This window comes from Gorilla gorilla, chromosome 17, assembly GCF_029281585.2.
Source record: "Gorilla gorilla gorilla isolate KB3781 chromosome 17, NHGRI_mGorGor1-v2.1_pri, whole genome shotgun sequence".
NCBI classification, from domain to species: domain Eukaryota; kingdom Metazoa; phylum Chordata; class Mammalia; order Primates; family Hominidae; genus Gorilla; species Gorilla gorilla.
This window is the reverse complement of record NC_073241.2, coordinates 67,585,559-67,657,647: the sequence shown is the minus strand read 5'-3', so window position 1 is coordinate 67,657,647 and position 72,089 is coordinate 67,585,559.

The following is a 72,089-nucleotide window of genomic DNA, read 5'->3' as shown; positions in this document are numbered from 1 at the left end:
TGGCTCACGCCTGTAATCCCAGCACTTTGGAGGCCGAGGCAGGCAGATCACAAGGTCAAAGAGATTGAGACCATCCTGGCTAACATGGTGAAACCCTATCTCTACTAAAAATACAAAAAATTAGCTGGGCGTGGTGGTGGGCATCTATAGTCCCAGCTACTCGGGGAGCTGAGGCAAGAGAATGGTATGAACCCGGGAAGTGGAGCTTGCAGCCTGGGTGACAGAGCAAGACTCCGTCTCAAAAATAAAAAAAAAAATTTTAAATAAATGTAAAAAATTGAATGATTAGTATAAAGCTTGCATATCAAAATTCTAAGGCATATCAAAATTTTAAAAAATCAACAAATAGCTATTGATTGCAGGGTCCTTTGAAAGAAACTCAACATGTGAAGGACCCAGTTGCTCTCTTCGGAGAAGAATGTGTTTGGGGGATGACAGGATTCAAGAAAAAGATGGAGGAGGGTGGAATCTGGAAGCATAAGTGAGCATTCACACCAAGTGAGAGCTGTGTTTGTTTTGTTTTGTTTCGTTTTGTTTTTTAGGAGAGAGTTGAATGGTAAAAATATATCAGTGACAGGGACAGAAGGAAATAGATAAGAAGTCATGAAAAAAAAAATAGAAGACAAGACCTACAGCAAGTAAAGATGTAGAAAGGGCCTCTCTGTGTACAAGCAATTGGGTAAAATTTGTAAGGTGAGCAAAGATGGACCAGGCTACACCTAAGTGTCTACAAATTACCAGAGGTTTGCTGCCAACTGAAGAGAGAGAGAAGAGTCCATGACAGGCTTTCGTAGCCCCAGTTGTGGCCCTTAGAGTTAGAGAAGAGTTTTTTGTTCATTTGTGGGTTTGTTTTTCTTATTGTATTTTATTGTTGTTTCTTAAAATAAGTACACTCTGTGCTCCATAATGGGGGGACGGAGACCCCCAGAGGGGTTGATATGCTGCATTGCATATTCCTCTCTTCAAGACTTCTAGATTAGGTGTGGTGGCTCATGCCTATATTTCTAGCACTTTGGGAAGCCAAGATGGAAGGATGGCTTAAGGCTATGAGTTTAAGACCAACCTGGGGAACATAGTGAGACCTTGTCCAAAAAATTAGCTGGACATGGTGGTACATGCCTATAATCCCACCTACTCAGTAGGCTTAGCTGGGAGGATTGCTTGAGCCCAGGAGATCAAGGCTGCAGTGATTCATGATCACACCACTGCAATTCAGCAGCCTGGGTGACAGAGCAAGAACGTCTCTCTTTTAAACAAACAAACAAACACAAACTTTTAGAAAGCAGTTTCTTCCTGGAAAGAAAGTATAGTTCCAAGGAAGAGATGAAACCCTGTCCTTGTTACATGCTATATTTTACAGCAGGCTCATTTTGTGGAAGACCAAACCTAAATACAACAGAGGGATAGGGAAGGCTGTTCAGCTCAGAAAAGCACCTAGGCTGGCCTCTGAGATTTTACATGCAGAATAGAAATGTCAACAGTGTCAGCCGAGGGAGGACAGATAAATAGTTCTCTATTAAGAGCCGTGTGTGGTCAATTGCTCTGATTGTTTTTTAATTATTATTTTAGCAGCATTGTTACTCTGTATAAATTTCATTGGGAGTATTTTGAGGCTTTCTCACAAAGAGAGGTAGCTACATAAGTGAATGGAAAGACACAGAAAAAACCTTATTCTATGAAATGGGTTTCCTCATCTCCTTTTGCTTCTCCCTCCATACTCTTCTCCTTGTATTCTCTCAAGCAGGTGAAGTCCTACTGTTAAGCTGGGTTCCCCACAAACCCCCAACATTTGCCCCTTCAAACAATCTTCTCTAAGAGAAACTTATTTTTTCATTCCTACCCATAGGTGCCTCAACACTGAACTATACAACTAACTTGATCAACTACTCTGTACTAGGGCATTAACAGCCATGTATATCTCATCTTCCTCATAGCGATTTTATTTTAACAATCACATTCAATGTGTTTCCTTACAGGGGAATACAGTGTGGGATCTTAGAAGCCCACAGAAGGCCAGTTTGGCAGATATTTGAGGTAGAGACAACCACTAATCATGGTTTCTGAGCGGCCACTATTAATACAGAAAAACAATAGTGGTGAGTATACACTCCAATAACTTTTCTGGTCAACTTCCTTAATTTATAGATGGTAGACATCCCCAGATTAAATGACACTTAGAGGCAACACAGCTGATTTATAGCAGAGCCAGAACTCAAGCCTAGCTTCTGAATTTCAGACTGGAGGAGTAGCTACAGCACCAAAATGTTCTGTAGATCCAGTTCTGCACCAGCTTTGCTGTGTGGCCTTGCACAGAAAACTCTCAATCTCTGGGTTTCTGTTTCATGCCCTGTAAAACAGTAGTGAGATTAATGAGACTCTGAAAGGAGGGACTCTTTCTGCTGTTCAAATATTCTGATTCTGTGTATGTGGAATCACACATGCATTTTACATTCATCTACATATAGAGAGCCTCGGGAATTTGACTTTATCATTTCTTCAAGTTTCCCTACGCCATGATGCTTCACTCCTAGGATAATGGTCTTTAGCATGTCAATGATTCAAATACAAGGCCATTTTCTTGGGCCTTCATTGTTTCAGAGTGAAATTGAAAGAGGGAATCCAGCTGTTTATACGCAATATGCAGCAATTATGAAGTTCATTTCCAGAAGCCACTGTAACCATGGCAACTTGTAATTCTGGAAGAATAGAGACAGGCTGTAGACTGACTTCCAATGGGGCCAACTTCTAACCAGGATAGCTCAGGAAATGCTGATGAGAAGCCTTACTGTTTACTTTAAGTTAGAAGCAGTTTTTGAAACTCAGACTTCCTTAATCCATAACTTCGTTTCTTCTTTAAAGTTCAGTAATCGGTGATGCTCAGATTTTCAGATTTGCTAGAGTCTGCCCTAGAGGGCTAAATAGTTCAAATGAAACAAGAGCCAGAATTGTATTGATGTTTATTGTATAGTTCCTTAAATGACAAACTCAAAGTATTAACATCCAACTGGGTGAACCTTAAGTTAGGGTTGCAGGGACCTCGGGAAGTTCAAATGAGGACCACATAATCTACTTTCCTGATATGCCAACTTCTTTAATATATCAAGAAAAAATAAATAAGACTCAAGTTAGAATCATTGATTTTGTGATATTTTGACCCCATCAGGCCAGAATGGAAGCAGGAATTGCTAAAGGGATTGGGGAAGATGGGGAAGAGCAAAAGGGCAAAGATAAGGAAATTTTGAGTCAGAAATTATTCAAAACAATTTGGCCAGGTTAGAGAGTTGATTGTCTTCCTTCCTTTTGCCCCATATGTCCCCTTTGGCTAATAGTGTGAATTTCTGAATACTCCAAAAGGGAATGAGACGATGGGCAGCTAAGGGTCAAAATTTAAATGCACACAACTCCTGAATGCACTCTGGGAAATTCATGGAGATGAAATGCTAAATGTCTGCAAGCTGCAAAGGCATCGGAACAGGGTTTTTGCTATTTCTGCCTCTTTTGACTCTGTCTTTGATCCCTGCTGGCAACACGCTGGGCATGTGTGAATACCACAGCTCAGAGAGACTGTACCTACCGGGAAAGTGAAACAAAACTTGGGCCAATCAGCTGCAGGTTTTTCTCTCCGAAATTCCCAGGAAAGTCAACATCAGGCATGCACTCCAAATAGGTTAAAATGTACCCCTTTTGAATGGGGACCTTATTTTATGCGTATTTGTCTGAAAAATGAGCAGGCAGTATGCATATGCTGGAAGCACCAGCGACATGAACTGATAAATAGTCTCCAGGATGCGTTTGCTCTAACTCTGAGCAGCAACTAGACTTGGGGAGCGACCAGATAAGGAACATCCAGAAAGGCACTGGAGATTTGATTGTGTCAAGACTCGGGCATAAAGAAGGTTAGAGACAGGAGGTAAATACATACAAGGTAAATACACACAAGGATTTTCAAAAGAGCCTTGAGCTGATTGCAGGAGACACTACCTGTAGGTCAAAAGGAAGACCTCTTATAATAATTCTCTGGCTCCTGGTTCTCATCCTTGCCCTTGCATGGACTCTGGCCAACCTTGACTATGTTTGCCAAGAGTCCTGTGCTCCTTCTGCTTGGATTTGGCTCTTCCTCACATGGTAGCCTGCTGTGGTACCTTATTCTAGACCCTAACTTTAAGGCTGAAGCTAGCTTTGCCCTGCAGAGGGTCATAAAAAGAAATGGAGGTTTTGGAAGCTGAGAGTCCTGGCTTTGCCACTGTCTTAGTTGGTTTGGGCTTCTTTTATAAACAACAGAAATGTATTTCTCACAGTGCTGGAGGCTGGAAGTTCATGAGCAGGAACAGTCTGCAACTAGCATGACTGAGTTCTGGCGAGAGTCCTCTTCTGGATTGCAGACTACCAATTTCTTGCATCCTTACGTGATGCATAAAGAAAGCTAGCTAGCTTTATGGCCTATTCTTAGAAGGGCAGTAAACTATTCATGGGGGCTCCACCCTCACAACCCTCATAATTACCTCCCACCAGTCGCACTTCTAAATACCATCACACTGGGATGAGGTTTCAACATATGAATTTTGGGGAATACAAGTGTCACTCCATTGCAGCCACCAACCTCCTCCTGACCCAGAGAAATTTGCCTAACTTGTCAACACTATCTGTAAAGAGATAATCATAAAACACTGCTTGCATGGTTGTTGTGTATAATATGCTGAGCATGGTGCCTAGCAGGCAGCAGGCTGTCACTTATGACAATGACATACTGTCATACACTGCAAATTGGCCCCATAAGGTTATAATACCATTTTTACCAAACCTTTTCAATGTTTAAAATGTTTAGATACACAACTATTTACCACGGTATACAGTATTCAATACGGTGACATACAGTGTAGATTTCTAGCCTCGGAGCAATATCATATAGCCTAGGTGCGTAATAAGCTATACCATCTAGGTTTGTGTCAGTACACTCTATGATGTTCACACAACTATGAAGTCACCTATTGATGCATTTCTCAAAGTATATCCTGGTTGTTAAGTGACACATTAATGCATATCTAACCCCTTCTATATCATAATTCAAAGGACCTATAGTAACACCCCCAATTACACAGATGAGGAAAAGAAAGGCTAGGAGTCCAGGAAACCAGATTGGAAGTGAGGTCTTGAGAAAAGGTAATACTAGTCTCAGACAGGCAGCATAGGGCATTCTTTCAGGTATTTCACATACAAAAGAATAAGATACAGCAAGCATTGTTTAATGAAAATAACACAGAATTAGGGCTCAGAAAACTGGATTTAAATCTGAGTAGGAAAAACAGAGCAAACTATTTCACCCACCACACTCTGATGTATCTGGGGCCAGTCCATTAGTCTCAATGGTCAAAGGAATACTCTGCACAGGTGAGCTGGTGGAATGATCAGGCAGACATTGAATGAATGGTCACTGTGAAAACTGATCTACCACTATTACAGAGAAAATATAAAAAGGAAGGCCAGAGCGAATAGGAAACATCATAAGGCAAACGAAATGTGAGGGATTCCTTAAAGGAATAACTAAAAAGAGGGGGATCAATTATCTGGGTGAGTATGAGGGTTAGGTACAGGGGGTAAGCAGGAGGGAATCCAAGACAGAGATTGGTAGAAAGATCATTTTTATTGGGATGGAAAGTTGTAATAGGAAATAGTGTTACACAAGCCCAGGAAAATAGACCAAGGCCAGCGAGTGGGAGTTAAATATGTATTATTATTTTATAGGCAAAAGATGACTGTTAAAAGTCACAGCAGAAGATATAAAACTAGTGTTTTGCCACTGCTCTTGCCCATATTAATTCATACGCGATCTCTCATCACTTCCCCCCAAGGAGATTCATGTTAACCACTTTGTAAGATGCATCCTTCTGTATTTTTCATTTTCATGAAAGTGTGTGTGTGTGTGTGTGTGTGTGTGTGTGTGTCACATAGATATTTATACATTGTATGGCAACAAACCTCCTCATTTCTAATAAATGAGTTGGGTCACTATTATAAAATGGAATCATGTATACAAATATTTCTGCATCTTTTCTCACTCATAGAAATCCCTCTTACCTTAATCAACTCCTATACTGCTAAAGCACTAACGTATTCTTCCAACAACTCTGTAATATTCTACGGTGATTATTCAATCATTTTCTTATTTCTTAGAACTCATTATTTCCTCAAGGATTTTTCTTTTTTTTTGGTTTTCTATTTAAAAGCCCTCTGCAGCAAATGACCCTGTGTGTATGTGTTTAAGTGTCAGTGGATTTCTTTTTATGACATAGATGCCTAGGAGTGGTATTGTTCCTATGTGTCAAAAATAATTTTGATAGGTTATGCTACATTGTTTTCAAAGACTATCAATTCACATTTATGTGTGATATAGAAATGTGACAGTACTCTTTTTCCTCCATCCTTCTCAGCATTAGCTATTATTGTTCATTTCTTTTTCAGTGTGCTGATCATAAAGTGATATTTCATTATTAATTTGCATTTCCTTGAGCCATTAGTGAATTTGAGCAGTTTTCATGTGTTTTTCAGTCATTTGTAATTTCTCTACTGCCAATTACTTGTTCATAAATGTTTTCGTTTTCTGTTGGGCTATCTGTCTTTATCTTGTTAGAAAATGTTGTATTTTATAGACATCAACCTGGGCATGTGCTTGACGGAATTGCCTGGAGGAGGGAGAGTTGGAACCAACAGGAAACAATAACGTCGGTGTGAAAATGAGGTGATGTGAGCCTCCTCAAGACTTGGATCCTAGGCAATTTAAAGGAAGGGCTTGGAAATGTTCTGAAAAACAAACCACCACCACCAAGCAATTGATTGGATGTGGCTGTAGTGACAGGGGGTGGGGAAAGATTGCAGTCATTTTGTGGTTTGGCAAGTCTGATATTTGGGAAATAGGTTATTGCATTTTAAAAATAGGGAATTCAGAGCAGGAAGGTACAAGAGTTGTAGGAAAGATGAATTTGGCTTACAAATGAGATGAGTTTGAGGTGACAGTGAGTCATTCTGATGACAATTAAACTTGTAGGACTAGAAATTGAGAGAAGGATCAAAGAATTTTAAGAAAATTGAAGAGTTGTATAAGGAAGAGTGAGACAAGAGAAGAGTGCAGCAAAGATTGTATTTTGCCCAGTCATGGGGAGTGAAGGACGCATGGAATACCAGAGAACTAGCTGTTCGTTTTACCTGAAAACATCTTAGACTTCATTGGGTCACTGAGGGAGGCTGAACAGACATGGTGTGTGGGAGGGCAAATGGGCTTTGCAGTAAAGTCTCTGGATTTGACAAGTAAAAATACAGGATGTGCAATTAAATTTGAGTTTAAAATAAACAATATTTTAGGATAAGTATGTCCCATTCAATATGTGGAACACACTTATATTACAAAGACTCATAGGCCGGGTGCAGTGGCTCACACCTGTAATTCCAGCACTTTGGAAGGCTGAGGTGGACAGATCACCTGAGGTCAGGAGTTCAAGACTAGCCTGGCCGACATGGCGAAAACCTGTCTCTATTAAAAATACAAAAATTATCCCAGCATGGTGGCAGGCGCCTGTAGTCTCAGCTACTTGGGAGGCTGAGGAAGGAGACCTTCTCGAACCCAGGAGGCAGAGGTTGCAGTGAGAGGAGATTGCACCAGTGCACTCCAGCCTGGGTGACAGAGTGAGACTCCATCTCAAGAAATTTTTTTTAAATAAAAAATAAAAATACTCATTATTTTGGACATACTTATTCTAAAAATATTTAATATTTGATACACGTCCTAAGAAATACTCACTTTCACCTGAAATCTGAGTTTAACTGGGCATCTGTACTTTATCTGATAGCCCTGCTTTGCAGCTTCACATGTTAGGTGCATATCCTTGCCCTGCTGTGCCTTAGCTGTGTGATGCCAAGCAAACCACTTCACCATCTCTAAAGAAAAGATGTTCTTTGAAATCAAAGAGCTTTTCATGATAATATTCCAGGCAGCGAAATATCTGACATTCTCTTTGCTAGCACTTTATCCATCTCCAATAATACAATGGTTATTGATGTCCATTCGCATCTATCCATTCTACCAACAAACACTTATTGAGCATATGTCATGTAAAAAGGTGTGTGGTAAGACTGTTCATAATAATGACCCTGAAGTAACTTGGGCATCATATAGTGACTGCAGAGCCATCAGAGATTTAAATCGTGTTCAGGAGATTTTAATTGTTTAAATTAATTTTATTATATTTCATTTAAAAAATTGTTCTCCCATGAACTTCCAGAGATTCTCTATTAAGCAGAATGTTAATTCCAATCTCAGTAAGTAGTAGATGAGCAGGAGCAGTTTGGGGGCCTTTCTCTCCAGCAAATAGTATACCATTTATTATCCTTTAACCAGCTCACGTTCCTCAAGGATCAGGCGTACATTCCTTCTACTGTAAGCACTGGGCAAGGTGGCCCTTCTTTCTTTTTGAACTAGTTTATTAATAACATTTATAAAAGACCTACATGTGCCTTATATTTTTATTTTGCCCTCATAACACACTTATGAGGGAGGTACTATGAGCACACCATTTTACAAACGAAGAAACTAAGGCACAGAGACCCTGAGTAACTCACCAAATCCCTCAGGAGAAAACAGCTAAGCAGGGTTCAGTCCCTGTGGATGTGGCTTCAAGGCCCTGACTCATACTACAGCACCTGACTCCAGAACCCACTTGAAGGAAGAAGTGCTGGATGGCACAGGGAGACATTCTGAAGAATCCAGCCTTCGGCTATGATTCAGAAGAGGACTCAAATATCACAGGAAGCCTGGGACATTAGGTAGAGAAACCACAGAGCTGAAATTCCACCAGAATCCAGTCCTGATGAACCCCACTGCTCCTAAGACCCACCAGCAGAGCCTGGTGGGCAGCACACGTGACTTGGGGTAGGAGTCACACGAGGTCCTGGAGCAGCCTGCCCGTGAAGGGCTCTTGGGGATAGAAATCATGTAGGAGCCCCACATACCGGGGTACACCCCAAGCTGCTGGGGCTGTGGAGATTGTCTGACTTTTCATATCCAAAAGTCGATCAGAAGTTTCTATCCTCTTTCCTATCCCTCTAAGATAGACATAGCCCATCAGCATTACCCAAGTAAACAAAACAGAGGGAGGCATACACTATAAGGGCTGGCATACAATCAGGTGCTGAAAAAAATGTATATGATGTAGATGCAGGTTATTATAAGCCATGTTCATAATTAGAAACTTGAAATTCAACTTAGGAGGAAAACACACAGTTAAAGTATCCCTAAATATCTTTAATAGAATTCATTATAGTTCTGAAAAACTATACCAAAAATTAAAATACCCAAACAAAAAACTGGATTGATTTTGTAAAGAATGAAGAACTTGGCCAGTATTCTAATTTCTCCTTTCAACAGTATCTGTGCAGTACGAAGAGGATGGAGCTCTCAAATTTTGATCATCAGATTGAGCTTGCAATACCTCACTCAGCTAAGTAGACACCTTGTGATGGAGGAAATCTCTGCTACATCCGCATTAAGAGAAAGGACATCATTCAGCAGAAGGGGAGGACAACACACAGCAGCCCATCAGGGAGGAAGTGGATGATCAGGAGACAAATGTCAGACCCTGGAGAACAGAGTTCCCATGATTGAAGATGGTAGAAACTGGCATGTTAGGGAAGCTTCAACCTGGTTACTCTTGAGCTAAACGGGGAGAGTGGGGTCGAGGTTTATTCATATGCCTACACTACTTACTTCCCTCTTCTCTAATCTGAATTAGATTCTTCATTCAGCAATATTCATGGAACTTCCTCTAGGTGCCAAGCACTGTTTTAGGGGATGAGGACAGAATAGGCAATAGAACGGATAATAATTCCTGCCTTTATGGAGTATTCATTATAGTGTATATAAAGGTAAATTCATAACGCCTCAAAATTCTCTGTAGAAACAATGGATGGTTTAAAAGTCGTTTGTATATAAATGCTTTCCCTTAGAAACCAAGATTGACTGGTAGTTGTTGCTATCCTATCAGTGTCCTTGCTCTAGATACTGAACCCAAAATATTCAGCCTCCGCTGCCAAAGGACTTACCACAGCTGCAAATATGGAAGTGCTGTTTTAGGCTTATATCCACAAATAGAAATCACAAAGATAATCAGGAGGATTTATACATGAGAATTGCATATTATATAACATATACATATATAAATATATAATATAACATATATATGTTATAAAATATATACATTTATATATAAACATATATAATGTACTGTATATACACATACACGCTAAACACACATTGTCTTAACTCACAGCATATATGCTTTTAACAGTATACCATTTATTTTTATAAACTATCTGTGAGTTAGGGAGTGAGAAGCATTCATAGCCTCTCCTTCTCTATTTCTTTGGATAGGTAAGTAGTAACCAAGCGGTGCAATGGGAGTCGTGGTGCATATGCAAAGGCTGCATCAATGGGAAGATGTAAACTAGAGCTCACAGATGACTTAAACCTTCATCCAGCCCCCTCACCTTACAGATAAGGAAACTGAGGCTAAGAGTAGTTGCCACAGCTGATTTAACAGCCACAAAGCTAATTTGCCGCAGGGTTGGGAGCAAATCGACATCCTCTGACCCTCAGTCCGGGGTCCTCTCAATTACATTGCATTCTCCCTCCTATTAAGGAGAGATCCCCTATAAATCATGCTCATGTTAGTAGGATTGTGCTTCAGAGCCAAGGCAAGAAGCCAAGGCAGGCACAGTGTAAACTGCCAACTGCAGAAGATGATGGAGTCAGCCTTTGGGCTATTTGCCCCAGGTGTCTATCTACAGTACCCTAAATCACCACTATAAATGTAACCAAAGGGGAAAATTATGTTTACCAAGAAGAAGACTGAATGGGATTTCAAAAGATATTTTGATAGGCATCCTAAGAGTGTACAGACAAAAGGGAAGCCCTTGTGGAGTATGTGCCCAAACTTAACAGGTGGCTAGACTGCCTTCCAAAGTGTGTGGCTGTGGCTGATTGCAGGAGCTCATTCAGCTGATGGAGGCTAGAGTTCAGGCCTGTGCTGGGAGTCCCCTGTTCTGCCCTGTCTTGTGCACCAGTCAACTTCTGCTACAAATAAAAGGTAAACACATATGTAAAGACTACCTCTCTAAAGAAGTTCAATTTATTTGCTTGCCTGGCTAACTACATGGTTGGTAATACATGATGGGTGATAGTCTTTCCCGAGAACCTATCTACCAGGGCTAAAAAAGTGGATTCATAAAAAATTTCTTGTACTGAATGTCACTACCCTGAGGCTGATCCAGTAATTCTCCTTTGTTATTCAAAACTCTCTGGCCCTCAACATACGCTTTCTGGTTGTCAAGGGCTGACCAGTAGGTTTCAGTTCCTAAAGTGGCCTAACAAGTTTTCTTTAGGTACACTTGAAACAAGGAACATACAAGCTCAGTTGGCGAGGAAGAAGAGAGGATGGTTGTACTTTCATAAATTCATATTTTAAATAAACAGGTGAATTAAGGACTCAGAAAGATTGTGTGTTTGGCTCCGGTTTGCACAGGCATGGAGTCTGAACATGCTGGTTCATCCCCTGCCCTTCTACTCTGCATTCTCTGAACTTGCCATCCTTTTTTTTAATGTAAAGAAACTATATTATCTTGGGACCATTTACACATACACATTCACTGTGATGTCTGTGTTTAAAAGATACGTCCTGAGAATACACTTTTTGATAAATTATAATATGGCTTTCCTATTCTTTTCTTTTACCTATGCCTTTCTCTGCTTGTTTCTTGAATTTTTATTTTGAAGGTAAAAAAGAAAAATAAGAATGAATAACAAGATGTTATAGGTAGAAGTGTCATGTACAACTTTGCATTTATATGAATTAAATACTTTTTATTAGTATATCTCCAGGGAAAATTCCAAACAAACATTTATCAAGTTCTCACCTGACCTATTTTTTTTCCATCACTCACTGCATCCCCAGCATCCACACCTTCCTTCTCCTTCCAAAGAGGTATTTGACTCTGGTTGGAGTAGTTCCCTGCTCCAAGCATTGGCCTTAACTGACCTAAGCCAATCCCAAGCTCCTTGCCATAGTAATCAGTTCAAGGATAGACACTTGATCTAAGATGATCCAATTGGAAAAAAGTCCAAGATAGGTAAGGAAAAGAAAAGTCCTTTTTTCCTTAACACAAACAAGAAAAAAATGTAGCTAGGTTTGCTGAAAAGAGCTCTGATGAAACCACAAGGAGAGCCAGCTCTGACCTGAAGTCAGGACCTTGAATATCACAGCAGAGAAACCAAAAGGAAAATTGTTTCTAGGATATATCATCAATTAGCTGCTAGATTAAGCTTTTCTTGAAATTCAAAGAACTCTGTATTGCTCAATGTGTCACTCAATGAATAGTTTTGTTTTCTTTTTGAAAAAAATTGGTTTGAGATTTTGATGTTCTCATCCCTTGCAAACAAAATATCTTTAAGAAATATGTGGCCCAACTGAAATATATTTAATAAATATGGGCTGGTTTACCAGTTGCAACACTTCCTACATTCAAAGCGCACACATTATTCTACATATTCTATAAAAAAAATTGCTATATTACAATAATAGCAAGCATATTCTTCCACATGATATACATACTGCATCTATTTCAGAATATTTTCTTAAGAGAGAATTATGATTGCACCTGCTATTTTTCTGGGATTTGAGTTCCTAAATCTGTGTTCTTGCTTTTCTCTTCTTTATCAATTTACTTAAGTTCAATTTTAAGAATTCATTGCTCCAGTGATAATAACATACATTGGCTTATAACTAAATATTCTTTCTTTAAAACTGAGTAGTTAGCTCTGGCTTGAACAACCGCATCTTATCTACATCAAATTGCCAAGCATTTGCTTCTTATTTTCCTTCTTTAGTTGCATTCTTAGTGGCCCCTGCTCCCATGACACAATGATGAGTTTGGGATCATTCACGGTCTTTAAACCTTTCAGGAACCTTTTCCACATGAAGAATCCTCTTAAAGCAAATATACATCATTGAGCATGATTATCCAGGCTTAGAGGAACAATGCACAGAACAATATGGCCTCTGCGGAATTTCCTGGCAATCCTGCCACAACTCCCCGTTCACATTTTCGATTCTATTTTAGATTTCTTGTTGATTGAATACTTTGTTCTTTTCTTCCATCTCTTAGAATCAAAATCTTAGGGTTGAAAGGAACTCGAATAGTGATCTAAACCAGTGATCCTCAAACCTTAGTGTGCGTCACAGTTGCTGGAAGGGGTGATTGAAACAAAGCTTCAGTGGACCACCACTCCTGAGATTCTGATTCAGTAGGTCTGAGGTGGGAATGAAGAATGCACATTTCTAGCAAGTTGTCAGGTAATGCTGATACTGCTGGTTTGTAATCACACTTTGGAATCCACCAATCAAAACAAATAGATACTAAAGGGAATCACCAGGGGGAGCTTATTAACTATGCATGCTCAGACCTTTACCTAGAAAACATGTAGCAGTTTAAAAATATTTCCAAGTGACTCTAAATTGCACTCTGATTTTAAAATCCTTGATGAATCAGTTTATAAATTATTTAGAGGTTCTAATTAGCTTCACAACGTCTATACCTAACTATGTATGGATAGCTTCAGTAACAGGCAAGTTACTACCTTTTGAGATAATCCTCTCTAGCTATGGACAGTTATTTTAGGAAAATTTGTCTTTAATTGAACCTACAAGCTATCTTGTGGTAACTTCTGATCATCAATTTTAAATCTACCCCTCAGGAATTACATAGAAATTAGTTTTGCCTTTCAGAGGCCATCCTTTAAAATATATAAAGAGGTCTGTTGTAACCACCCACCCCCCGCTTGATTTTTTTTTTCTCTCCAAGGTAAACAAACTCATTTTCTTCATCATTTACATTATGGTTTTAAGTATTCTCCCTGTCACTCTCCTCTGTGTCAAGAAAACTTCTGATGCCTTTTCCACATCAGTAACCCTATTAGATAGTAGAGAAAAATAATAAAAGAGGTTAGCACTTATACGTACATTTAAATCTTTCAGTCTTACAGTGAATTGAATGGTGCCTCTGTATTAGTTCATTTTCATGCTGCTGATATAAAGACATACCCAAGAATGGGTAATTTTTACAGGAAAAAAGGGTTTCATGGATTTACAGTTCCATGTGGCTAGGGAGGCCTCACAAATCATAGCAGAAGGTAAGCAGGAGCAAGTCACATCTTACATGGATGGCATCAGGCAAAGAGAGCTTGTGCAGGAAAACTCCTCCTCATTATAACCATCAGACCTCTTCAGACTTACTATCATGAAAACTGCCTGGGGAAGACCTGCACCCATGATTCAATTACCTCCCACTGGGTCCTTCCCACAACACATGGAAATTCAAGATGTGATTTGGGTGGGGACACAACCAAGCCATATCATTTTTCCCTGGCACCTCCCAAACCTCATGTCCTCACATTTCAAAACCAATCATGCCTTCCCAACTGTCCCCCAAAGTCTTAACTCATTTCAGCATTAACTCAAAAGCCCACAGTCTAAGGTCTCATCCAAGACAAGGCAAGTCTCTTCTGCCTATGAGCCTGTAAAATCAAAAGCAAGTTAGTTACTTCCTAGATATAATGGGGGTACAGGCATTTGATAAATACAGCCATTGCAAATGGGAGACATGGCCAAAACAAAGAGGCTACAGGCCTCATGCCAGTCCAAAATCCAGCGAGGCAGTCAAATCTTAAAGCTCCAAAATGATCTCCTGTGACTCCATGTCTCACATCCAGGTCGCATTGATGCAAGAGGTGAGTTCCCATGGTCTTGGGCACCTCCACCTCTGTGGCTTTGTAGGGCATAGTCCCCCTCCTGGCTGCTTTCACGGGCTGGCTTTGAGTGTCTGTGGCTTTTCCAGGTGTACAGTGCAAGCTGTCAGTGAATCTACCATTCTGGGGTCTGGAGGATGGTGGCCCTCTTCTCACAGTTCCACTAGGTGGTGCCCCAGTAGGGACTCTGTGTGGGGGCTCCAACTTCACCTTTCCCTTCTGCACTGCCCAAGCTGAGGTTCTCCATGAGGGCCATGCCCCTGAAGCAATCTTTTGCCTGGGCAGCCAGGTGTTTCCATTCATCTTCTGAAACCTAGGCAGAGGTTCCGAAACCTCAATTCTTGACTTCTGTTCACCCGCAGGTTCAACACCACTTGGAAGCTGCCAAGACTTGGGGCTTCCACCCTCTGAAGCAACAGCCCAAGCTGTATCTTGACCACTTTTAGTTACAGCTGGAGTGGCTGGGATATAGGACACCAAATCCCTAGACTGCACACAGCACAGGGACACTAGGTCCAGCCTATGAAACCATTTTTTCCTAGGCCTGTGGGCCTGTGATGGGAGGGGCTGCAGTGAAGACCTCTGATATGCCCTGGAGACATTTTCCCCATGTCTTGGGGCTTAACATTTGGCTCCTGGTTACTTATGCAAATTTCTGCAGCCAGCTTGAATTTCTCCTCAGCAAATGAATTTTTCCTTTCTGTCGCATTGTCAGTCTGCAAATTTTCCAAACTTTTGTTCTCTGCTTCCCTTATAAAACTGAATGACTTTAACAGCACCCAAGTCACCTCTTGAATGTTTTGCTGCTTAGAAATTTCTTCTGCCAGATACCCTAAATCATCTCTATCAAGTTCAAAGTTCCACAGATCTCTAGGGGAGGGGCAAAATGTCTCCAGTCTCTTTTCTAAAACATAAAGAGTCAACGTTGCTACAATTGCAAACAAGTTCCTCATCTCCATCTGAGGCCATCTCAGCCTGGACATTATCATCCATATCACTATCAGGCTTTTCGTCAAAGCCATTCAACAAGTCTCTAGGAGGCTCTAAACTTTCCCACACTTTCCTGTCTTCTTCTGATCCCTCCAAACTGTTCCAGCCTCTGCCTGTTATCCAGTTCCAAAGTCACTTCCACATTTTCAGGTATCTTTTCATCAGCAACCCACTTCTGGTACAAATTTACTGTGTTAGTCCATTTTCACGCTGCTGATAAAAACATACCCAAGACTGGGTAATTTATACAGGACAAAGAATTTAATGGACTTACAGTTCCACATGGCTGGGGAGGCCTCACAATCATGGCAGAAAGTAAAGAGGAGCAAGTCACATTTTACATGGATGGCAGCAAGCAAAAAGAGCTTGTACAGGAAAACTCCCCTTTATAATAACCATCAGATCTCATGAAACTTACTCACTATCATGAGAACAGAACAGGAAAGGTCTGCCCCCATGATTCAATTACCTCCCTTCAGGTCCCTCCCATAACAGGTGTGAATTATAGATTACATTTGGGTGGGGACACAGCCAAACCATATCAGCCCCCAACAAGATAAGCCCATACCTTAGTCCCTGGAAGCTGTCAATGTTACCTTATTTGGAAAAAGGATCTTTGTAGATGTAATTTAGTTAGGGATCTTGAGATGAGAAGATCATCCTGGATTATCTGGGTGGGTCCTAAATCCAATGACATGTGTCATGATAAGAGACGCAGAAGAGGAGAAGTTCCTGTAAAGATGAGGGCAGAGATTAGAGTGAGGTAGCAGCAAGCCAAGGGTGACCTGGAGCCATCAAAAGCTCAAAAAGTCAAGTAACAAATGCTTCACTAGAGACTGTGGACTTCCGGGCTTCAGAACTGTGAGAAAACAAATATCTGTCATTTTATACCATCAAATTTGTAATCATTTGTTACAGCAGCACTAGAAGCCTTATATGGGCTTTATTATCTAAAACTTAGGGGATATAAATAACTAGAAGACATTATTACATAATGACTTTTGATTTTCTCTGAGAAGTTGTAATGATCAAGCCATGTATAATTTTAAGCCAAGGGATGAAAAAGGGTCCTAATACTTGGAATATAGAACTATTACCTGGTAATGTCAAATTTTTAATCTTTATTCTGAATATAGTTCATTGATAAATTTCTTAAAAAGATGAAAGACTAGAGTCTCAACACAAAGAAAAGAAAGGATTCTTAAGAAGCAGCATAAGTGCAAATAACAAATTCATGTTTTACTTCTTTTCTTGAGAGGGTGACGAGGCATTCGGGTCAGGGATATGGTATTGACAGGATGTAACTTGATTTTAGCCAGATATTTGGCAAAGTCACAATATCATGTGGGCAAAAATGCAGGAATGAGAACTGGATGATAGCAGCATTATGTGACTCACACAGAAAATGAAAATGTTAATTGATGGATCAATTACTAGCAGAAAAACTTCAAAGATGCCACCATTCTATACTTTTCCTTTCAACTTTTCCTTTCAACCGTATTTTGGAAACTAAAGATTGTTTTTTCAGTTTATGAACTTTATGAAGAATGAAAACTATTACCATACATACTAGAAAACATTTTAGGAGCAAAATATATTAATAGGCTAGAAGAGTATATCTCTATTGTATTTTTCAGGACCCAACATCTCTGGAGCTGCTTCTTAGGCTGCTGTGGTTTGTATGGAGTGAGGTTTGCCCCTGCTACAGGTAGATACTTCTTCCTTGACAGACACAAAGCAGCGCTTTCCTTATTTCCTATATTGAGTCCTGCATGGTATTTCTTCTATCAAAAAGGCTAGCTCTTCTAAATAAATATGCCTAGAACCACTGACCCAAGGCAAAGTTATGGTATTTAATATTAATTACAAAGTCCTTGATCCAGCCATTTTATTTAATGAACACTTAGAAAACCCTCACTATGTGCCAGGCATTTTTCTAAGCACTTTACAAATAGAAACTTTTAAAATATTCATGGCAATCCTACAAGGTAGGTGTTATTATTCTTATTGTATTGATGAGAGAACAGACGCAAGAGGTCCTTTGTCTATGATCACACTACGATACAATGACTTCAGTAGTCTGGCTGTGGTGTCCTTGTGGTTACCGAGTATCCTTTACTGACTCTTCAACTATTTTAGGAGCACAGGAAAGAGAAGACGTGGCTTTATAGCACCTGATGAACAGATCTGTGCTGATGATAATGCCACTTCCACTCTGGAACATAGTGTCAAGTTTGTGAAAGGAAACATCAGGGGAGACATTTATATACTGAAGCTTTCTCAAATAAGAGCAGCCTGAACAGCAGCTGATAGGTAAATCGTGCTATATCCAGGGTGCTTGAGGGTAACAGGAATGTTGAGTCTGAGTCAGAGAAGATACGTGAGGGTAAAAATAATCAATATGTGCCAATATTTGAGGGACTAAGGGTGTAAAGTGATTAGACATACCCTGCACTGTGAGAAAGCATGGATTAAACTCATGGTCAAAATTTTAGAAACAATATGACCAGTAAAGCTTTCCCACAACTACTACAAGGCAGTGAATTCTGAGCCACATATTTTGTGTTAGTAAAAACTGGTGACCTTCTGATGGCATTGTGGTGGGAAATTTTTCTGCATTGTGTAGGAAGCTGGATTAGATAATTTGTAGGTTTTCTTCCAAATATTAGATTCTATATTTCTATGTTTATTTTTCTGCAGGCATGCTGAGAAATTGACATGGCAATCAATGAGAGTTTTTGCTTGAATAAATATTTCAAAGTCAAGCCCATGTTACTCAGGAATTCTATTGTATCTCCTTTCTCCACCACTTTCCAAATGCTTATTTCAAAATTGAAAGAAATCCACAAGAGCAATTTCTTTCTAATTGCATAATTACTGCGTTTTGGCTTAACACTATTGGGGAAAAATGGTTTGACATCCTGAGATTTCAGCAAAGAATTACATAATAAAGAATCTAGACTCAAATAATTGTTTACTTAATACTGGAATTTACTGAAAAACCTCAAACACTGTTTCCTCCTTACTACTGCAACATAATTAAATAATTTCACAATTAATTACTTTCAGGAGAGATAATTTGTTTTCATTAAAATATGTAAATATGCATCCCTTGCTGGCTTTTTAAAAAAATTTCTCAGTGTTGTTTTCTCACCCACTGTTGTGATGATGATTCATGATAAAGGGTTCCACCATAGGCTTCAAATCTCAGCCTAGATCCTCCTTTATTCCTTAGCCTGAGAGGGAACTTATTTCCCACAACACAGCCTCCCCTGCCTCAGCCACCCACAGTCATATTTCAGAGCACCCTCAAAGGTTAAGGATTTGCTGCTGCTTCCTGCCTCCGTCTCCTGCAGTCTTTAGTTTTGAGGCCCCAGTTTTGCTTGTGATGTTATTGATAAGGCATTAAATTCAAGGAAATCCAAAGAAGCAACCCAGTGGAGGGCTGGGGGTGGGAGAAGGGAGAGAAAACAAAACAGAGTTTGCATTTTAGGTTATTAAATAAGATTGGATTTAAAAAAAATAAAAAATGATCGAATGCAACCAAACTAATAGACATTAGATGTCTTCTATGTGCAAAGCACTGTGCATGCAGTTTTGAGGCATGAAACATAAAACTAGAAGAAGTCCCTTTAAAGGAATTTTTTTCTTGACTGAATGTGGTGGCTTATATTTATAATCCTGGCACTTTGGGAGGCTGAGGCAGAAGGATTGCTTGAGGTCAAGACCAGACTGGGCAACACAGCAAGCCCGTCTCTACCAAATATACATATTATTGGTCGCGGTTTTACTTCCTCTTAAGACAAATACGTATGTGTTTATTTAGGTCAGAACTACTTGGGAACACTATTTAATAACACAAATTTATCTATCTATCTATCTATCTATATATATATATAGATATATAAATTATCCAGGCATGGTGGTGCAGGCCCATACTCCCAGCTACCTGAGAGGCTGAGGTGGGAGGATCACTTTATTCCAGCTGCACAGGCTGCACCCCAGCCTTAGTGACAGTGTGAGACTCCATCTCTAAAAAAACAATTACAATAAAATAAAAAGGATTTTTTCTTATCAGACCAAATATAAAACCTGCTGTTTGTGCTCTAGAGAGAATGTTCATGCAAGAAAGGCAACAAGATAAAGCAGTGTTCACACTATGAGTATCATCCTACATTTTCACTGTGATTATCAATCCAAATTATGGAAGGGATAGTTAAAAAGCAAAATTTGTCTTGAATCATCCTTGCCTAATGAGGCATATAGCATACAAAAAAGACTATACCAACTACTAAAGAACACCATAAAGGATATAATCTTGGGAAGTTCAATGGCCTAAACCAAGAGATTTGAGGCAGAAATTCAGACCTTCTCATAGAGGGGTTACTCCCAACAGTTGCAGGCCTGACCAATTACACACACTGCCTAAGTGTTTGCTCTACCACTGGAGTCAAGATGACTTGCCAGGGAATCTTTTCAGGATTGAAAGCTGGTCTAGATTTCAAGTGATAAGAGGTGAAATAGGTCCAAGGCATTTGTGTTATTGTCTTTAAAGAAACATTCTGGTGTATGTAGTAGCTACAGGATATCTCTTTTGCTAGCCAAGAGATTAAAATAGGCAAAGTTTTTTTTTCACCTAGGAAACTACCCTTCCGCTTCTCTCTTATATTAAGTAAAGACATGGTTTATTGGTGGTGTTTTTACTTCATCTTAAGAAAAATACATATGTGTTTATTTAGGTCAGAACTATTTGGGAAACAAAATGATTTTTTTTAATAATGCATTTTTTGGGGGGCGGGGGGAAGACTTTCTTCTTCCTTGATTGATAACATTTCATTGGAGAAAGTTGCTTAGGTGTTGGCTTTTCCACAATAGAATCATGTCATTTCGGTCTTTAATTTTTTGTCCCCACTAAAATAATTCTCCAAAATTGCAAGGAAACTTAGACAATTGAACACACAAAAAGGAAATAACCCCATTTAAAAATGGGCAAAAGACATGAACAGACACTTCTCAAAAGAAGACATACAATGGCCAAAAAACATATGAGAAAATGCTCCTGCATCACTATTCATCAGAGAAATGCAAATCAAGACCACAACAAGATATCATCTCACACCAGTCAGAATGGCTATTAAGAAGTCAAAAAACAACAGATGTTAGTCAGGCTGCAGAGAAAAGGAAACACTTATACACTGCTGGTGGGAATGTAAATTAGTTCAGCCACTGTGGAAAGTACTGCACATTGTTTAGAGATTTGTCAAATAACTTAAACATGGCTACATTTGATCTAGCAATCCCATTACTGGGTATATATCCAAAAGAAAAAAAAAAAACATTCTACCAAAAGACATATGCACTTATATCTTAATCACAGCACTATTCACAATAGCAAAGGCAAGAATCAACCTATGTGCTCATCAACCATGGATTGGATAAAGAAAATGTGGCACAAATACACCAAGGAATATCATGTAGCCATAAAAAAAGAATGAAATTCTGTCCTTTGCAGCAACATAGAAGCAGCTAGAAGCCATTACTCTAAGTGAATTAATGCAATAACAGAAAACCAAATACTTCATGTTCTCACTTATAAGTGGGAGCTAAACATTGGGAACTCATGGACACAGAGATGGAAACAATAGACACTGAGGACTACTCGAGTGGGGAGGGAGAGAGGCCAGGGTTGAAAAACTAACTGTTGGGTACTAAGCTCAGTACCTGGATGACAGGATCATTCGTATCCTAAACTGCAGTATCATGCACTATACATGGGTAACAAACATGAGCATATACCCACTGAATCTAAAATAAAAGTTGAAAAATAAAATAAAATTGCAAGGCAAGGGAAAACTGTAGCACAGATATAATAAAATGTTATTTGATCAGAAAGATTATAAGACTCTAAAAGAAATTAAATATCATTCACATGAAGGAGTTATTTATCAGGTATTGAAATGGCTATATGCTACCGAAACCAATTTGTTTTCAACATTTTCTTTTTAAGAACCGATCATATTAGAGAAGGTGAAAGTATAATGTTAAAGAGAATGTTGTATTTCTAAGTGCAAACAAAGTAAATTAAGACCTTTAGCTTTTCTTGCATTTTTTGCTTTACATGGAACTATTTTTAAGGTGCCTACTCATTTGGTGATTTCTAATTTGTTTTTCAAGGCCCCTTTCCTGGGTTAAGCCCTCTATCCCCAGGCCTTTAAAGTGAAATGCTAACAGACCATTAACTGCTGTGGCACTCAGAGGCCTCTCCATTAGAGCCTCTGCTTTGTTAATTAAAGAGACGCCATCAAGGCAGCAAGGGTCTGAATCATGACCTACCTTTTGAGATCCGTTTGCAAATGTCTCTTGGCTGTTTTGTGTACAAGTTAACTTTCAAATAAAACCCAAGATAGAATGAAAATTCCTCTCCTTCCCCAACATCTACAAGAATATATAACATATCTGAAAATGGGATAAAGAGGAGCCTCATTTATCTCCTGTCATTAGGAAAGATAATGTGATAAGATAAACGGTTCTAGCAAAAGGAAGCCATTTTTTTCAGTTAATTATTTGAATGAGAATATCTCATATTATAACATACTATATGTTTCCTGTATCTTTATTCATTTTTATTGTGAAGTAACACATATAAAATGTATAAAATATGAATGCACAATTCAATAAAATATTATAAGCATATTCTCCTCTAACAAGCTCCCTTCCCTACAATGTCAAGACATAGAACAATGCCAGCAAAGCTCATGAAAATAATCACTACTCTGACTTTGAAGGTAATCACTTCTGTTTTTTACCCTTTGTGTGTGCATTTTTCAAACCACCTAGTTATGCATTTCAAAAGGAAAAAAAGAAAAATAACATGGTAAGTTTATCAATTTCCTTGATATTTTGTTAAAGTAATCAAAGATTACATATTTCTGTGCCTGTTTTTTCAGTAAATATGATTTTAGAATTCATTCTCATTTTTATATAACTGTACATTTTTTCATTGCTATGAAGCTTCATTATTTGGATATATACAATTTATTTGTAATATCATTGATAAGCATTTTTATTGTTTTCAAGTTCTATTACAAACACTACTCTTATGAACATTTTTGTTTGTGTTCCTTCATGTGCATGTATACATGTTATTCTAGTATATATTCCTGTTCGTGAAATTGGCTTACAGGCTAGCTCCTGACAAATGGTTTTCCAAAGAGGTTATAGCAGTTTATTAGTTTCCAAATGCAACATATTTTAGTCAACATTTGGTATTTTCACATTTCCTAATTTTAGCCAACCTGGAGGTAAATAGGAGTGTCATTGTGATTTAAATTATACTGTCCAGATTACTATTAAGTTGGAATAACCTTTAATATATGTATTCATCATTTGTATCTTTTGTTGAGTGTCTGTTTAAGTCTTTTGCCTATTTTTCTATTGGTTTAACTATCTCTTTTTTATCTATGTACATTATTATATTTTGGGTGAGCCCTTTGTAAGTTATATGTATTGCAAATATTTATTCACATTATGTAGCTTGACATTTCCATTTCTTAAGGTATCTTGGTAAGGTAAAGTTCTTAGCTTTAATGTAGGTGACTTTATTAATAATTTTCTGTATGTTTAGAGCTTTTTGTATCTTGTTCCGAAATTTGGCATCCTGAGGTCATGCAGAGCTCTTATTTTTTTTTTCTAAAATATCTTTGAACAGATTTTCTTATGTTAGGTCTTATGATATTTCTTATGATGTTTTCCAAAAGCATCATTGTTCCATCCTGCATATTTAGACCTACAGCCCACAAGGAAGTGATTTATGTTAATGGTATTTATTTTAATTTTTGAGGGTTTTTTATGTGTGGATATGTAATTTTTCTAGTGATGTTTATTGAAATTACTATTTTTCATCTTGCTCTATCATGTTACTTTGTCAAAAAACAAAACTTCACATGCTCATGGGTCTTTTCTTTCTGGGCATATTGTATTGCCTGTTCCTACACTAATACCACCTGTCTTTATTACCATACACCATGTCTTTTTATACTTTTTTCCTGGCATATCTAGGCATTTTTCATTTTTCACATAAATTTTAAAATCAATCTCTCCAGTTCTGAAAATAAAATGTCATATTGGAACTTTGGAGATTTCATTTGTTTTGAAAAAAACTAGCATCTAGACAGCATTAGGCTTCCAATTCATGATGACACCATATTTCTATATTTTTCAATTTCTCTCACTTGAATATTTTCCTTAGTAGTAATGAGCATATTTTTGACTTATTCCTAGATATTCAAAATGTTTAGATCTATAAAAATGACATATATATGTATAAATAGATGATGTTTATTTAATTTAATTTTTAATTTTTTTATATTTAGACATAAAGTTGATTTTTTGTATTTTGAGTTTGTATCAGCAACCATACCATGTTATTATATTAATTCCACTAGTTTAGATTCTTTTGGATTTTCTATACATGATACCATATGAGCTATGAATATCATTTGTGAATAATTTTCCATTCCCCCAAAATCAAAATTTTATAACATCTACCTATTATCTATCTATCTATCCATCTATCCACCCATCTGTCTATCAGTCTGTCTATCTTTTGCTGCCTGATGCACTGGCTAGGGTCTCCTTAGGCATGTGTTGAATAAAAGTCATAGAAATATGCTTACTTTTATTAACCTCGATCACAAGGAGAAAGCTACATTTCACCAGGAACTACAGGGCTGACTTTTCCTCTTTAGGTATTCCTTATTAGGATTAGTAGGTAGCTTCCATCTTTTCCTTCTGTTCCTGGATTTCTAAGCCTCTTTAGCTTGACCGGATGGTAATTTTTTTTTTTTTTTTTTTTGAGACAGAATCTCACTCTGTTGCACAGACTGGAGTGCAATGGCACGATCTTGGCTCACTGCAAGCTCCTCCTCCCAGGTTTACACCATTCTCCTGCCTCAGCCTCTGGAGTAGCTGGGACTACAGGTGCCCGCCACCACGCCAGGCTAATTTTTTGTATATTTAATAGAGACGGGGTTTCACTGTGTTAGCTAGGACGGTCTCGATCTCCTGACCTCGTGATCCGCCTGCCTCAGCCTCCCAAAGTGCTGGGATTACAGGCGTGAGCCACCACACCCAGCTGACTGGATGGTAAATTTTATCAAAAACTTCTCCATCTTTTGAGGTAGCTGTTTTATTTTTCTCCCATAATCTATCAATGTAGTGAATAACATTGGTTATTTATCTAATGTTAAACTATAGTCATTTTGGTAATTATATATTTTGTCTTGCCACACTTAGTTTGCTGAATGCACCTATAATAATAATTATTATTATTTTTATTTATTTATTTATTTATTTTTTGAGACAGAGTCTCGCTCTGTTGCCCAGGCTGGAGTGCAGTGGCACAATCTTGGCTCACTGCAGCATCCACCTCCTGGGTTCAAGGAATGTACCTAGAATTTTTACATACATGTTCACATCATTTTCCCCTAATTTTCCTCCTTTGTACTGCCCTTTTCCGGTTTTGTTATCAAGCTTATGTTACACTTACATAATTGGGTGAGAAATATCCCATCTTTTTCTATATTCTGAAGAATGTGTGTAAGATTGGAATTACTTCTCTCTTAAGTATTTATTAGAAGCCACTTGTGAAGCCATTTATAGTTTTCTTCGTGATCATGTTTTTAATTACAGAGTCAATTTTTTAATGATCATAGGACTATTCATACAACTATTATTTGTTCAGATATTCTACTTATTTTTCTAGAAATGTGTCCATTTAACTGGATTTTAAAAAATGTTTGCATAAATATTTACTCTTGATATCTCCTAATTATCTGTTTAATAGTCAGCATTAATCTGTGGTGACTCTTCAGTCCTATATTGATTTTTACTCCTTCTTTTTGTTCCCTTGAGGCTTATCAATTATGTCTTTTCAAAGAATCAACTTTTGTAAAATCAGTCTTATTATGATGGCTTTCTATTTTATAAATCTGCTCTCAGTTTTATTTTTTTTTAATTCACTTAGATTACTTTGCTGTTGTCTAACTTCCTGAAATGGATTCTTAGTTCACTAAGATATAATATTTTTTGTCTTTCTGTGTGTAGATTTAAGGCTTTACTCATAGTAACCAACAAAAACTGGAAACAATGCAAATGCTCACAAATAGGAGATTGAATAAGCATATCCTGGTATAGTAACACAATGGCTCAGACTGAAATAAAATAAACTGCTGATGTTAGAAACAGCATGGATGAATCTTAGAAAAATTATGTTGAATAAGAGAAACTAGATAAAAACAGAATAGCTATGTGTCATTTTATTCATATGAGTTCAAAAACAAGTTTACTAATTCATGGTATCATGAACCAAAATCAAAATCAAAACAATGGTTGCTCATAATGGAAATGTTTTATTATTTTTATTTTGGAGGTGGTTGCATGATTTTAAACATTAGTCCAAACTTATTGAATTACACACTTAAAGTCAGTGAGTGCCTGGCAATATGGTTAAAATTTTACCTCAATAAAAATATTATTTTATAAAACATGAATTATGTGTTATGCATGTTAATGTGAGCACATAGGAGTTACCCAGGTTTATGATGCTATGTGCTCACACTTGTAACTTTTTGTTGATATTAATGCACTGTCATGTATTTTAATTTGTTATCCTTTGTCTATGATGGAGTGGGTAACAGGAAACTAAGTATGGAAATGTAGGTAAATGAGAGTCAGTCTCTAAATGTCTATCATAAGTAAAATTAGTAATGTTATTAGTAGATGTTAGTAAATAAATATTTTTGGTATGTATTTAGTAAATTACAGTTCTCACTTGCTAATATGTAGATACTTTATTGTGATCCAGGGCATATGGTTACCTGGTTACCTAACAAAGAAGTTAAGTGAGTTGCTATACCTCTCCCAATATGCCCATATGAAATATGTTTTGTTTAACAAAAACCAAAAAAAAAAAAAAAAAGCAAAAGAAGGATGAATATCATGTGTCTAAAATCGTTTGAAAACATCTGCTGGACTGAAAGATTTGGTTTCTAATCTGTTTGATAATTTCAACACTTTTTCTAATCTCTTTCAGATCAATAATGTTTGTGACTCAATTTCCAATTCTCCTGAATTCAGTAGGGGAAATTGTTATGCTTCATCCTGAAGTTCCCATCAGATATAACTGAATAGTTGTTATTTTCTTTATTAGGAACTTAAGCAGTTCTATTTGCACCTAAGAGGCAAACACCTCTTAAAGAGGTGTTTGCGTTGGTGTCTCTGTGGTTACAGAGAAGATTAAAACATTTTCTTTCTTTTGTTTTGTATTGATTTCTTCACTTTCTAGTGCCAAGGTGACATTGTGTGTAATGGTTTTACAATGTAGATTAGTACTGTTTGTGTTTGTTGGCTTGCTAGTTTGTTTGTTTTTATTTGTTCTTTGTTTGGGGGGTTTATTTATGTAAATGGCTCTGGGTTTGAACTTGCCTTACCAACTAGTTTCTGCAACCCTGGAGTCCAATTCTTGTTTTTAGGAAAGGAGACCAAAAACTCCCCTGCATGAAAAGTCTGTGAGTTATTTTTATTTGGTTTATACTGTCCCAAGTGCTGATGTGACCTTGCTATTTTACGATTCTGAAACAAGATTTCCAAGTAAGGAAACTATTGGTATGGTAACTTCTTTCACAACCATGTACCTTGTTCACCTACCAAATTTTTGAAGGTGGAATGGCACTTGCAAGGCTTTCCTGTCTAGACCTGGGTTGATGTTAGACCTAGTTCTGAATACTATAAATTAGATTCATTTGCTGTGAAGCCATTTCTACATGTCAGCATTTTCTATTACTTTGTCATTGACTTCTAATGCATTCCCAGAATGATTTGGGTTTTTCTTTTTTCCTTGAGCAAAGAAGAAAAATGAACATAGAAAAAATAAAAACCCTTGATATTCATTATTATGCAGCTTTCACTTTGCAAAACACAATTTATAGCCAAAAATCTCCTTTTCTATATTATGTGCTACTTCAGATGTCCAATGCTAAACAGAAAGTGCTATAAAAATGTCTGTCCTCACTTGGAAAGATTCAAATACCTGACAATACTGTGAGAAATGGCTACACATGTAACCTTGGTTCCACTTTCATAGAATATTGATTCATCAATGATTCTATTCTAGCCCAGTTTTTTGGTTGTATTATTTTCAATTGTGAACTCTTGGACTCTGGTAGCCACATCTTCCTGTAGGCACTGATATTTTCTTACCTCTTTTTAGGTCCTATCTTTCCTTCCATCTATCTCCATCCTAATTTCTCTTTGGTTCAAGTTATTTTAAGAAGTGGTCAGAGACAAAAACCTCTGTCACAGGAGGATATGTGGGAAATTCCAGTGATTAGAAATAGAGTCGCAGGCTGCAACACAAGTTCTTTGCCTCCCATTTCAATAACATATAATCATTAGATTAAAAAAAAAAAAGAAAAGAGAAGGTGAAGGAGGCAAAGAATGTCACAGAAGAGGGAGAAACTAGTCATCCTTTCCAAGCCATATTGAGAGTCCATGCTGCCATCTTCTTTCCTAATTGTCCACACTGGAGTCTTTCCCTGAATGTGCCTCTTGTTACTATTGTGCGTTTGCACACAGCTACCAGAGGGACTGACCAAGCTTTCACATGTTGCTCATAAGCCTTCAACAGCTAATCAGGACTCTTTGAATAAAGTCCAAAGTGCTTATTTTAATTTTCAACTTCCTTCTCTAGCTAGGGTCACCACTACATGAACCCAAAACTATCTAAGTTCATCAGTTTAACAGTTATCAATTAATATTTATACTTAACCTTTTTTACTCATACTGTTTTATTTTATACCTAAAATGATTCCCGCCTTTTAAACCTTACCCTTGTCTACTAAAAAGTTTCTTATTTTTCAAGGCCTTACTTAAGTATAACCTCAATTACACATATTATTACTCTATTTCTTCAGTCAGATACCTTTTTCTCTTCCTGGAGGAAAGAGAAAAGAGAATATGTGTATCACACCATATAGAAAGCAGTGGTCATGAAGGTGAGACATTATATTAGGGTTCTCTAAAGGGACAGAAGTAATTAAATAGACACATATATATAGAAGGGAGTTTATTAAGTATTAACTCAAATGATCACAAGGTCCCACAATAGGTTGTTTGTAGGCTGAGGAGGAAGGAGAGCCAGTCTGAGTTCCAAAACTGAAGAACTTCAGTCCAATGTTCAAGAGCAAGAAGCATCCAGCACGGGAGAAAGATGTAAGCTGGGAGCCTAGGCCCATGCTCTCTTTTCACATTTTTCTGCCTGCTTATATTCTAGCCATACTGGCAGCTGATTAGATTGTGTCCACCCACATTAAAAGTGGGTCTGTCTTTCCCAGTCCACTGACTCAAATGTGAATCTCCTTTGGCACCACTCTCATAGATACACCCAGGATCAATACTTTGTATCCTTCAATCCAATCAAGTTGACACTCAGTATTAACTATCACAAGTCTACCCCTTGTCAACTTGAACCCATACACATCTCCTGAGATCAGACATAATCTTCAAATAAAGACAACGTAGGGTCACAATTATGCCTAACATAATACAACTATCCTTCATACACCCGTAAAAGCAGCAATCCCCAACCCAAATACTATTACATAAAGTTAACAATACTTAAATGCCCATGTGAAGTCAATAAATCTTATGTCACATGATAAAGGAAAAAGGAAATAAAATGAAGATATCTTCTCAGTACAAGTTTATATATGAACAAACATGTTTTTAACAGAAGGAGGAAATACTCATGACAATTACAGTCCTCGTTTCTGCAGCTGGTCACATGGCCATAGCTGGTATTAATGACTACCTTATTCTACTACCCATTTTGTACTCCCTTTGCCTTCAGCAAGTACCTCAGCAGGTCATGTTTATTTTCCTGGTGGAGTGACCCAAACCTTCATTCCTGAAGGGCCTGGGCCATTTGTACTCCTGCCTGGATTGGTCTGTTGTAGTTTCCCATTGACCTTAATCACAGGGCATGGTAATATTAAGAGATGCCCTAATGGGTCTCCTACATTCCATGAATACTCTTCCTTACCTCCTTTGTGGAGTAGTAGACTGATTTTATCCTGACAGTCTGGGTCAATCACCCCAGCCAACACTGGGAATATTTCCCTTCACCCCTGTCCACTAGGAAGATTTCCATTCACCTCTGTCCTTCAGGGATATCCTAGAAAGGGGCTGTAGTGCTGCAGCTGTTCACTTTCCAGTGGTGCCTGCATATCATGCAGAAGCCTCTGTAAACCAGGCCCTAGTCTTCTCTTTCTCTGTCAACTGCTCATAGGGAACTTTCCACAAGGCCATCAGTGCAGGCTGAGGGAGAAAAGGCAGGGGGGCAGGAGTGGAGACAGTGGGCATTTGAGCCACTTCTTCATGTAACTTACTTGTGCCTTCAGGGCTTGCTTGAGCCCAATCACATATATACCACTTCCATTTGATGATGAAATGTTGCTGTGCACAACCCACTTTATGGCTAGATGGGTGCCAAATCACCCAGTTCATGATAGGCAGTTCAGGTAGCATGGTGACATGATGACCCATAGTCAAACGTTCAGTTTCCACCAAAGCCCAGTAATAGGCTAAGAGCTGTCTCTCAAAAAGAGAGTAGTTATCTGCAGAAGATGTCAGGACCTTGCTCCAATATCCTAGAGGCCTCCACTGTGATTCACCTATGAAGCCCTGCCAAAGGCTCCAAACAGCATCTCTATCTGCCACTGACACCTCAAGCACCAGTTGATCTGCTGGGTCAAATGGCCCAAGTGGCACAGCAACTTGCACAGCCACCTGGACCTGTTGCAGAGCCTTCTCCTGTTCGGGACTGTACTCAAAACTGGAAGCCTTTCAGGTCACTTGATAAATGGGCCAGAGTAACACACCCAAATAAGGAATGTGTTGTCTCCAAAATCCAATTAGGCCCACTAGGCATTGTGCCTCTTTCTTGGTTGTGGGAGGGGCCAAATGCAGCAACCTGTCTTTCACCTTAGAAGGAATATCTCAACAGACCCCATACCACTGGACCCCTAGAAATTTTACTGAGGTAGAAGTTCCCTGAATTTTAGTCAGATTTATTTCCTATCCTCAGGAACACACATTTCTCACCAATAAGTCTAGTGTGTTTGCTATTTCTTGCTTACTGGATGCAATCAGCATAATGTCATCAATGTAGTGGACCAGTGTGATATCTTGCAGAAGTGAAAAGCAATCAAATTCTGGTTGAATAAGATTATGACACAAAGCCTGAGTGTTCATATACCCATGAGATAGGACAGTAAAGGTATATTGCTAGCCTTGCCAGCTGAAGGCAAATTGCTTCTGGTGGCCGTTATTGACAGGAATGGGGAAAAAAGTCATTCGCTAAGTCAATGGCTGCATATCAGGTACCAGGAGATAGGTTAATTTGCTAAAGCAATAAAACCACATCTGGTAGAGTAGCTGCAACTGGAGTCACCACTTGGTTAAGCTAACAATAATCCACTGTCATTCTTCAAGATCTGTCTTTTTCACTGGCTAAATGGGAGAGTTAAATGAAGATGTGGTGGGAATCACCACTCCTGTGTCTTTCAAGTCCTTGATGGTGGCACTAATCTCTGTAATCCCTCCAGGGATGCAATATTGTTTTTGATTTACTATTTTTCTAGGTAGAGGCAGCTCTAATCACTTACATTTGGCCTTTCCCACCATAATAGCCCTCACCTTACCAGTCAGGGAGCCAATGTGGAGGTTCTGCCAGCTGCTAAGTATGTCTATGCCAATTATGCATTTTGGCACTGGGGAAATGACCACAGGATGATTCCAGGGACACACTGGACTCACTGTAAATCAGACCTGAGCTAAAACTCCATTAAGTACCTGACCTCCATAAAAGTCCCTACTTTAACTGTAAGACCACAATACATTTTAGGTCCCCTGGAATCAATGTCAGCTCAGAGTCAGTGTTCAGTAGTCCCCAAAATATCTAATCATTTCCCTTTCCCCAGTGCACAATTACCCTGATAAAAGGCCTCCTTGGGGAGGTCTCCTTGGGGAAGGATGGGGGAAAGATTCACTGCATAAATTGTCGGTAATGTAGTGGGGTCCTTCTTCAAGGGGACCTGGCCTCCCTTTGGTCAAAGGGTTCTGGGTCTGTAAACTGGCTCAAGTCTGGAAATTCATTGAAGTATGTGATTCTTCATTTTTATAATTCAAATTAGTCTTTTGTCCTTTTGACCTAGAAGTTTTCTGCTTTATAAATTAAGTAGGAATGTGGTAGGCTTCCTATCAATTTCACTTCTAGGAACACAGTGATTAGCCAACATCAGAGCTCTACATGAGTCAGCCTATTCTGATTGCCACTTTGCCTCTGCTGTCCATTACAGTAGCTACACCCACCTTGCCTTTGATGGTTGAGTGCTACCACTTGGCCTCTGCCACCTCAGAATCCAATTATCCCCACTGTATTTAAATTTTGTAGTTGAGTGACTGTGGTTCCCACTGTTAGATCTGACATTCAGAGAAGAGAAATTACAAAGATGCGGGTGCTGCCCTCACAAATCTATTTCACAAGGCATTGGTCAAGGGTATATCTCCTGGACTCTCCCAGCTGAGATGAGTAGGTTTAAAGTGACTAATCCACTCCACCATCCCAATCTCCCTAAGCCTTTGTATCCCTTCCTCTACACTAAACCAAGGAAGATCAGGCATTTCCAGCTCACTCACAGTGCGCCATCATTTAATCCATATTTCAGCTAAACAAGCAAATAAACTATTAGAAGTTTTTTAACTCCCCGAGCTGCAACATTAAATGCAGGGTCCCTACTTGGTGGGCTCAAATCAATAAATTCAGTCTAAATAAATAGATCTAACTCTGTGTTCCTTCCATCATTATTCCACACCCTTAATATCCATTCCCATGCCTGTTCTCCAGATTTCTGCTTATATATATCAGAAAACTCAAACAGTTTTTTTCGAGTGTAGTGCACCTTCTCATGGGTCACACTTTCAACCTCACCTCTAGGGACCTGCCGGGACTTTAGTCTAGTTATAGTTCTAGAAGCAAACAGGGGTATTGGGGTTAGCTCCTGAGGAGAATCAATAATATCTTTCCTGGCAGCTGAACTCAGGGGAGGCCATCATTGTTGCCTCAGGTAGCGTAGGGTTGATCTCCTTAGAGAAAGGTGGAAAGGCTGATGACAGTATGGGTCCAGGGAGGGGATGTTACCACTACCAGGGATGGAAAAGCTGTTTCTTCTGGGAAAAAAGGTTCATCAGCGTTTACAAACTCTGTGTCCCCAGCTTCATCAGGGTCCTCCCACATGTCTCCATTCCAAGTTGCTGGGTCTCACTCTTTTCCGATCAATACCCTCACTTTAACAGTAGACACCTGGTGAGGCTGGGCATGCAGCTTTTGTTGCAGGTCAGCCACTCACATTATAAGAGCTTCTGTCTCTTATTCCACAATTTCAGCTCTTTCTCTAAAGCCAGTAAGACTCTCACTCAGGCCAATCTTACCAGATTTGAGGCTCAATATCTGCTTCTGAAGCCAGGAGATAGAATCCCTGAGTTAATCATTTTCTTTTATCACTTTGTTCACTGAACTTAGGAGCAACCAACCAGCTTCATTATGTTCCTTGGTTCTCCACACAGGGGCAAAGGTATTATGTATAGACTAAACAACTTGCCTGTGATGAGTGGTGAATCAAGAGTGTCAAATGCATTTATTTTGCATAACTCTCTAAATCGTTCACACCAAGGATTATCAGTGTTCCATACTATTAGAAATAAACTCCTTACAATTTTTGGGTCTAATCATATTAAGCAGCCAACTCTGGAAACCCCAAGCCAATGGAAGAACTCCATTCTTAATATTCTGTTCCTCTAGAACCACTTCTGGTACCAAAATCTGTATTAGGGTTCTCTAGAGGGACAGAACTAATGAAATATATATATTTCAAAAACCAAAATGGTGTGTGTGTATATATATATATATATACACACACACACACACATACACGCATATGTATATTATTCTCTATATATATACCATCAAAATGATGATATATGTCATTCTATATATATATACATATATATATATATACACCATCATTTTGGTTTCTGATGTTAATCTCAAAATTATAAATGTCCCCAAATATTTTTGACTGTATTTTATATTGTGATAAATCACATGAAATTGTTGTGTTAGATGGTTTAAATGAATGTAAGTTGTGATCTATTATAAAACTTCAGTTGATCAAGTGGTCCTTGATGGGCTCAGGCTTGGGAAAGAAGACAGTTGTAAAAAGACATTTTTGAGATAATAAGAGAAATTAAATATGAACTATTTGACTACACATAGAAGGATATTTCCTTAGGCGATCGTGCCATTGTGATTAGTTAGAAAGCACATATATGTTTTTGAGATGGTTTCTGAAGTATTTATTGGCAGAGTGTTAGGAAGTGTATGTCATTATAATATACACATATGTGTGTGTATACAACTCAAAAATAACAAAAAAAAATCACATACCTGAATCATTTATTCCCTATGATATCTTGAAAATGTTGACTGGCACCACACTAGCTTAATGAAAATGATACTTTAGCTACTCCAGAAAGATACAAACAACAACAACAACAAAAAAAACCTAGCTTTTCAGAGAGCTATAAAGAAAAAAAAGACAGTTACACCTACATTGCCAAAACGTATTTCAAACAAAAACATATACAGACAATAAGATTTCTAGTAATTCAGAAAGTGATGATCATTTGGGTCTGCTTTAACAAGAGAAGGCTGAGAGAGGAGTTAGACAATTGTCTGCAATTTGAAGAGTGAGTAGGAATCAAATGAACAAAGTGGGAAGCATCATTCAAAAACCGCAAAAGGGCCTAAACAATAATGTAAATTGTCACTTGGAGAAACAATGATAATGTCAGTATAACTCCACATTTATCCTATTAAAAAGTCTACTTTACATACAATAAAATTTACAAACTTCAGTGTACAGTTCAGTGAGGTTTGACAAATACATATTAGTTCCCTATGACCACCTCCCCGATCAAGAGAGAACATTTCCATCATTCCATAAACTCTCCCGTTCCAATTTGCACTTAATCCTCATTCCATCCTATGACCCAGGTAAATTCTAATCTCATTTTTATATTATAAATTAGTTTTTACCTTTTTGAAAAATTTGTGTAAATAAAATAATACCTGGGAGGCAGAGGTTGCAGTGAGCCAAGATTGCACCACTGCACTCTAGCCTGGGTGACAGAGCAAGACTCTGTCTTAATAATAATAAAATAAAATAAAACATTATAAGATCTTTTGTGTCTGGATTTCATTCTTCTAATTTCTCTTGTGATTTTTTAGAATTATTATGTTATTTGGAAGTGTTTGATTTCAAAATATTTTAGATTTTCTAGTTTATGGTTATTAAATCTTCTTTTTAAAAGTTATTTATTTTATGGTCAGAGAACATACACTGTAAGGTTTCAATTTTATGAAATTATACTAACTTTATAGCCAAATCTATGGCTTATCTTGGGGAGTATTCCCTGTATATTTGAAAAGAATGTATAGTTGCACTTGTTATGGTGATATTTTGTAAATGTCAGTTAGCTCAATTTGTTTGACAGCGTTAAGATTTTCTACATCCTTCCTGATATTTTGTCTATTTTTCTCTACCAATTTCTGCAAAAGAGTGTTGAAGTCTTTAATTATTTTGTCTCTGTCTCCTATTAGTTCTGTGTTTATTTCTTGCATTTGAAGCCCTGTTTTAATAGGTACACATACCTTCATGATTGCTATCTCTTTATCATGAATTGTCCTACTTGTCTTTATGAAACACCCCTCTTGATCTCTGGTAAATAGTCTCTCCTGTCTTTCCTGTAATCTACTTAGTCTGGTATTAATTTAACCATGTCAATTTTATTATGATCACTATTCGTATGGTATTTTTTTCATCCTTTCTCTTTTCACGTATATGTGCCTTACTTTACCTTCTTTGGGTCTTTACATATACCATGTAGTTGGATTTTGCATTTTTAGTCAATACAACAATCTCTTCCTTTTAGTTTTAGAGTGTTTAATTCATTTACATTTAATATGCTTACTAACATGTTTGATTTTATGTCGATTTGCCCCTTCTCACTTTTTCATTTGTTTATGTTACTCCTCTACTGACCTTGTTCTGGGTCAATTGACTTTTCTTTCAATATATTTTAGGTTTGGGGGGCTGCATATGGTTTCTTTGCATATTCTTTTTGTTTGCTTACTTATATTTCATCCACTTAAAAATTTTAAAACATGATTCTTAGTTCATGGGCCATACAAAAGCAAGTAGGAGGACACATTTGGCCCACAAGCAATAATTTGTTGACTTAAACTCATGTGATAAAAATAAGCATCTTTAATTTATGAAACCTGTTTATAGTCAATATTGTACCACTTTATTCTTAACATTTTTTTACTTCATGCTTTTTATTCAGCACACCTGATTTTACAAATGTAATAATGTTCTACTAAGTTTCCAATTACCTGCTCCTTCTTTATATATAGCCCTTTATAATCTCGATGTCATATCACTCATCATTTTTGTTGGCATATAGTTATTTTGTCCCATATTTATGTACTCATATACATAAATGAGGAATAGTAAATAAGCATATGATTCAAAAAATAATATATTTTTATTCTCTTAATTTCCTTAATAAACATATAAGTATATGAACAATGTCACACAACACTTAGTAAGCATATTTTGTAAGCATATTTTGTCCCATATTTAAATAAGCAAATATGCAAAATATGCTTACTAAGTATTGTGTGACATTGTTCATATACTTATATGTTTATTAAAGAAATTAAGAGAATAAAAATATATTATTTTTTTGAATCATATGCTTATTTACTATTCCTCATTCATTTCTTCAGATATGAGTTTTCATCTGATGGTATTCTCTTCAGCCTGATCAACTTTATTTTACTGTTTGTTTTACTTAGTCTGTTGGCAATACATGCTATTTTCATTTATATAAAAACTTTTAATTTTTCTTTTATTTTTAAACAATTTTTTCCTGTATATAATTCTGAATTGACAGATTTCCTCCCCCATTTCAGTACCTTAAAGATGTCATTGTGTTGTCCTCTATCTTCCATCATTTTTATGAGAAATACTCATATGTATCAGTATTCCAGTTATATGTACTGGTGTGTATGTACAAGTCATATCTACTAGTATTCTCCTGTATGTAATATGCCATTTTTCTCTGGCTACTTTCAAGAATATATCCTCATGTTTGGCTTAAATCAGTTTAACTGATGTGCCTAAGTGTGTGAGTCAGGGATGTTGGGGAATACATGTTTTGTATTAAATCTGCTTGGGGTTTGATGAAACTGTTGGTTCTGTGAGTCTGTTTTACCAAATTTTTTATTAAACAATTTCTGCCAATTTTTTCTCTTCTTTTACTGGGGCTCTCATCATATAATTTAGATTGCGATATTGACAGTAAGATATGATTCTGTTTATTTTTTTAATTAAGAAGTTTATTTTGGCATAATTATAGATCTACATGTATTTTTAAGAAACATTACAGAGAAATCCTATTTACGTTTTACCCAGGTCCCCCCAGTGGTAATGTCTTGTAAAACTATAATACAAAGTCACAACCAGGAAAGTAACATTGATATAGCCAAGATACAGAATGTTTTCATTACCACTAGGAACCTTCATGGTGCCTTTTCACAGCCACATCCACTACCCCTCCTATTTTTACCTGTGGCAACAATTAATCTATTATCATTTCTTTATGTAATTTTAGGAATTTTATATAAATGAAATTACACAATGTTTACCATTTTGAGATTGACATTTTTCAGTTTGTATAATTATTTTGGAGATTCATCTAGGTTGTTGAGTGTAGTAAGAGTTCATTCTTTTTCATTGCTGAGTAATTTTCTGTGGTAGGGAAGTAATACAGTTTGTTTAAACATTCACCTGTTGAAAGACTTATGGATTGTGTATACCTCTTGGCAATTAAAAATAAAGCAACTTTAGAAATTCATGTACATTGTATATTTATGTGTGTGTTTGTGTGAACAGAAAGTTTTATTTCTCTAGATAAATATTTAGGAGTGCAATTGTTGGGTTTTGTATAGTTATTGCATGTTAATGTTTTAAGAAATGCCAACTCTTCCAGAGTGTCTATATAGTTTTACATTACCAAAACATTAGTGAGACAATTCCTCCATACCTTCACTAGCATTTGGTATTCTCATTAGTTTTTATTTTAACCATTAGGAAAGGTCTCTGGTGGCATCTCATTGTAGTTTTAATTTACACTTTCCTAATGGTTAATGATCTTGCACATCTTTCTATTTGTTATTGTTGTTGTTGTTGAAGCAGAGTCTTGCTCTGTCACCCAGGCTGGAGTGCAGCGGTGCAATCATGGCTCACCGCAGCTTCAATCTCCCAGGCACAAGCAGTTCTTCAAAGTCAGCCTCCTGAGAAGCATGGACCACAGGCACATGAAACTACTGGGCGTAATTTTTTAAATTTTTTTGTAGAGACAGAGTGTCACTATGTCACCCAGTCTGGTCTTGAACTCCTGGGCTCAAGCAATTCTCTTGCCTCATCTTCCCAAACTGCTGGGTTTACAGGCCTGAGCCACTGCACCTGGCCTGTTTGTTATCTTTATACTATATTTGGTAAAATGTCTCTTCATGCTATTTGGCTATTTTTATAACTGAACTTTTTTAACTGTTACATTTTGACAGTTCTTTATATATTCTGGGTACTAGTCCTTTGTCAAATGTGTGGTTAGCAAATATTTTCTCCCATTTTCTAGCTTGACTTTTTTTAATCCTTTTTAAAAAAATTTTACTTTAAGTTCTGGGACACATGTGCAGAATGTGCAGGTTTGTTACATAGGTATACAAGTGCCATGGTTCTTTGCTGCACCTATCAACTCATCTAGGTTTTAAGCCTTGCATGCGTTAGGTATTTGTCCTAATGCTCTCCCTCTGCTTTCCCCCCACCCTCTGATGGGCCTTGGTGTGTGATGTTCTCCTCTAAGTGTCCAAGTGTTCTCATTGTTCAACTCCCACTTATGAGTGAGAATATATGGTATTTGGTATTCTGTTCCTGTGTTAGTTTTCTGAGAATGATGGTTTCCAGCTTCATCCATGTCCCTGCAAAGAACATGAACTCATTCTTTTTTATGGCTGCATAATATTCCATGGTGTATCTGTGTCATATTTTCTTTATCTAGTCTATCATTGATGGGCATTTGGGTTGGTTTCAAGTCTTTGCTGTTGTAAGTATTAGTGCAATAAACACACGTGTGCATATGTCTTTATACCAGAATTATTTATAATCCTTTGGGTATATATCCAATAATGGGATAGCTAGGTCAAATGGCATTTCTAGTTCTAGGTACTTGAGGAATTGCCAAACTGTCTTCTACAATGGTTGAACTGATTTACACTCCCACCAACAGTGTGAAAGCATTCCTATTTCTCCACAGCCTCTCCAGCATCTGTTGTTTCCTGACTTTTTAATGATTGCCATTTTAACTGGTGTGAGATGGTATCTCATTGTGGTTTTGATTTGCATTTCTCTAATGACCAGCGATGAACTTTTTTTCATCTGTTTGTTGGCTACTTAAATGTCTTCTTTTGAGAAGTGTCTGCTCATATCCTTTGCCCACTTTTTTGATGAGGTTTTTTTTTTTTCTTGTAAATTTATTTAAGTTCCTGTAGATTCTGGATACTAGACCTTTGTCAGATGGATAGATTGCAAAAATTTTCTCCCATTCTATAGGTTGCCTGTTCACTCTGATGATCATTTCTTTTGCTGTGCAGAAACTCTTCAGTTTAATTAGATCCCATTTGCCAATTTTGGCTTTTGTTGCAGTTGCTTTTGGTGTTTGAGTCATGAAGTCTTTGCCCATGCCTATGTCCTGAATGGTATTGCCTAGGTTTTCTTCTAGGGTTTTTATGGTTTCAGGTTTTACATTTAAGTCTTTAATGCATCCCTTTATTTTGAGCCTATGTGTGTCTTTGCATGTGAGATGGGTCTCCTGAACACAGCACACCAATGGGGCTTGACTCTTTATCAAATTTGCCAGTCTGTGTCTTTTAATTGTGGCATTTAGCCCATTTACATTTAAGGTTAATATTGATATGCGTGAATTTGATCCTGTCATCAAGATGCTAACTGGTTATTTTGCACATTAGTTGATGCAGTTTCTTGATAGTGTCATTGGTCTTTATATTCTGGTGTAGTTTTGCAGTGGCTGGTACCGTGTTTTGCCTTTCCATATTTAGTGCTTCCTTTAGGAGCTCTTGTAAGGCAGGCCTGGTGGTGACAAAATCCTTCAGCATTTGCTTGTCTGGAAAGGATTTTGTTTCTCCTTCACTAATGAAGCTTAGTTTGGTTGGATGTGAAATGCTGGCTTGAAAATTCTTTCCTTTAAGAATGTTGAATATTGGCCCCCACTCGCTTCTGGCTTGTAGGGTTTCTGCAGAGAGATCCACTGTTAGTCTGATGGGCTTCCCTTTGCAGGTAACCTGACCTTTCTCTCTGGCTGCCATTAACATTTTTTCCTTTGTTTCAACCTTGGAGAATCTGAAGATTATGTCTCTTGGGGTTGCTCTTCTCAAGGAGTACCTTAGTGGTGTTCTCTGTACTTCCTGAATTTGAATGTTGGCCTGTCTTGCTAGGTTGGGGAAGTTCTCCTGGATAATACCCTGAAATGTGTTTTCCATCTTGGTTCCATTCTCCCCATCACTTTCACGTACACCAATCAATAGTAGGTTTGGTCTTTACATGTAGTCCCATATTTCTTGGAGGCTTTGTTCATTCCTTTTCACTCTTTTTTCTCTAATCTTGTCTTCATGCCTTATTTCAGTAAGTTGATATTTAATCTCTGATATCCTTTCTTCCACTTGATCAATTCAGCTATTGATACTTGTGTATGCTTCAAGAAGTTCTCATGCTGTGTTTTTCAGCTCCACAGGTCATTTATGTTCCTCTCTAAAGTGGTTTTTCTAGTTAGCAGTTCCTGTAAGCTTTTATCTAGGTTTTCAGCTTCCTTGTATTGGGTTAGAACATGCTCCCTTAGCTTAGAGGAGTTTGTTATTACCTACCTTCTGAAGCCTACTTCTGTCAATCCATCAATCTCATTCTCCATCCAGTTTTGTGTCCTTGCTGGAGAGGAGTTGTGATCATTTGCAGAAGAAGAGGCATTCTGGTTTTCGGAATTTTCATCATTTTTGCACTGTTTTTTCTTCATTGTTGTGAATTTATCTACTTTTGATCTTTGAGACTGATGACCTTTGCATGAGGTTTTTGGGTGGGATCCTTTTTGCTGATGTTGACGTTGTTGCTTTCTGTTTGTTAGTTTTTCTACTTACAATCAGGCCCCTCTGCTGCAGGTCTGCTGGAGTTTGCTGGAGGTCCACTCCAGATCCTGTTTGCCTGAGTATCACCAGTGGAAGCTGCAGAATAGCAAAGATTGCTGTCTGCTCCTACCTCTGGAAGCTTCGTCCCAGAGGGGCACTGGCCTGATGCCATTCATAGCTCTCCTGTATGAGGTGTCTGTCGACCCCTGCTGGGAGGTCTCTCCCAGTCGAGAAGCACGGGTGTCAGGGACCCACTTGAGGCAGTCTGTCCCTTAGCAGAGCTTGAGTGCACTGTGCTAGGAGAATCCTCCTTGTCAGGATCAACTGCTCTCTTCAGAGCCAGCAGACAGGACAGTTTAAGTCTGCTGAAGCTGTGCCCACAGCTGCCCCTTTCCCCAGGAGCTCTGTCCCAGGGAGATGGGAGTTTTATCTGTAAGCCTCTGACTGGAGCTGCTGACTTAATTTCAGAGATGCCCTGGTCAGTGAGGAGGAATCTAGCGAGATAGTCTGGCCACTGTCACTTTGCTGTGCTGTGGTGAATTCCACCCAGTCCAAACCTTCCGGCCTCCTTAGCACTGTCACGGGAAAACTGGCTACTAAACCTCACTAATGGTGGACGCCCCTCCCCCCACCAAGCTCGATCATACCAGGTCGACTTCAGATTGCTTGTGCTGGCAGTGAGAATTTCAAGCCAGTGGTTCTTAGCTTGCTGGGCTCCGTGGGAGTGGGACCTGCTGAGCGAGACCACTTGGCTCCCTGGCTTAAACCCTCTTTCCAGGGAAATGAACGATTCTGTCTCGCTGGGGTTCCAGGCGCAACTGGGGTATGAAAAATGCTCCTGCAGCTAGCTCGGTGTCTGCCCAAGAAGCAGCCTAGTTTTATGCTTGAAACTCAGGGCCCTGGTGGTATAGGCACATGAGGGAATCTCCTGATCTGCGGATTGCAAAAACCATGGGAAAAGTGTAGTATCCAGGTGGGGTAGTGCAGTCCCTCATGGCTTCCCTTGTCCAGGGGAGGGAGGCCCTCAGGACTCCTTGCGCTTCCTGGGTAAGGCGATGCCCCACCCAGCTTCTGCTCGCCCTCCGTTGGCTGCTCCCACTGCATACCCAATCCCAATGAGATGAACTGGGTACTTCAGTTGGAAATGCAGAAATCACCTGCCTTCTGCATTTGTCTCGCTGGGTACTGCAGACCAGAGCTGTTTGTATTTGGCCATCTTGCCAGATCCCTTTTTTATCCTTTTAACAGGGTATTTGTAGCACAAAATATCTTAATTAGATCAAATTTATGATATTTTCCTGATAGGTGCTTTTGGTATCAAGTTAAATAAGTCTTTAACTTACCTTAAATTCTGAAAATTTTCTCCTATATATTTCCTAAATCTATATTTTTGTTTCATGCTTTACATTTTCTGTGACTTATTTTGAGTTAAGTTTTGTATATAACATAATACTTATGTCACAGTTTTATGTTATTGTTTGGTATTTTTCTTCTTCTTGTTCTTTTTTTTTTCAGTATTAGATCTAATTGCTCCAAGCAACATTTGCTTAAAAGGCTCTGTATTCCATGGAATTGAGTGCATAACTTTGTCAAAATTCAGTTAGGCACATTTTGAGCATTTATTTTTGGGTTCTCTATTCTGCTCCTTTGATCTGGGGTCTCTGTTCCATTAATTGTGTCAACTCATCCATCAATACTACACAATCTTGATTAACATAGCCATATAATAAGTATCGAAAATGAGTAGACAGATTGCTTTTATCTTTTTTTTCCACAAAATTGATTCAACTATTCTAGTTCCTTAGTTTTTCCATATACATTTTAGAATTATCTTGTATATATCTATAAAAGTCTTGCTTGGATTTTGATATAAATTGCATTAAATTTGTGCATCAATTTGAGAATAATTGACATTTTTACTATGCTGAATCTTCCAATTCATGAACATGGTATGTCTCTATATTTAGACAGCCTTGATTTTTGGGGTACTTAATAAACATTTTGTAATTTTAAGTATTCAGGCTCTGTATTTTTTTTGTAAATTTATATATAAGTATTTTATTTTTTGAGACTGTAAATGTTATTATATTGTTAGTTCTGATGTTCAAATGTTCATTGCTATATGTAGAAATACAATTGATTTTTGTATACTGTAATTTTCTTGTATCCTGTAACCTTGATGTGCTCACTTAATGGTTCTATAAGGTTTTATTTTTGGTAGATTTCTCAGGATTATCTGTGGATAATCATTCATCCTGCAATTAGGAATTTTCTTCCTTTTTAAATTGTATGTACTCTCTCACTCATTTTTTCCCTCTCTCTGCCTCATTGCACTAACTAGAACTTTCTAGTACTATGTTAAATAGGAATGGTGACATGAGCTTCCATTCTTGTTCTCATTTTGTACATTTAAAAAAAATTCTTTATGTTCTTTTATTTGGATAGTTTCTTTTTTCCAACTGTAATTTCACTGACCATATCTTTTGTCACCATAATCTGTTGTTACATTCTTCAATTGGATTTTTTATTTCACTTATTCTAACTTTTAGACCTGCAGTTTTCATAGTTTTTATAGTTTTTATGTTTATTCTCTAAGACCCCATTTTCAGGTGTTATAAAGTCATTTTTTGAACTATATTGGGGTTAATTACTATCAATTACTTTTTTCCCTGACTCTAGGTTACACTTTTTTGCTTTCCTTTTCTTTTTATTTCTTAACTTTTCTTTGAATATTCAGTTTATTTTTTTTTAAATACTGGACATTGTACATGCTACATCTAGTGACTTTGGATTCTGAAATCCTCCTTTTAAGGGTTTGTGCTCTCAGAGAATTAATTCAGCTAGACTCAAACTCTAAACAGTTATGTTCCCTGTGGCACTCAACAGCCAAAGTTTAGTCTTTATCTTTCAGACTTCCAGGTATTGGTTTTGACTGGGCTTCCTGGACCCTCCACTTTACAAGCAGTTAAGGAGTTGTCTAAGGATTTAATGCTCCTCTGTATGACTCACTTTTCTATTTTCCTCTCATTTTCCAGATGAACTTTTTGTTTTAAACTTTATCCTTTGTCTCCTCAAGCATTCTCATATTCCACGGACTAGAGAGTGCCCTCAGTTGAAACTTCATATATTATAGATCTCAGCGGAGACAATTTATAGCTTTCAAGACTTGACACCACTATAGTTTCTGCTTGTTTTCTGCTCTCTCTTCTGTGCCTTCAGATAGTTATTTTTAAGAAAACATCTCCTGGAGTGTTCTGCTCCATAAAAACTTTTTTTTTTAATTTTTTTTACCTTTTTCTAAGGTACACTTTTCCATGGATTACATTTCAGTCTCTTTCTTCCTTTACTCATTCATTATGACAGAGGGAATCCTCCAGTAGCCTTTTTCTAGAAACTATTTTTTTAAAAACTTGCAGGTTCACCAAAAATTATCTTTTCTTTTGTCATACATGTTTGATATCTACTTGGATACAGAGGACATTATTTTATATTTTAAAGTTATTTTCCACTATAATTACTTTTGACTGTTTTTCATTTTATAAATTTGGGTTGTTTTTTTCTTTTCTACTCTGATTTTTCTTGACTGCTCTTTATTTTACTATTTTTTGGTTCCTTTTCTATTGGAGAGTTTTTTTCGAATATCTAGTTATCTTTAAATGAATATTTATATATAAGAGCAAGATAACAAAAAATTGTTTGGAAGCCCTGACTAGAGGTTGATGGCAGGATTCCTTTACTAACAGCCTTACCCTAAGGCTTTTGGCAATGGATTTGTCCATTTTATTAGAGAATCCACAAAAGGTAGTATCTATATTTATTCATCCATTGAAGAAATCTTCAGTTACCTGCAGTTGGGTAAGAAATTATTGATGGTTGCCAGTGTTCTGAGACCCAAGTGAAAGAATAAAACAAGGAGATTAAACCATTTAAGAAACAGATTTTCACTTAATGCCCCTTGCTTGGTTAGCAACCCAACCTCCAAATTCCAGATTCTAATTCATATTGACATCTCTCATCTGCTATCTCCTCTCATGTCATCTTTTCTTATATGAGTTTATATCATTTTTAATTCCTCTTGTTTCTCTTCCTTTTTTTTCCTGAGACCAGGTCTCACTCTGTCACCCGGTTTGAGTGCAATGACACAATCATAGGTCACTACAGCCTGGATCTCCTGGGCTCAAGTGATCCTCCTGCCTTAGCCTCCCAAGTAGCTAGGACTACAGGCACATACCATGCCCAGCTAGTTTATTTTTTACTTCTTGTACAGTCAAGGTCTTGCTATGTTGCCCAGTGGATCTGCAACTCCTGAGCTCAAGCTATCTTCTTGTCTTGGCCTCTCAAAGTGCTGGAATTACAGGTGTGAGCTACCATGCCCAGCTTTTCATTTTTCTTGATAACAAAAAATATATTCAAACCTCCATTTTTAATTAGAATAAAAAGTCACTTTAAATTTGATTTAATTTTAATATTATGAATAATTTGTATTACTTTAAATGTTAATATGAAATCATATTTAAACCAAATATCTAATTTAACTTAAACCTAATCTAATCAAAATTTAGAATTGAGCATAATTCAATTAAAACTTTTATGGATTAATGACAGAATGTTAAAGATTGAAAAAATATTGTGTCATTCAAAAACTTTGTTAAAGAAAATTAACTATGTGTGTAATAATTGTAAAATAATTTTTCCATCTGGTATATTTGGCAAATTTATTTTTTGGTAAATTGGCTTTAATTGGCTAGGCTTTTAGTGTTGTTGTTTTTTGTCAGTTATTTTGCATCTACAGGAAAATCTGAAAGGAGAAGGTGAATGAGTTGTTTCTCACTCCTCATTTGGAATTCAGGATAGAAAACCTGGTTCCATAATTCTTGCCAGTACAGGACTGCTCCAAGAAGCAAAAACTAACCGAAGAATATGATTGAGAAAGGAGTACCTAATATCTTTTGATTCTCTTTGCTTCTGTGTGATGTAGAAGGGATCCATAATTTCCGGCATATCTTATAGAAGACATGAAAGGAGGGTGATGATACCAGTATCATCACCAAGGTGATGGCAAGAAGCAAGGTGGACCCACCATAAAAATGATAGGAAGGTAGTCAGCACTGGGATATGAATTGAAGGTTCTTTTCAGGAATCAGAGTGACTTTCAACTAAAGACAAAGCTGAGGCTGCCACAAGGCAATGAGATAAGAACGGGAGGCTCTATCTGAAAGAATAGATCTCAGGTTTGGGCCACAGACTTCACAGCTTGTGACACAAGTTTGGGCCCATATTTCATACACCTGGATGTCATCTAGGGGAGAACTGGGAGAAAAGGTTGAAAATACATAAAAACTGAGCATAGTTTCCAAGGAAACTGAGTTCTATATATTCATTTATTGATTCCTTCATTGATGCATTTATTCATTCAAGAAAGATGTTATCAAGTGGCTACAGCATACTAGACAACATTCCAGGCACTAGAGAACAAGAAAAATCCACCCTCTCATGAACCTTGCTTATCTGAGAGACACTGATTAGGCCAGAAATGACTAAGATGATTGGTATGTGTTAGTTATTCCTTGGGCTGTGTGGCAGGTGGAGTTTTGCCAGGAAATTTAGATGGGTTAGAGAAAATAAACCATGTATTTTTGCACTTTTTGTTGCAGTGTTTTATCCACTATAATTATACCAGAGTTCATATTGTATAGTTATTTGAAGGAAACAGGATTGTTTTATTCATTTATTTAACTATTTATTATACAGAGTTCTAAAGTATCTATGATGGGCCAAGCATTATTCTCATGCAGAAGATACAACAGTAGACAATTCCATATTTGTATTTCTTTTACTTAACACATGATACACACTCCATATTTGGAAAAAAATAAACAGCAGAGGTAATGATTTTTGCCCTACTGACTATACTAGTTTTTGTAGAAGGCAACAAAGTATTTTGGGGTTCCTCCACCATCAGTCAACAAGAACAATTTACATAGGACCTCCATGGTTCCAGAGTTTAAGGTCTTCCATGTTTTCTCTGACACCTATGCTGATCCATCCCATTGTAGGATGTGCCAGGAAAGAACGGATTTTTAGCATCTGGCAACCTGGGTCCTACTCTGACCCATGTATAGTAACATCCAATGATCACTTGTATTTAGTTTGGATATATCATAATTATCTGATATATCGGGTATATCTAAATGCATGTATAGAATATATCATAATTATGTGATATATCTAAATGCATGTGCCTAGTTTGTCTTAGGAATTCTTAGTTTTCAGGTTTTATACTTTTTGAGAAAACTGCTGGGTTACAGAAGCTACTGAAAATACTGACATTAAATCAATTAGAAGACAAATTAGAAAATTATTCAGGTATAGGACATAAACTGATCTCTTGAGGCATGACCAATTATTTAAATCATAATTATGTCATTTTTTATGGACACTAGATTAATTGGTAACTCCTTCACTTAACAAAACTTTATTTAAAACCTACTATGTTCATAACACTGAAATTCTGTAAATGCATTAAGAAATACTTAAATTTTTAAATTTACCAAATTGTGTAATAACAATTGGCATCAGGTTATTATTTATTTTCTGGTTTATTTTTGTTCAAATCTGTAGGGTTCCCAATTGCTTTAATTCTGGCATTCTTGGATTTAATAGAAAAGTTTCGTAGTATCTTGGTTTACTTCCTTTATTGTGTTTTTATACTCTTGTCATTTCTATTCTCAGATTTGATCTTTTCAGACAAATGTCTTTCCCTTTAGAGTATATTTCAGTTTATTAAATTCATTTTTAATGGAAATTCTGAAGTGGTTACCTTATCATTTTTCACTACTCTTTTTGTCTTCTCTTTCATTTTCTTCCTCTTTCTCCTCAAGTGCACTTCCACCTTGGGAGAATTCGTAGGCTCTGGCCATGCTGCAGTTTACATCTGTCACTAGTACTGCAGCCTCCAGCAACTTTTTATTAAAGCCAGTGATGTAGTGGGCACTTTGGCCAAAGCTGTCCACATGATGGATAGGACCACGTCTCCAGGGGCCTTTCCCTTGCAATGAGACGAGATTGGCTGATGTTGGGAGATGAAGCCTTTCCCCTCTAGGTCAGTGCCTGCAATCCATTCCAAGTCAGAGGGGAGAGGAAGTTATTACCAGCCAGTGGCTGTTTCCTGGTTACTGGGAATTCTATGACTGGGAGAGCCTCATCCCTCTTTTCTCTCTACAGGACCACAGCTCCTATCATCTAATGCTAGCCACCATGGTATCTGTCTCAGAGGAGATGCCCTGGGCAAAATGAACTGGAGTCAATTAACTAAATCTTGACCTGCAGTGGAAAGTGAGGCAGATAATTATACTCTTTGGTTTTCCTAGGTATAAAATGTAGTACCAACATTTCCTTACAGAAAGACTTATAGCCATCTAAACTGGAGAAGTGTAACACTGAACCCAGAAATAAGTGAGGATGGCACCACGGTAGTAGGAAAAGAGAATCACAAACCCCATGTACTTTATTCCACATACACAGATGTGGAACCACTCTCAGGTAAATCACTCTTTATCTATTCTTTGCATAAAAGCAAATAAAATAATAGTCACTGAGCACTTACTACATACTGGGAAGTTTATATCTGTATCCATTGTCTCACTTAATGATGATAATATCAATATTAGCTAATGGTAAGAGTGTTCACCATGTACAGGGGTCTCCAAAATACTTTATTACTTCATTTTATCCTTGTGGGTTTCCTGTGATATAAGTTTTTGTTTTATTATGTTCCCCATTTAACAGATAAAAAAGCTGATTGTAAAAGAGGTTAAGAAATCTGAAAGAAAGTGAGAAAAGTGAGGTTTAAGGAACCGGTGCAAATGGTTCAAGGCCATCCTCAATGCTGTACAATATCAAAACTAATGGTTTTGCTACTATAACAAAAACTCCGAGTGTATTAGGAGCTACAGTTTTCAAGCAGAATGAACATAAAGAAATATCAAAAAAAGTATAAATAATGGTAATGGAACACAACAGAAAGCAGGAGATTCCTAATCCTAGAGCTTTTTCTTGGGAAGCACATAGTTACTGGGAGCATTATTCTATTGGAGTGCAGTAGGATAACTGATATTCGTGATGATGACCCTGAGGTACACAGACATGGTTAATTTTGTTTCAATATACAATTGAATCAAGAAAGATTGTAAACAAAATTTGCATGAAGAAAAGTTGTGTCCTGTATATCGCACTATAAACTGAATTCATATGCTGAGGAATTTTTCACAGAGGGGATATTTAAAGGTAACTGTAATCCTACAGTACATTTTACAGAATGTTCAAGTACTGCTTAAATTGATGATTTACATAGCTGAACCTTCAGGGAAGTTTGGACTCTCTAAAATACAGACCACATAGCTGACAATGCTACAGTGTATTGTTACTTTTAACTGCTGTGTTGCTCATTATAAATAGGACATGGTTATGTCAGAGATTAAGATAATTTCTATTTTCCCCATAAGAAATCAGCCTATACAAAGGTGTGCAACATTGCCCCAACCATATTGTACCCCTAATTTCCTCCAAAATGAAATATCATGATCACCATTGTGAACATAATGTGTCATAAATCTTCTTGAAATTAGGAGGCACTCAGAAAATGCTTGTGGAATAAATTCTTTGATGAATAGTACATACATAGTCACACTTTGCCTTCCTTGTTACTAAGAGTTCTCTTTGGCTGAACTCTTGACCAAAGGTCAGAGGGCCGATGTGATGATTGTAAAACCCTGAACTGGGTCTCATTAACAGTTTGGCCTCACTGATGGAGTAAGGTTATGAAGGACAATTACTGCGATCCAAGCTGCAGTCTGGTTGTCCATGCCCAGAAAAGTAGTGTATATGTTGAGAAACAATATAATCTTGGGTCTCTGGAAACTCATCACCGCTGATGGAAATATTGCCATAAATGAAATTTAGGTATTTTAGCCAAGTAGACATGAAGCTTACTAAAAATATTTTACATTTGAAAAAATATTCCCTATGGTATTATAATAATTTAGTGTTATTTTCATGAATAGTTATATTATTTCCATGATGGGTAAACTTTCAATTACTACATTTCCAGCTAGTCAAGAAAAAGTCTGAGAAGAAAGTGGTTGTAGTATACTCCTGACATTACATTTTTCACACAGGCATTTAAACAGGTTTTTGAAAATTTCCTAAAGATGCAATGAATTGCTTATATCTCATCTACATTTTGCAATACATAGACGAAGCCTGATTCTGTTTCAGGTCTTTAAATCTATGTTAAAATAACCTTATTTAAATTAAGTGCTTTATTAGAGATCACAAATAATTTTAATTATCAATTATAAAAATGACCTGTTCAGTCTCCATCAAAATATCATAAACATTTCTAAGGAATCGTCAGAATTCCAGGACAATGACAATCTAACCAGTATTAGGTTTACTTAGCCCACACCTCCAATGGAAGCATAAACTCAGTTTTAAGAATATTGTATTTCCTCCAAACTCCTAATTGGGAGAAAAAGAAAATACCACATTGTACTTACTATCCTCTCAGTGCAGTCATCCTTTGCTGTTTTATCTTTTCATATTTTGGTAAAAATAAAATATTGGAACATTCAAATACATTATCTGTGTTATGTTTCTAGAGGCTTACTATTTATTTCAAGCCTTTTTGCCCTTCTGAAGCATGAAAACACATTTGTAAAGATTTTCATAGATAAGTTATCTTTAATATTAAAATGTCTCCTATAGTTTCCTATAAGTTCCAATTCTTTTAGTTAACAAACAACCTCATAATAAAAGGTCAGAGCTATTATCATGAAAGACAGACAACAAGAGCTCCTCTTGCTTTACTTACTCTTATTCAACCACACTTATGGCCACTTGGGAGAGTTCCCTTAGGACCATTTAACAGAGAAGGAAAAACCACAGGCCTAGTTTAAAGATGCATCTTGAGTATACAGATGGTACAACATCAACAGCAGAAGTGAGTGACTACTGCATTTCAGGTCCAATCAAGGAGTGGCTCAGAAAGACAGTGATGAAGAAAAATTCTCCCTCCAGGTAGATCTTTAGACAGTGCATCAGATTGTCCACTTTTTATGAAAGGAGAGGTGGTTAGAGGTATAATCTACATTCATTAATAGGCAGTGATTAGGCAGCTGGCCAGCTCCTTAGAGATTTGGAAAGAATAAGACGGAAAGATTAGTGATGAGAAAGTTCATCAGAGATGTGTGGACATATGCAGCAAACTTGAAAGAGAAGATAAATATACTTCTATCTCATGTAAGTAAATGCTCTCTTTAGAGCATTAATTACACAGGGATGTCTCAATAGTTATGAATATAATGATTCATCCTGTGGATGTCAATCAGTTGATTTCCACAACTGTCTCATTTGTTCAATAAGTCAAAGTGGAAAGAGCTCATTGCCACAGATGGAGACTATGCATGGGCTCAAAAATATGCATATTCTGTCATCTACAGTGATCTGAATGCCACCACTGCTGACTGTTAACTACCCAATGATAATGACTGACACTGAGTTCCTGACATAGTACCATTTTCCCTGAAGGGTGAGCCAACCACTCAGTGGCAGATAGATTACACTGGACCTCTGTTAATCATGGAGCAAATAGCAATTTATCATCTTGAGAATAGATTCATTTTCTGGATATGGATTTGCCTTTCTTGCCTGCAATGCTTATGTGGGAAAGACTATTTTTTGACTTTATCTTATTCTTTACCATGCTATCTCATATAACATCACATCAGACCAAAGAACTAACTGTATGGTGAAGAAAATGTGGCAGTTGGCTCATTCCATGAAATTCATTTGTCTTACACAGTGCTCCATTTGCCAGACGTATCTGGCTTAACAGAAAGGTGAAATGAACTTCTGAAGCCTCCCTTATTACACCGTCTGGGGCAGAACACTTTGTAAGATTGAAGGGCTGTCCAAAGAATCCAATGGATGACTTAAAAGGAAATATATATGTGTTTTTTCCTCCATAACTATATTATGCATCTCTGTGAATACAGGTTTGGCAGTGAAGTGGCTCACTTGTTATATCCATTATATAAAAGAAACTGCAGAAAGCTAGCTAGTGCCTTCCACCATCTGAAAACACAAGAAGACACCACCTATGAACAGAAGGTGGTCTTCACCAATATTGAATCTATTGGTGCCTTGATCTTGGACTTCCAGCCTCCAGAACTCTGAGAAATAAATTTCTGTTGTTTATAAGCCAACCAGTCTATGGTATTTTGTTGCTTCCCCATCTGCAAGTACTTGTGTCTTGTGTGTTTGGGTGTCCTCTTGCCAAGGAAAGACCCCTTTCCCCAGGAAATGAAACCCTTCATGTTTCTGTTAAATTGGAAGCTAAGGGAACTAATGACATTTTTGGATTTTTATACTGTTAAACAAGCAGATATGGGGCCATTTTAGTGGTTAGCATGGCTGATCCTCTTTATTATTCTGATATCGTACAATTTGCGCAAGTAGAACTACTATCAGAATCCAGGATATTTACTAGGATATCTCATAATACTCTGAGAGCATTTCTGAGTAAGAGGAAGCACTAGCAAATCCATAACAACAGGAACACTAAGGATCATGTGGACACTTTTGGGTTACTCTACCAGGTAAAAGTTTTCAAGAAGCTTAAGTGTTGTTTGAGAGTAAAGGGACATGGAAAAGATGAAAAAAGCTGTAATTATCCACCTTGGCCTTTGACCATATGCAGAAGAGGTGACTGGAGCAGCTATATTTTAGGTCAATTAATGCCCACCCCCAATGCATGTGACATTTCATGAAGTATACATTATAATTTGGGTTTCATATGTGAGAATAACTTTATTGACACAATGGTGACAATATAGTTTCACCTGTATAAGGAGGCAAGTTTCTTCTTCCAAATGAAGAAGATACTGCCAGATGCATTCTTCTTTATCCTGTCTTATGCCTGAGATATCTACGAACTTTATCCCCTGGGACACTTTATTCTCTGGTGTCTAGTTGATTTTGACAATAGGAACACAACACGAGATCATAAGCAAAGAGAAAAAAAGATCTGGATACTGATTTCACCACCTCCTCCTGGGCTCCCTCTTTACCTGCCTCACTGTGGTTCTAACTACAACTGCTATCTATGTTATCTCCTAGTGGTTATTTTATCTCTGCTGACACCAAACTTTCTCTATATTTTGATAAGACGATTTCTCCCCTTGACCATTCAGGGTTTGTGATGGCTTAGAGTTTCCCATACTTTGTAGTCTCTGGGCATTTCACCATCCTTAGCTGATTTCTTTAACCCTTACCACAATATATAAATAGTTCCTCCACAATAGAATGCATTGGATATATTCTTTCCCATCACTATGCTGGCTGACAATTACTACCTACCAGATATCAAGAAGACAAAAAACTCTCCATGTATCCCTCAACAAGACGTTAAGCTCACGATACCATGGTTTCTTACCTGAATATGGGGATATTAATTACCTCATAAGCCTGTATTGAGGACAAAAAATCAGAAGTACTTACAAATAGTATCTGGCTTTCTGATAAATTACTATTATTATTCTCCTTATTACCATAATTAATGTTATCATCAGCTTTATTATTATTATTATCGGTGATTAGTGTTATTGGTTAGAATTTTTCATCAGCATTTCTGAGAAAATGTCTAGATTGACATTGTTACCAGGCATTTTTGTAAGAGGTTAATTTTACCAATGTGCAGTAAGTCAATATACTGAGACACCAGGGATTACAGCAGAGAATGAGTTTAATAATCACAGGGCAGCCGGATGAGGAAACTAGAGGAAACCTCAAATTCGCCTCCTTGAGGAGTTTGAGGATAGAAATTTTAAGGAGTTTGGAGAGGGCCAAAATGTGGGGACCATTGATTAGTGGAAGAGTGCAGGGGAAGTCTGGGACTGGGACAAGAAGAAACTGCATTTTCATGCCGATTCCATTTCTCTGTGGGGGTCTTCCAACTAGTCGGCATCAATTATTCTGCTAGAATTCAGGATGTGAGGAACATCTTAAGCAATTCTTTTAAAAAAGCTTAATGATTCTAACATCAGTGATCCTATGTATAGGAACAGTGGAGGTGAAAATGATCAGTATCTAGTGCTACTTGACTTTTGGTTACAAAGAAGTAAACCAAAGTACAGCCTAATGTTTAATTTTTTCTATATTTCTGCTCAGAATCCAGCATGTATTTATTGTTAACCTTTTGAAGGTGTTTTTTTTTTTCAAAGAAGTTCTGATATTTTAAAGAACTTTCAATATCATCTACTGTCCAAAGGAAAAAAACTGGAAAAATATATCAACACTTGAATGTAAAAACAAAATGCTAACTAAAGCAGAATAATCTCAGAGTCTATTCTGCCCAGGAAAATGAGTATACAAGCTATGGTCCATTAGGGTGGAACTGCGATAAAAACAAGAAAAAAAATCCCTCGAATGATCTTACATAGACTGCCTTTATGGACCTCATAACTATCCTCTCCAACTCACTGAGTATGTTGAAAACTATCTCTGAGCTAACAGGGGAGCACATTGTCTTTTGTATATTTTCTTTCTCCAACCACACCCCAGGAGAGGCACAGAGGTGGCGCCTACCAGGAGCTCATAAAAAGATCTTTAAAAGAAATCATTAAAGTTATAATTGATGTAGAAGTAATTGCATATATAAAAGTATAGTATTTAATAAGAATTGAGATATGTATACACTTATGAAACCATTGCCACAATCAAGATAATGAGCATATCCATTATCCTCCAATTCTCTCATACCCGTTTATAGTCTGTCTCTCCCTCTCCTCCCTTCTCCTGACCTCCATCCTCAGGCAAACACTGATCTGCTTTTTATTGCTATAGATAACGTTGAATTTTATATAATTTATATAAATTGAATGATACAATGTATTCTCTTTTCTGGTCTGGTCTCTTTCACTCTGCATTATTCTTTTTAAAATCATCAGTGTTGCTGCACATAAGTTCACTTCTTTTTTTATTGTTGAGTAACATTTTGTTTTTACATTCAAGTGTTGGTGTTTCTTTCTAGTTGGAGGCTATTACAAATACAGCATTTTGAACATTCTTGTCTAAGTTTTTGTATGACCATAAACATTCATTTACCTTTACAAAATACCTAGGACTAGAATGGCTGGATGATATGGTAAGTGTATGATAATTTTAAGAAATTGCCATACTTGCTTTCCAAAGTGGTTGTACCAATTTTTCATTCCCATGAGCAGTGTATGTGAATTCTAATTTCTCCATATTCTTGCAACATATGGAATGGTCAGTCTTTTTAATTTTAGTTATTCTAAGAGGTACATAGGGGTATCGTCTAGTAGTTTTAATTTTCAGTGATGTCAAATATCACCATCTATATGTCTTCTATGGAAAAATGTCTGTTCAAATCCTTTGAGGACTTTTATATATTTCATTGGAACTTTTGTATTTACATATCTTAGATATCAATCATTTATCATATAAATTAATATTTTCTTCCAGTCTGGGGCTTATCTCTTTTCTTCCCAGTATCTTTCAAGGAAAATATTTTTTTAAAATTACAAACTTCTGTTTATCCTTTTTTCCCCCAATGGATCATGCTTTAGGTGGGATAACAAAGAAATCTTTGCTTAACTAAAGGTCATAAAGATTTTGTCCTAAGTTTGCTTCTAGACATTGTAGTTTTAAGTTCTACATTGAGATCAATGATCTATTTTTAATTAAAATTTTTTATCTCTTTGGGGGTATGAATCAAACTTCATTTTGCTTTGCATATGGATATCCAATTGTTCCAGATTGTCTTATAAAAAGATTTTTTTCTCTATGAATGTCCTTTGCATTTTTACTGAAAATCAGTTATATATACATATATGCACATATATAGTATATATATATATATATATACACACACACACATATGCTGGACTATTTCTGAACTCCATATTCTACTCCATTGATCTATTTTTCTATCATTACAAAAATACCATGCTCCCTTGATTACCAGAGTTTTGAATAAATTTTGAAGTCAGGTAGTGTTAATTCTCAAGCACTCTTCCTTTTCAAAAATATTTTTTGCCTAATTTTCTAGGTCCTTTGCATTTCCATATGAGCTTCTGAATCAGCTTGTTAACTTCAATTGACAATCCCACTGATAGTTTTATTGGGATTGGATTGAATCAATAGAGCAGTTTAGAGATATTTGATACCTTAATATTATTGAGTCTTCTGACTCAAAAAGATGGTGTATATCTCCATTTATTTAGGCTTACTTTAATTTCGTCAGCAATTTCTTCTTCAATTTACTTCAACAAATATATACATATATGTTTAATTTTTAATATACAGATCTCACGTATCTTTTGTAAGATTTATCCCTAAGTATTCTGTGTTCTTTAATGCTATTGTAAATAATGCTATACATTTTAATCTCTCATTGTTTATTGCTACTATGTAGAATTATAACTCACCTATGTATGCCATCCTTGTATTCTCTTACTTTGCTAAACTCACATATTAGTTCTATTAGCTTTATTTTATATGCAATGTAATTTGTATAGATAATATCTATTTACTTCTTCCTTTCCAATTTGGGTATGTTTTCTTTGTGTTGCTTTATGTCAATTGGTAAAGACTTCAGCAAAAAAAAAAAAAAAAAAAAAATTAGGTGACTAGAAGACAGATATATTTGCGTTATTTCTCATCTTAAAAGTATACAGTTTGCCACCATTAAGTATAACGTTAGATGCCAGTTTTTTATATAAATTATTGGTCAAAAGTACTTTATATACTTTATTTGTCAAGAGTATCTAATAGAAATGAACATGGGCTTTTGACAGTTTTTTTCTATATAAACTAAAATAATCATATTTTTTTCTCTTTTAGTATGTTAATATGAGTGAATTGTGATACACTGGTTTTTACACATTAAACCAACCTTGCATGACTGGGACAAACTGTACTTGGTCATGATTCATCATCTTTTTGTATTGCTGGATTTTGTGTGCTAATATCAAGGATTTTAATGTACATGTACATGAAGACTACTGGTCTGTAATTTTCTTTTCTTGTAACATATTTACCTTGCAGTGTAATGTTGACCTCATAAAACGAGTTGGAGAGTACTCCTTTCTCTTTCATCTTCAGGAAGAGACTCTGTAGAATTGCCATTATTTCTTCCTGACATGTTTGTTGGAATTCACTAGGAAAGTCATCTGGACTGGCAGTTTTATTTTTTGGAAGGTTTGTAACTACTAATTCGATTTATAAAATAGAATTTTAAGACTATTATGTTATCTAATTCCTCTTGAGTGAGTTGTTGTGGATAATCTCTTTTAAAAAGTTTTTTTGGCCAGGCATGGTGGCTCACGCCTGTAATCCCAGCACTTTGGGAGGCTGAGGCGGGCGGATCATGAGGTCAGGAGATCGAGACCATACTGGCTAACACGGTGAAACCCCGTCTCTACTGAAAATACAAAAAAATTAGCTGGGCGTGGTGGCGGGCACCTGTAGTCCCAGCTACTCAGGAGACTGAGGCAGGAGAATGGCGTGAACCCAGGAGGTAGAGCTTGCAGTGAGCCGAGATCGCGCCACTGCACTCCAGTCTGGGCGACAGAGAGAGACTCCCTCTCAAAAAAAAAGAAAAAAAAAAAAAAAGTTTTTTTTCCATTTATTGCCAGGTTAGATTTGCTCATAGTAGTTATTTAATATCTTATTAATATCTTGGTTAATATCTCTGGAGAGCAGTGATGCCTGTACTGATAATTTGTGTCTTTTTGTCTTTCCACCCCCCCTCTTTTCAGCCTGAACAGAGGTTCATCAATTCTTAACATTTTCTAAGAATTTGCTTTTGGTTGTATTGATTTGATTGTTTTTTCTGTTTAAATGTTATTGATTTTTGCTCTGACGTTATTATTTCCAAGCTTCTGATTGCTGTGTGTTTAATTTGCTCTACTTTCGCTAATCTCTTAAAGTGGAAGTTTAGGTTACTGATTTTAGATCTTTCTTCTTTTCTAATACAAGCAATTCATGCTATACTTTTTCCCTAAGTACTGCTTTAGCTGAATCCCACAAATTTTGATGTTGTGGTTAAAATTTCATTTAGTTCAAAATATTTTTTAAAAATTTTCTCTTGAGACTTTCTCTTCATCTACAAGTTATTTAGAAGGGTGTTGTTTGTTTTCCAAATTTTTGGAGGTTTTACAAATTTCCTTCTGATGTTGACTTCTAGATTATTTTTATTATGGTTTAAACACATGCCTTGTATCATTTCTATTCTTTCAAGTTTCCTATGGTATGTTTTATGATCCAGAGTATGCTCTCTCTTGTTAAATGTTCCATGTGCACTTGAAAAGAATGTGGATTCTGCTTGTGTGAAGTATGCTACAAACATTAATTAGATCAAGTTGGTAGCTAGTGTTGTTTATGTCATCTGTAACCTGACTGATTTTCTGCTTACTTGTTCTGTCATTTACCGAGAGATGAGTATTGAAGGCTCCAACCTTAATTGCAAATTTTCTTCTTACAGATTTAACAATTTTTGCTTCATGTATTTTAAAGCTAAATGTGGATACACATTTAAAATATTCATGTCTTCGTGGGGAATTTACCCTTTATCAATATGTAATGCCTCTGTTTTCACTAATGTTTTCATTATATATCTATTTCCATCCTTTATTTTTATCCTATATATGTCTTTATTTTAAGTGGTTTTCTTGTAGAAGCATATAGCTAAGTTGTCCTTTTAAATTTAATCTGTCAATATGTTTTTTAACTGGGGGTTAGACCATTTACATTTTAAGTAGTTATTGATATTGCTAGATTAAAATATACCATCTTGCTAGGTATAGGTGTTTCTTTTTTCTTCTTTGTTTCCTTTTCTCTTTTTTTGTTTTCTCTGAGATTAATTGAGCTTTTTAAAGATTCTCTATTGACATAAATATTTTTAGAAATTCTTTTTTAGTTGTCCAAGAGTTAGCAGTATAGATTTTAAAATAAACTGAATCTATTTCAAATAATATAATATGGCTTCACTTGTAGTAAAAGGACCTTAAAACTATTTCTAATTCTTCCTCCATCCTCCTGTTATTACTATCACATATTTTACTATTATATATGCTATAGACATTCAATACTTTGTGCCACTGCACTCCAGCCTGGGTGACAAAGTGAAACCTTGTTGAGAGAGAGAGATATTTATTTATTTATTTATTTTTTTAGAAGGAGTCTCGCTCTGTTGCCGGGCTGGAGTTCAGTGGCACGATCTCTGCTCACTGCAACCTCTGCCTCCTGGGTTCAAGCAGTTCTGCCTCAGCCTCCCAAGTAGCTGGGACTACAGACATGCGCCATCACACCCAGCTAATTTTTGTATTTTTAGTAGAGATGGGGTTTCACCATGTTGGCCAGGATGATCTCGATCTCTTGACCTCATGATCCGCCTGCCTCGGCCTCCCAAATTGCTGAGATTACAGGCATGAGTCACCACGCCTGGCCAAGAGGATATTTTAATGGACAAAAATGTAGGGAATGAATTGTTAGCAGACTTAATCTATAAGAAATGTTAAAGGGAGTGTGTGATAGGCAAAAGGAAATAATATAGGTCAGAAATTGGATCTCTGTAAAGAGATAAGAAGTATCAGAAATGAATTAAACGAAGGTAAAATAAAATCAGTTTTTCCTTATTTTTATTACTCCAAAGATAAAGGACAAATTAAGGCAAAAATTACCAACAAAGTATTGAATGCTTATCATGGCTTATTGCAGCCTCAACCTCTCAGGCTCAAGCGATCCTCCCTCCTCAGCCTCTCAAGTAGCTGGGACCAGAAGCACACATCACCACACATGGTTTTTTATTTCTTTGTAGCAATAGGATCTCACTATGTTGCCTAGGCTAGTCTTGAAGTCGTGGGCTTATGACCTCCTCCTGCCTCGGCCTCCCACAGTGCTGAGCTTACAGGAGTGAGCCATTATTCCTGGCCTTCTTTCTCTTTTGAAGAATTGTTGCACTGAATGGAGAATTCTGAGTTCCTAGTTTTGCGTGTGTTTGTTTTTCTTTGCTTTCTTCACTATATTTTAATGCTGTGCCTAGCATGCATTTGTCTCTTCCCTGGGGTAGATCTCTTTTTCTTACCCTGCTTTCCCAATTACTGCGGGTTTTTTTCAGGCTTCAGCTTTTGTTGCTCTTTCCCCCCTTCTGTTTAAGGCTGCCTCCCAGGGAAGATGATTCTCATTGTATTTTCAATGTAGTTGCTTTTCCCACTTTCACCTACACTCTCAAGCAGTTTTTTTGATCCTTCCACTGAAGATTAAGGCACTTGGCTAGTCAGAAGAATTGGACGAGGTGGTGTTTTGGTAGTTGCTGTTCCCCTCCACCATCATGTGCCAAAAGGGAAGCTCTTTCTGGATTCTCCCCATGCTCCCTATAAATGACAGGTGGGATTCCTAGAGGAGACTGAAAACCTTACTATGTGTTCATTCTCAGGAATTTTACACTCTTAGCTCACCTATATGCAACCTTTAACAATTCTTTAACATTTTCTAGTTGAATCTTTTTTCCAATTTATATTAGGCATTTGGTGACTTCCATTCCAAGTAAGGAAATGCTTGTGTCCTATTTCTTCATGCAGGTTCCTGTCTCTCCCCATGATTTGGGACAGTTGGGTGACCTGTGAACTCACATTTGACAGCTTTAGGAAAAGCCATTCATTTGTGATTTGTCCACCTCTCTACTTTTTCTGTATTTGGGAGTGATGTTCTTTCCCATTCTCTACATCTCTAACCTGAAACTGAAGTGCCCAAGTTTCATTATATATTATTATTAGGTATATAAAAATATATATGCAAATTTTGTATGAGTTAAGTATTAAATATAAACATTTATGTGCCTACCACTTAATGTAAGGACAAAAATAATATAATCCTTACATCTAGAGAGGAGATGGGACAGGTATGAAACACACAAGTAAATGAAATCCATTTTTCTTTGGGAAGCGTTAATAGTATTTATAGTTGGCATCTCTGGAAGGCCTGAATTCAAACATGTTGCTTGAAATAACATATAAACTGGACATATTCAAATTATAGCTGTAGCTAGTGCTTAAACTCCTTCATTTTGTGCCAAAAGACCTAAGATTTAAGAACTAAATCCCATTTTAACTTCACCATCCCAATTGACAGCCAGAGAGCTGGGAATAGCAGCAAATCTTGAGTGCTACCAAGAATGCTTGTAATACTTTAGTAGTTTACTTCTTTCTGAAGAGAATTAGTGTCTTTGGTAACTATGTTTCTCCCTGTACTATGTCATCATGTGAAATTATATCCTGGGCACATTGTACAATTGGAAAAGCATGCAAGGTCCTGTTTTAATCCTTTTTCGTTTCCCTCTTCATCTTGATTTTTGATTGATATAATTTTCTCTAGTCTGTGAATAAATAATTCCCAAATTTATAATCTTATTGATTAATAAATCATTTTACCATGATTAGGAAAGCAGTATATCTACTTTCAAAGAAAAAAAATGAGCCTTCTACTGCCTTTCAATATCTTTGGAAAAGTAACATGGCTCTTCTCTTAGCTCCTTTCCCATTATATTAGTACATTTTATTTCCTCTAATAGGCTGCAGAAACCAGTAATATGATAGGAAGTCATTAATACAATATAATCATAGCAGAAGATCAAGCTCATCTTTTTCTCTTTGCATTGTCAAGTGTTTCAATATTTTATTTTATAATGTGATGACCAGAGCTGATCATGGTAATCTAAGTGTGGATCTGACTATTGCATTGAATAATCAAAGATTTTCTTTCAGATGATGATTCGTTTACATTCCCTAGCTTGTCTCATATCACAATCAGGCCCACTGGAATAGCCATGCTAGTGTATAATCTCAAAAGGAAATCAGGGAATGGGGTGACTGCAGGAGAGTGACAACAATGAGAAACAGAAAAATGTGAACCCCAGCTCCATTTCACAGATTAGCAGTACACTGTGGCTCAGTTTCCATGTGTGTAAAAGCTCCAGTGGGTGCCGAAAACTGAAATGCCTACAGGGTTGGGAAAGATCATGGAAATGATCAAGTAACAGAGGGATAGGATTTGGGAGAGGTCCTGGCAACTGGCAAATGACTCTGTCTGGAAGGGTGGTGGTCCCACAGCTCCAGCTCCTTGCTACCCAGCCTTCCCAGAAAATGCAATTTCTCAACAGAGGCTCCAAGTACAGATTTTCATAAGGAATCTTCTATCTTTTAAATACAGAAACTATTTAAAAGCCTTGTAAAACTAGTGGCTATAGAACAAAGCAGTCTGCAGACAAAACGCCTCTTGTGCACTGCTTATTTGTGCCTATTTTATTAGAAGGTCTCCAAGGATCCTTCTGGTTCTATCATTTTGTATTTAAAGATTGTAGATCAGTATGTTTTTGAAGGGAATCAACTGAATTAATTGTTTAGGCTGAGATCATTTATAGAAGCAGCAGCAGCCTTATCCAAAGGCACTAATTAAGTGTCAAATTCTAGAGAACTATGTTAAGGATACTACAGAAGTTAAAAAGGCATAGTTTTTCCGTACAGGATCACACACACATTATTCATTGGCTCAACAAATATTTACTGAGTAATGAAAGGTCAATATGACTGAAATAATTCAATTTACCTTCCATTGTTCTCCAAACTTATGTATATTTTTTCACATCCCTGGTGTTCTCAGACCTTTGCAGGGTGAACCTTATATTTTGTATATTCATAAATCTATGTTGTTGAGTTTTTTTTTCTTTGCCTCCTCTGGGACCTTTCTCCATTAATTAGTCTTTTGGCTCTCTTAGTCTTTTGGCTGTGAAGTCTTTTAATTTCCTCTTGCTCCTTATTCTCAATGAAAACTATGTTTATGATTTACTGCATAAGAAATAATACCACGACTTACACCACACCTGCCTCCTTTTACCCCCTTCATTCCCCAATACACTTCGAAAAAGAGCATTACAAGACAAGGCTGCTGACCTCACTGTCACTGCCCAGCTTCCCTGAAGACCTTCAAATGACAAGGGGTAGTGGGGAGGGGGAGGTGTGGTGTGGGGTGGTGATGCCTGATTGCAATGGGCCAATATTGTGAGCTCCTCTATCATCCCTTACCTCCAATACTTTGTAGGAAAAGAGGTGGAGGGAGGGCATCCTGTATAAAAGCAGTGGAGTCACACTGCCAGGGTTGGAAACCTGACACTGCCATCCTCTAGCTGGGTGACCTTGTGTAAGTCATTCACCTGTTGTGCCTCAATTTTCTGTGAAATAGTACCCATCTGCTAGGACTGCTGTGAAGATGAAATGTGTTAAAATTTGTAAAAGCCTTAGAACATACATGAACCATATAGTAAGCTCGATGTAATACTCTGAGAAATAATAATAGAAGTCTTTACTCTTAAACGAGAAAATTGAGGTATATGGTGATTCAGAATCTTGCCAGAGCCCAGGCAGATAATGAGTGACAGAGCTGAGAATTAAACCCTGGCTATCTTGCTGCAAAGCCCAGGCCTTCAACTGCCATGTTCCTCACCTTCTCAATCAGGTTATGCTGACCAAAACCAAGAAAAATGCAACAATGCAATAAATAAAGGTCATATACATGGCATTTTACACATCTCAAATTAGTAATAACAGGCACTGTATTATTAATTTTCATTCTCTATCCCTTGCTCCACAGAAACTATTCATGATTTCCCTCCCTAGCAGTTTCAATAAGATGCTTGCAAATTTGTTTTGCTTTGTTGCAGATAATATGCTTACTAAGAGGCATTGTTTTCTTTATGGGGCCAGTTCTCCTTCTAAATGTTCACTGCCTTTCTGGTTTTATGACTCAGAGTGGTTGATTGTTGACTCTTAACTTTCCCCTCCCACTCTCCAGGTCCTGCCTCCTGCCTTCCAGATTCCACTGTAATTATTTACAGAAAGAATAACTTGGATTCTTGACATAGAAAATGCTTTAAGTAACCTGTACTTAACTTACTTATGGTCCTCTCCCACTCTCCTAAATGCTCATTTTATGCAATCTTGTAATTTTTGCACAATAATGCGCTTTCTTTCAGCATCCCACAATAGCCAGGGTGTAGGCAGATGGTTGATTGATCCAAGATTTGGAATTTGCAGAGGAAAGACGAAATGCTTGAGGCTCTGGCAATAAATTGGTTAAAGTTACTCATCATTAGTTCTGGGCTCAGCAGGCAAGGAAATGAAAAATGAAACCATGAGGTATACGGGAAATGGGGGACGAGAGACTGTTGAGTTTATTCAGGTGAAATGCTTTAAAGTGAAAAAGGGAAAGTTGGGGGTTGTAAGAAGGACTTGGCACATTGGGCTGTAAGATCTCGGACACCAGGCTCTTAAGGGTGCTTCAGAGTGTAGCTGTGGGAGTGCATTTGTGAAGTGATCCCTCTCAATCTTCACTCTCACACCCATGGGGCATTTCCACCCCAGAGCTGCAGGAACAAGGTCTTGTCACAAATCAGCTCTAGTGAGTCTTTCAGGTTTTGCCTTTTTCTCTCTTTTCACTGGAATCTTTATTTTTGTTTAGCTATTTCTTTTAGGATATGAGCATTCTTTGTTACTTTATCATGTTGTGTCTTTGAAACGGCATGTATCATTGATCTTTTTGATCGAATTTATTCTCAAAATTCTTATTCTCAATATCCCAGTGCTATTCACCACCCATGGCCCACACTTGCTTGTCTAAAAGAGATTAGGGAGACATGTATGGAAGAGGAAGAACTCTGGGGTTTATGGGAAAAAGGACCTATGAAAGCAAAGGTCTCCACTGGATATACCAAGTGGATATTTTAGTGATTAATTATGATATGTTATGGAAGAAGAATGGAACCAGGTTCCAAAGTCTTCACTGAATGTGGATGAATGCATGGGCATTCTTTAGAAAACATTAAAGCTTGTACATACGGTGGCTAAAACCTCAAAGAAGGATTTTTGTGTTGATTTTTTTTTTTTTTTTTTGCATAAAAGTGAAAGAATACTGGTCTGGACATGGCAATGGGGCACTTTCAGGGCTTGTGATCTGGAGAAAATGGCAGCTTCTACTTGAGGTTTGACAAATCCACAGCAGCATTTCCCAAACCTCCTGGGTCACAAGTATCACCTTGAGGCACTTGTTAGATATATGATGCTCTTTATATATACAGATGACTAAGCTCTGCCCTGGACAAAGAAGTCAACCTCCTGGAATGTTTGGAAAATATTGTATTTGAGACAATCTTTTCACAACTAAGAAGAGTATGAAGAGGCACTGTTCTGTGACAATGCTGAAAATATAAACATGCTTGCTCACAAAGCAAGGACATTCCAAGAGGGTGAGGTGGAAAAAGTGGAAAGGAAGAACCAGGTTGAAAGCTGCATAGAGAAGTCTGGCAATGGCAATAATATGAGGGGAGTTGAAATGCAGCTGAGTAATGTGCAGAAAAATTAGTTTGACTTTTCTTGGGACAGCAAGCTGGCACTGGCTGAGGTTCCTTGAGACATAAGAGTTTTCATAAGGTTAAAAGATTCAAGTGTTTGCTCAATAGTTGAATAGAGTTTTGCAAAAATATTTTTTTCTGATGTCTATGAGGAGAGCTCTTCTTTCAAGGAAAGGTCAACTTGCTCTCTGGTTGCTTACCTTGGGATAAAATCCCAGCACCTGGCACACGTGAAGAGCTTCAAAAGTTCTCATGGTGAAAGAGGAAAGACCTGCAGCAGTCATGGAAATCTACCTGTGAATCAAGCTCTTTTTATAAATTGCTAAGAAGGCAGTTGGTCCTTAGATTCTTACCACTTAGTGGAGACCCAGCTGTCCACATAGGAAGGCTCAACTTTTATGTGGAGAAACTGGAGCACCTGAGGTGCCTTAGGTATAAAGAGCCCCATGTAAGCTGTTTCTGGTGGTTTAAAGGCAGTCACGGTATGCACAGGTGTTTAACTCCCAGCCACCTGTGCTGGCTAGAAGCCAACAAGGCATCAGACCACAAGTATGTGGACAATATTTTTGGTCTTCCAACACCACACTGCACCTTGAGCGCTAAAACACCATAAATTTTTCTGCTCCCATTTTCAATGGTATGTAATCCAAGTTTTGCTTTTTTTTTTTGGTGAATAAGCATTCAAGCTTTCATTGAGCTGACCCCAGAGAAACTCTCCAACTTTCTCATTTTTTGCTATTTCTCTACATCTATCTTCCCTTTACCCATGCAGCCACCTCAGACTCTAATCCGTCTAGGTATTTTTATACAGTTTCAGAGCTCCTTGTTTGGGGTGCTGCTAAACTTTCACCACCCCATTTCTATTGAAATTCTGCTCATCCTTTGAGGACACATTTACATGTAGCATTCTTCTTCAACTTTCTTCTATACTCTGAGTTGGAATTAATTACTATTGGAGTTTCATAGCACTTTGTACCACTATCTAGACAACTTACTATAATCATTAACAGTCAGTCCTGCCTTATGTTCCTCGTTCTCTTATTAGATTATAAACCCTTTGAAGGAAAGGTTGTGTTTTAGCACTATTATCCTCTACAGAACCCATTTTATCACCTTGAATACAGTGTACACTTGTCCAAATATTGGCTGATTGAATAACCATTTCCAGCGACTAAAATAGGCCTTATAAGCAGACAAAGAAACACTGTACACAAATCAAGTAGCAATTTATCAGCAGTCCCCCCAGTGGCTTAAATGAGTAAATGACATTTTCCAAACCACCAGAATTTCCTCATTTCCTTTTGTTTAAGGAGAATCTTGAATAATAGAGGCGTATATATTTCTGTGTAGTCTGCATTCTGTACAAATCATGCAATTTGGGGTGATTTAGAGACAGTTCCTCCTTCTTTTCAGAATGACATTAGGAGATATTGTTCCAGGTTCTGTAATGTGTTACAGGATGGCAGGAAATGTTTGAGACCTGGGACCACCAAGCACACATGCTGATGCATACATAGTGACCTCATGGAATATGAACAGACTGGAGTGAGGAAGCCTTCATTAACTCTGTCTCTGGACAAGCAGCTTCAGTCCTCTGGAATTCTGTCTTCTCCTATGTAAAATGTGGATTAAAATGTCTTTTCTGAGTTTAAATAAATACATTGGGTGCTTCTTATTCATCATTTCAGAATCTCTCACCCTCATCTATCTCCTTTTTCAGCTGCTGCTGCAATGATCAGTTCTGCTAGCTCCATGAAACTTCCTGCCGGTACCACCTGAGCAACTGATTTCGTTTCTTGCCTCCCACCAAGGAGTGTCTCTATTGGCACCATGTGGGAAGCCATAGGAACCCACTCAGCTTGCAGTCTAGGCATGCATATTCCAAAAGACCAAGGCAGTTAACAACTCATGGGGTGAACTATGACCATTGAAAGACAGAAACAAGTAGAAAGTTCTTTCTCCTCTTTGGCCCCAGAGAAATGGTCCTGAAATACATCTTCATAAAATAGAGCAACCAGTTACCTACAGCAGTGGCCAGCTGGTAATGTTTCCCTTTATTTGACTTTCTTTCCATGTCATCTGTTCCTCATGATTCCTTACTTCTGTTCTCTGGACTCACACTCAGCAAGCAGCATAATCACCTAGAAGCCTTTGTCCAGAGTCTGCTTTTCTGGGAACCTATGCTGTGACATCACACTTTTGCTACAATGTGGGCAGGAATGCACAAAAATAAATAAATAAATAAATAAATAAAATTTTAAAATCCGTGATTAAAAAACATAAGGAGATAGTGAATTGGCTTTTCTCTAGGAAGGTAAATATGAAGAAAGTAAGTACGTGGTCATAAGAGGATTTAAAAATTATACTAGATTTTATTTGATATGGAACCTTTTTGCCAAACCTGCCAATGATTTGAAAGACTTTTCTATGTAATCGCCATGGTCCTGTATTCCCTTGGATGCTGGCCTGGTCTTAGCGGGTAGAACTGCATAGAAATCACAAGGGGGATTAAAATCACAACAGCCAAATTAACCCAAGCTGACAATATTGCTCTGTGCCCTAGGAAAGGTGCTGGAAGCTGGGAAACACTGATGGAAAATAACCAAGAAGCTAAGGAGAGAGATGTTATTTTTGAACTTTTAAAGAGGACATTATAAATAGCAGAGAAAATGGAAAAGCAGAAATTAAAAACAATAAAAACAAAAGCAAGTTGACAGCAGCTCTTTTAATATGACAATTTTTGTGCTTCTAAGGCCCAGGCTTAGGAACGTAATAGCTGAGTCCCAGTGAAATGGCCAAGGATCATGGGGTTTGAGCACTTAGTCACAATGGCATTTTAGGTTAAACAATCATTGACTCAGCAGTGAAAAATGAGATAAATTAAAATTATTTTCTTCACAATGGCCGAGGGGCTTGGCAAGTAATATATTGAAGAAATTTCCTGGACATAATAGGTTACATTAATTTTCAACTGCAGAACAATTCCTTCAGCATTATTTTTCAAGGAGAGAGAAAAGAAGGGGGGAGAAAACCACCCTGTTACTTGTGCTATTTACTTCTGGCCTAAATGAGAAAACATGTTTCAAAGGGAAGATTAAGAAAGGCGTATCAAGACACAGAGCAAATCCTGACTGTAAAGAATTCAAGCTAATTTGTTACCCATTTGCCTGTTCAAATGTGGTCAGTATTAATCCAAGAAAAATAGAAGCATAAGTTATGAAAATCGTTACATTGGGAAGCGGAATGTTAAGCCCTCTAATAGCTAAAACCACCTTTGTGTGGAATATGGAATTAAAATGGGAGCAAATTTTCTCATCTAAATGTGCTACCATTTATTCTTGAAGTGCTCAATGCCTGTGATGGGGGGCTCTTTGTCCCTGATCCTGAGCAAATGGGGTGAACACATCAGGTTCCAAACCTTGTGAATTTCACAAGCTGCTTGGGGAGCCAGGCAAATGGAATTGTGTAGAGTGGTAAGAAGAGGATAGTGTCACCAACCACTACCAAATAAGAACAAAAGCCCGTATTTCTTTTTCTATAAAGGGCAAGACAGTAAATATTTTAGGCCTTGTGGTCATATATTCTCTGTCATAGCTATTCAACTCACCATTGCAACCTGAAATCAGCCATAGACAATATGCAAATGAATGAACATGGTGATGTTTCAATAAAACTTTATTTATAGACACTAAAATCTGAATTTCATAAAATTTTCATGTGTCATGAAATATTTTTCTTTTCATCTTATTTCACTTTGTACTTTATTTTCAGCCATTTAAAAATGTAAGAACCATTCTGAGCTCTCAAGCTGTACAAAGCCAGCCAGCAGGCTGGATGTGGCCTGTGGGTCATTGTCATTCGTTTTCTACAGTAATCATAAAGTAATACAACAGCCATGTTATTAAAATGTATGTTGGAACTTCACTTGTTTGTCAGTGTGATGTGTGTGACTTCTTTGGTCTATTGGATAATTGTTTTCAAATATGGAAGTATGTTTTCTTAATTTCATTGTATTATTCACAATGTAATGGCTACTGACAAAGTATACTTTTAAGTTTAATCTATATTATTAACACTCTCTTCACAACTTTCCTATGTCATGACAATGAACAAAGCAGCTCAAACTGTGATTAGTGGCATTTGCCAATTTCCGCAGTGTAAAAACTCCCATTTCAAGCTCGTAGCATGACATTGCTTGCTTATGTAATGTGAATGAGTCTCTTACAAGCATATTGCAAGAGCAAGAATTTCCATCTTTGCTATCTCTGCTTCCACTCCGTGTCTCATATAAAAATAAGTACAAACTAAATGCTCAGTAAAGATACATTGATGGAGGAATATATCCATTTGGTAATTTGTTTTATCTCTCACATGAAATCATTTTATGTGATGGACACAGATCTGCGACAACCAGATAGTCATCACCTTCTAGTCCCAGGTTTGGTTACAGACCTTAGCTCTATGACTAGCCTCCAACTAATATAGGAGATAACATGACCTCAGTTGCTCCCAACTTCCTTCCTATTTCTCTATTTCTCTGCTCTCCCTCTGCCCCTTCTCTCTTTCTTTCTTTTTTTTTCTTGCTCTGTCACCCAGACTGGAGGGCAGTGGCATGATCTTGGCTCACTGCAACCTCTACCTCTAGGGTTCAAGTGATTCTCCTGCCTCAGCATCCTGAGTAGCTGGAATTACAGGTGCGTGCCACCATGCCCAGCTAATTTTTTTTGTATTTTTAGTAGAGACGAGGTTTCACCTTGTTGGTCAGCCTGGTCTTGAACTCCTGACCTTGTCATCTGCCCGCCTCGGCCTCCCAAAGTGCTGGGATTCCAGGCCTGAGCCACTGCACTTGGCCTGCCTCTTCTCTTTGTTGGTTCTCTCTTTCCCTCTTTTGCTCTGATTCCTAGTACCCTCTTCTGGCTTTTATAGTATTCAAACCTTCCCAATATAACTAAATACCTATTATGTTGTTTATTTGGAGAGAGAGATAAGCTTGATTTACAAACAGAAAGCAAACTTTGAACTAAAGTATAGGTCTCCATTGGCTAAAATTTAGGAATTTAATGCATCAATTTGTCTTAGTTAACTCAAGCTGCCATAACAAAATACCATAGACTGGTTGGCTTATAAACAACAGAAATTTATTTATCAGAGTTCTGGAGGCTGGAAGTCCAAGATCAAGGCACCAATAGATTCAATATTGGTGAAGACCACTTTTTGTTCATAGGTGGTGTCTTCTTGTTGTGTTTTCAAATGGTGGAAGGGACTAGCTAGCTTTCTGCAGTTTCTTTATGGGCACAAATCCCATTCATGAAGGTTCTGCCATTATGATCTAATCACCTCCCACAAGCCCCTACCTCCTAATACCGTTACCTTGGGGATTAGGATTTCAACTTAGGAGTTTTGGGATGACACAAACATTCAGATCCCAGTAGGAAGCTATAGGTATATATATCTCTGTGTATGTTTGTATTTTTACATGAAAAATGCTAAACAAATTTTACTACCCAAATTTATTCATATTCTTACAACCTTTAGAATTGTCTGAAATTTAAAAATTTCCTGTAGCCTATATAATTACACCCCACAAAATTAACCATTATTAACAATTTGGGGGGTGTCATTTTTATTTTTTCCACGTTTAAAATTATAAAACTTCTCTGTCTCTCGTATATATGTGTGTGTTTGTGTGTGCATGTGTGCATACACACGCTCATATATAATATATATAATGGGTATATATGTATGTTATTGATGTGTATATATGTTATATATATGAATAGGTATATAGATATACAAATACACACATATGCACATCATGAAGTGCCCCTCCCTCCCCGACTCCTTCCTCACTTCCTTATACGCATTAGCCAGTTCATAAGACTTTAGTGTAGTCCCTCTTTTCCTTGGTCCTAGCTCAACTTCCACTCCAAGCCACTCCCTCATGCATACCCTTGAGCTCTTAGTGCCCAGAAGGCTCAGGGCCCATATTTGCACTCTGACATAGAGCTCACGTCTGCTTTAGTGGGTACTCTCATTCCCCTGGACTTTATCAGTACCCTCCCACTGTACTCTTCATCTTTTTACATGATGACTCTGTAACTGGCACCCACAGCCACAAAACTATTTAGATTTCCTGGAACCAAATTGCTTTCCAGAACTCCAGTGGCATGAAGCTGATGTGGATATTGATTTCTTGTTTGTTAGTGGCTAGTAATAAGGAGCCCTAGAACAGGCACAGAGTGGTAGAAAGAGTACCTGTTCACATCTGTGAGCTGCAGGGGGCCTCCCTCCACTAGCAGCAGCAGCTGGACCTCCTGCTGCATACTGTGCCC